Raw genomic sequence first — 72,089 nt, forward strand, 5'->3', positions numbered from 1 at the left:
TTTCTGTGTCTGTTGAGATGATTATATGATTATTATCCTGCATTTTGCTGTTGTGGTGTTTCACATTTATTGATTTATAAATATCGAACAATTCTTGCATTCCCTTGCACTTGATCATGGTGAATGACCCTTTTAATGTAATTTTTAATGCATCTTTAAATATTTTATTGAAGATTTTTCAGTTTATATTCATCTGGGATATTGGCCTATAGCTATTTTTTTTTGTAGTGTCTTTGTTTATCAGGGTAATGCTGGATTCATAGAATGAAGTTTGAAGTTTTCCTACCTCTTACAGTTTTTGGAATAGTTGGAGGCAAATAGGTATTAACTCTTTTTTGAATGTTTGCTCAAATTTACTTGTGAATTCTTCTGGTCCTAGACTTTTGTTTGTTGGGAGGTTTTTGATTATTGATTCAATTTTGTTACAAGTAATTGGTCTGTTTAGATCTTCTCTTTCTTCCAGATTGAGCTTTAGAAGATTGTATGTTTTTAGGAATTAATTTATTTTAGGTTGGCAATATGTTAGCATTTAATTTTTGTAGTAGTCTCTATAATCCATTTATTTTCCTCTTTATTAGGGGGAAATTATTGGTCCATAAGTTTCGTGTGCTCTCTTGGTCTGGCTTTGGTATTTGAGTAATATTGTTTTCATAGAATTAATTGTGAAGTACTATTTTATCTTTCACTTTTTGCACACAGATGTTTATAATACCTTTATTTATAATGACCTGGAATTGGAAATAACCAAGATGTTTTCCAATAGGTGAATGGATAAACATTCTGTGGTACACTCATATGATGGAATATTATCCACCCATAAAAGGAAATGAGGCATCGAGCCATGAAAAGGCATGGAGGACACTTAAATGCATATTAAGTTTAAGAAGCCAAACTGAAAAGGTCTATATGATCTCCATTATAATTATATGATATCATGAAAGAGGAAAAACTATGAAGACAGTGTAAATATCAATGGTTGCCAGAGGTTCAGGAACAAAGGTTAAATGTGAGGGAATGTTAGGGCAGTAAAACTATTTTGTGTGATACTATAATGGTGGATCCATGATATTATGTGTTTGTCAAACTCAGAGATGTGTGATGCAAAATGTGAACACTAAAATGAATTATATACTATAGTTAACAATATATTCATATTGATTCGTCACTTTTAGCAATTACAGTACCCTAATGCAAGATGTTATTAATAGGAGAAACTGTATGTGGGAGGGGTAAGAGAAACTCTTACTTTCTGCTTACTTGTTTGGTAAATCAAACTGCTTAAAAATAAAGTTTTTGAATTTGAATACAGTATAGTCTAGTTCACATTAAAACCAACTGATTCATATTAAAACCAAGCAGCAGGAAAAAAAAATTATAACTATACATTTCCATTTTCTCCTCTATCTTTTCGCTCTTATGTATGAATGAGATTACATCTTCCTAAATGGTAATCCCATCAATACAGATTTGTAATTATTACTTTATCTAGTTGTTTAAAAAATCAGTTGGAAGAAAAAAGTGCATTACAAATAAATATAGCATTTATACTGTCTTCTATATTCCCCTATTAGTTACCTTTATCAGCATTCTCTATTTTCCATGTGCATTCAAGTTACCAAGCCATTACTGCATGCAATGAATTCATTTCCATTTGAAGGAGTTATTGTATGCATGGTTCAAGAAACCATCCTAGCAGTATAATAAAACCAGCTCTAGGTATTTTTGCCACAAATTACACAAGAGTTCTTCCATGTCAATGAACTCTTTTATTTTACCTTCCCAGGTCTAAAACCTTCAAGGTACTCTTGTACACATTCATTTTAAGGACTTCTTGTTTATATTAGCTAGCTATTTCAGTTATTTGAGTACATAGCTATTTCTTCTTAGGCAGTAACTGCATTTCTCTACTTAGAGTATGTTATGATATAAAGCTAATTATTGTATATCTAGTGATGGTAATGAGGGAAGGAATAGGCAGATCATGAGGACAAGCACCATCGTCCAAAATAACAGTATGAGTTGAAGTATTTAAAAAATTTTCATGTGGGGAGAGACTTCTCTGCTATATCAAGGAAAAGAAAATTTCTTTTTTAGCTTGGGAAGTTTAGGAGGATCTGAACACTCAATATTCTCAGTCTTATTTACCTAGATGTGTAATGCCTACTGTCGGTTTCACCTATTTTCCTATAAAGATCTGATGTGGACACAGGAATATCTTACAGTGAGTGTTTGGACTCCTATGTAATTCGCTTGAACTGAAAAGCAGATTCTATGCTTGATTTTCAGTACGTTGCCCTATTGCCGTGAACTAAGAGTCTGTTTAAAACTGCTGTTGATGCCCTTCAGTTTTCAGACAGATTAAAGTAACAATTTATATATAGCTTCCTTCTTTTTGTTTTGTCCAAAACCTCCAGAATCATCAAAGGAGTCAAGCCACTTCTGGTACTAACTGAGGTAGTTTGGGCTTCCTAGAAAACTGAGAATGAAGTAAAATTTAAGCACTAACACTTACCTGAGAGGTGTGACCCAAAACAATGCTACTAAGGTAGGAGGTCCAGAGTAGGATGAGAAGAAAAAATACGTGATGAGTTTTTGATGCAGGCACTACTTCCTAAGCCATAAAGAGACAAAGCAGTTTGTTAGCCTTTTAGGAAATCTTAGGTGGTACATAAACCATATATCAGAACAAATCACAAGAGGATAAATAAAAACAAAACGAATTTATCTTCCATATATCACTTGCCTATTGTTTTTCATTGATCAATATTTGTCGCATTGGAAATTCAACAGCTTTGTACTTTTAAGTTGTATCAACTATCCCTTTTAACGCAATTGTTCAGTATCAATGTTTAGCTTTAAACAGTTGTTAATTATCTCAAATGTGGAGATTCGAATTTGCTGTGTGAATGGCAATTTACAGGTTGTACTATACAACAAATACTTGTCAGTACAAGTATCTATACTTAGTATATCACTTATAACATGATATACTTCAACAAATATATATATACTCATTATATGTATCATACTGTGTTTTAACATATATACTTAATATATGTATATGAAGACATACATATTAACCCTGGCTAAAAATGTCATATGATATATACTTAGCCACCCATCAAGTAAAATTTAGGAAAACACTTTTTAATATTTATTTATTTTTGAGAGAGAGAGAGAGAGCGAGTGTGGGGGAGGCAGGGAGAGAGGGAGACACAGAATGTGACGCAGGCTCCAGGCTCCAGGCTCCAAGCTGACAGAACAGAGCCCGATGCGGGACTCAAATCCACAAACTGTGAGATCATGAGCTGAGCTGAAGTTGGATGCTTAACTGGCTGAGCCACCCAGGTGCCCCAAAAGTAAAATTTTAAACTTCTCTTAGATATTCTGGGACCTGAATGCAGTACTATTTTACCTGATTTTAAGATAATAATATCAAATAAGTAAAATATTTGCTCTCAATATTTCTTCAGACACACTTTTGCATGTTAAGAATGCTACCTATTTTTAGTTTGCTAATTATTTTTAGTATGGATGTGGTGGAATTTTATCACATGCTTTTACCATATTCATGGATATAATGAATTTAGTTGCTGACATTTTATTCAACAATTTTATGCCTAATTTCATGACTTAAATAGGCTTAAATAAAAGTAAATACAAAATTAAAAAACAAAAAGTTCTTGATTGATTTGTACTATCCTTGTCAGGTTCAAATCCCTGAGATCAAGAGTCAAATGCCCTACTGACTGAGTTAGCCAGGCACTGCCTTTTCAGGTTTTGATATCAAGGTTTTTTTAACCTCATAAAAAGAATTGAATAATTTCCTTTTATATATATTCAGAAAAATAGAAGTTGGTAAGCTTGAGAAAATATATTCTATACATATTTAGTAAAATGCAGTGAAAAATACAGGAACTATGGAATTGAAGATTTTTTTTTGTCCAAGTAAAATTTTCTGTCACAAGGTATAGCTACTATTGGCAAAGAATAAAGCACTTCAGTTTGATTGGAGAAATTGAAGGATTATCAATTTATTTTCAGTTAGATATTTGTGTTGAATTTAAATGCATATAAGCTTAAACACTATGATTTTTTCAACATTAGAAACTTTTTTTGATGTGCATTCTTTACTGACAGCCTCTTCTCTGCCCAATTAAACCATTTTAACAGAAGAGTTTTGGAAATGGAGAGGGGGATATCTATATAAATAACTATAATGTTTCTCTTATTTATTGACCATTTTAACATTAATTAATTAATTAATTAATTAATTTAATTTTTTTAGACAGAGAGAGGCAGAGCATGAACAGGGGAGGGGCACAGAGAGAGGGAGACAAAGAATCCGAAACAGGCTCCAGGCTCTGAGCTATTTATTGACCATTTTAATAATATATATTATCATGACTAGTTTTATTAATTTATCTATTAAACCATTTTGACAGAAGAGTTTTAGAAATGGAGAGAGGGATATCTATATAAATAACTATAATGTTTCTTTTATTGACCATTTTAACAATATATATCCCATGACTAGTTTTATTAATTTATCCATGAGAGTATATGGTTTTTGATAAATATTTCAAATAGTAGTGAATTCCTTGCAGTGTTATATGCCCTAAAGTCTGTGACAGCCTCGTGAATTATGGTATGTTGGATTATCAACATACAGTAGTACTCTCTTAGAATCAATCTTCTAAATTCTAGAAATGTTATATGATTGATCTTGTAAAAGTAGTTTCAGTTTTTGTTTCTTTATTAGTGAAGTTTAAATTAATGAATGTTGCTAATCCAGGGTTCATTATTTCAATTAATAGTTCCAAACGTACTCTAAAAACTCAAAAAAAAAAATACAAAACAAAAAACCCTTCACACAACACTAAAAGAATCAGAGCTATTTGGCAGATGCTGAAACTGTGTAAGGAAATGCAAAAAAAATTAACTTACAAAACAAACTTGACCTATAAATTGTCCTCCTACAAGCTAACCCAACGACTATATTCAACCCTAAGGGCTCTCAATAGAAATGATTTGCTGAAATAAAGTAGTCCCTCAGTTACCTGAATCTTTAAGTGAAATCTCATACATTTTGATGAGCAGTAAAGAGGATAGCAGCACAAAGGATCCCCACATTTGCACTACTAAATTGGGATTGCTGTGAGAAACTGAGGCCAGTGGGCTGGTTGTCACTGCTGCTTCACTAGAATTTAAAATGCAGCTAATTCTGGTCTCAGTCATTCCCTTGTGGAATGGAATACGAGATTCTTTTGTGAGAGCCAGAAATCACCTGAACATATAGCCCTACTGGAGACAAGAAAAGAGGTGAAGAGAACAAGGGTTTGAGGCAGAGGTGTGTGTACGTGTGTAGGCATGCTTGTGTGGAGGTATAGGTGGGCATGCATATACGTGCTTGTTCAGAGAGATTATGATTGGTAACAGTTGAATAGTTTATAATTTAGACAAGGTCTTCTTTGCAACATTTGGTCATATCTGGATGTACTTCAGGACATGGAGCCTTCCACACGTGCTCACTAATTTCTTAATGTACTAGATGCCAGCCAAGGAATGACTAGCTAATTAGGTTCTGCCTTCTGTTTGATTTTGTGAGGATAGCTTGAGGTTGCTTAGCATTTGCACCTCTAGAGCTGTCTTGGAAAATTTGGGTTCTGTGGCTTTAATTAAGACAACTTCCATTAGGATACACTTATCTGAAAATATTAATGTCAACTTAAGGTACTTTTTAAAAATCGTATCTCAAAGATTCCTTCTATAAGTACCCAATTTTCTAATAGTAAGATGGTATTACAGAATGAAATTATAACCTTAATTTTAGTGGAAGTATTTGGTTGTAAGTAGGATTTTCCCTTAAATGACAACTTTCTGAATATCGTTTCCTGATTTACAATACAGTAGCAGCTAGTATTTAAAGAGAATTTTGCTCCTCATGATTCAGGCCATTTCAAATCAGGGTCCTTGTAAAGCAACAGTTCAAAAACAACTTAAAAATAAGCTTTGAGCAAATTCGGTTGTGTGAAATGCTTACTAGGTATGTTAACATGGGCAAGTATTTTACCTTTCTGAGCCTCATTTCCTTCTGTAAAATTGAAATCATACTTTAAAGTACGGTTATGAAAATTATTGGAGAAAATGTTAGAAAATGGTAAACAAACTGAATTATTTTTTTATGTGTATATATAGAGATGTATAGAGTCTTCTGGTATTAAGTAATTTGATGCAGTTTCCAATAGTATTTTGATAGTCTTAACCTTAAGTATTGTGGGATGTATCTTAATTTAGATGTATCTTAAAATCAGAATCTACATATAGGTTATCATTGGTTACAGGATTATTTCTCACCATTTTCATGAAAGAGAGTATGGACAAACATTGCCAGTATTTCAACAAACAACCAGATAGTTCAGACATGTTTTCACCCAAATTCCAGTGTGCTTTTGATAAGAACATGATCTATAGCTTCTTAAAATTGGAATCTACTGATTAAAGAGATAGTAATTCACATTCATTCTGGAATAAGGTTTCATGAATAAAAACACTGTCACTTAAATAATAATTCATGCTCATGATACATCTAGTATAACTGTAACTTCATTTATTTCCATTTTATTTATCATTTTCCAAAATCTTATCTGCCATTGAACTTAAGCTTGTTTATAAGTTGGGCATTTGTAGTATTTCCTTCTTAGAATAGAGCTCACTGAAATGTTGTGATAAAACATTTTGAATTAAAATGTAATGCATATTTATCATCTATTCAGTTTTAGCTCACCAAACCCTAGGTGCAAAGAAGCAATGCTTCTTCTGTTAATGATCAAGGTATAGAAGTAGATACCCCTACTTCTTCAATTAATTCATTCTGCCTTTACTCATACATATCTTCTGATGTGTGGGTGTGATAATTTTGGCTTTATTCCTCATTTCATTTTGGGTATTCATATCTTTTTTGTTTCTCTTTAATTTTATTTTTAATTTTTTAATATTACTAACACTTATTTTATATGCTTAATTGATTCCTGTGACTTATCAATATGTTCATTGAAATGAACAATTATTTTTATTTCTTCTTATATCCTTCTTGAAAAAAAAGAGTTTATAAATAGTATAAGCTCTTAATAATATTTTTAATAACATTTTGATAGAGTTGCTACTCACAAATTAAGAATAATGAAGGGCAGGAACACGGAGGAATTCAATCTTGATTAGCTTATCCACAATATCATGTGTGGAAATCTTTAGTGGTTTTCCCAATGCTATAGGATAAGCACAAATTCTCTCACAGGCCCTAAATCCTGAACCAGTAATCCTGGTCATTACTAACTTCTCCAGCCTTAATTGCATGGCAATCCTAGTGACTCTCTGTATTTCTTTTATTTCCCTGTTCCTTTCCACTGCATGGTATTTGCAAGTGTGTTTCTGTGCCTAAAACTCTCTACATCCCACCCCAGCTCTGTAACTCTTACCTAACTTTCACATCTTGGCTATTTTTTTAAATTTCTCAAAGATGCACTATCTCCTCTCCTTTAGAGGTCAAATTACTTAATAATATATACCTTTATTGTATAGCACTGTATTCCTGAATTGATTCCTTCATGACTAACATAGTTGCAATTTTATATTAGGTGATTATGTGATTAGTATTTGTATTTTCTGTTTGACTCTAAGCTTATTTGTTAAATATATGTATGAATAGATGTATGAAACTAGTTTATATTTTTCCTAGATCAAATACAGCGATGGTGGGAACAAGCAATATCTCTTACACATATAGATTAATGAGGATACTTCCATTTTATTATAGGTGTTGCATTTACGGCAAGTGAACTGAATGTTTCCATGTTTATACCCAGTTCTAAAACTCTTTATTGGTAGGCAAGGGTCTCTAAGTGTCAACCTACTCAATTTTTTTAATATACTAAAACTAAATTGTGGAATCATTTGAGAATTATTTGGACCATGAACTGTAAGCTAAATGCTCCTGACCTAAATTTCGTAACAGCATTATCTATTATTTTTCATGAGCTTCAGAATCTATTTCCCAAAGATGACTGAACATCATTTATTTATATTACACAAATACCTTAATTCTAGAATTCCCAAACCAAAAAAATGTATTTTAGTCCTCCCAGTATTTATTTCTTCTGTTCATTTCCATTCTTTACATCCTCAGTGCTAATATTACAGAGTTGTTATTTTCCATTTTACCTGAACTATTCTAATAACCTTGCAACAAATTACTGCTGAGCCTTTACCCCCATATCCCATCACTACTAAAAGATATAATATGCTTCCATCAATAACAGTGGATCATTAGCAATCATTTACAGTAAGGGATACCTCAATGGAATGGGAACGAATGTATCAGAACTCTCACACATGGGAATTTCATATAATTTGAAGTCCCACTTTTATATTTAGAAACATCTCCGATACATGAAAGGAACAATGAATTCAGCATGCAATAATTTAAATAGGAGTTTTCTTTTGTTTTTAACCTAAGAATCCTGGAAGAAGCCTGCTATGGACAACTCAAGGCTATCAGCTCTCATCAATTGTCTTGGAAATTATGGACATACAGTGGTTATGTCACTTCAGTAATTACCTCATTATTAGAGGCAGGTAGAATGGGGTAGGGGGAAGCACTAACACTCTGTACCTTTAATAGAGAAATCCCTCCCAGAAGTCTTGCCAGAGTGATATTTATTTTTTGATGGCCTAAACTGTCACATGTCTACCCTTGTTTCAGGAAAGACAAGACAAGCATTATTTTCTTATCTACCATTATGAAGATAGGAAAACGTGATAGGACATAGGGATTGGAAAAAAATGGAAATAAGGGTTGAGTTGGCCAATTCTTGGTGTCCTTCATGTCACTCCAGGGAAATGTGTCTCATCTATGTTGACAATCACTGTGTGATGCTTCTTGCTTCCACTCCTTAAACTTACCAATTCATTTTGCTAACTGCCAAAAAAGTGCCCTTTCTTTAAAATAATGATCATGTACAGTCTTACCTAAAATATATAGTGCCCTTGTTTTCAATGGAGCAACAATTTAGAACACTGTGATGTTAATGGCACAGTGATATAATGTGTTAGATTCAAAGGTGTGCCATTTTTTAAAGCCTTTTATTTTAATTCCAGTATAGTTAACATATGGTGTTAGTTTTAGGTATACAATATAGTGATTCAACAACTGTGTACATTACTCAGTGCCCATCATGATAAGTATACTCTTTAGTACCCATCCCCTATTTCACCAGTTCTCCCTACCCACCTCCCATTTAGTAACCATCATTTTGTTCTCTGTACTTAAGAGACTGTTTCTTGGTTTGTTTCTTTCCCTTTCTTTTTTCTTTTCCATTGCTCATTTGGTTTCTGTTAAATTCCACATATGAGTGAAATCATATGGTATTTGTCTTTCTCTGATTGACTTATTTCACCTACCATTGTACTTTCTAGCTCCATCCATGTTATTGCAAATGGCATGGTTTCATTCTTTTCATGACTGAATAATATTTCTTTGTGTTTGTGTGTGTGTGTGTGTGTGTGTGTGTGTGTGTGCGCGCGCGTCTGTGTGTACACACACTTCTTTATCTGTCCATTAGTCGATGGACACGTGGACTGCTTCTATAATTTGGCTGTTGTAAATACTGCTGCAGTAAATACAGGGGTGCATGTATCCCTTTGATTTAATGTTTTGTATTTGAATATTCAGGTAAATATCCAGTAGTGTGATTACTGGATCATAGGGTAGTTCTATTAAAAAATTTCACAGAACCTCTATACTGTTTTCCATACTGGCTCTACCAGTTTGGGTTCCTACTAACAGTGCAAGAGGGTTCCTTTCTCTCCACATCCTAACCAGCAGCTTTTATTTCTTTTGCTTTTTTATTTTAGCCATTTGTATGAATGTGAAATGATAGGTTTTTGTAGTTTTGATTTGCATTTCCCTGATAGTGATGTTGAGCATCTTTTCATGTTGGCCATCTGGATGTTTTCTGTGGAGAAATGTCTGTTGATGTCTTCTTCCCATTTTTTTTTAATTTTAAAAAATTTATTTTAAATTTTTTAATTTTTTTAAATTTGTTTAACGTTTATTCATTTTTTTAATATATGAAATTTATTGTCAAATTGGTTTCCATACAACACCCAGTGCTCATCCCAAAAGATGCCCCCCTCAACACCCATCACGCACCCTTGCCTCCCTCCCACCCCCCATCAACCCTCAGTTCTGAGTTTTTAAGAGTCTCTTATGCTTTGGCTCTCTCCCACTCTAACCTCTTTTTTTTTCCTTCCCCTCCCCCATGGGTTTCTGTTAAGTTTCTCAGGATCCACATAAGAGTGAACACATATGGTATCTGTCTTTCTATGTATGGCTTATTTCACTTAGCATCACACTCTCCAGTTCCGTCCACGTTGCTACACAGGGCCATATTTCATTCTTTCTCATTGCCACGTAGTACTCCATTGTGTATATAAACCACAATTTCTTTATCCATTCATCAGTTGATGGACACTTAGGCTTTTTCCACAATTTGGCTATTGTTGAGAGTGCTGCTATAAACATTGGGGTACAGTGCCCCTATGCATCAGTACTCCGGTATCCCTTGGGTAAGTTCCTAGCAAATTTACTAGCAAAAAGGGTAGTAAATTCCTACCCTTGGGTAAATTCCTGCTGGGTCATAGGGTAGGTCTATTTTTAATTTTGTGAGGAACCTCCACACTGTTTTCCAGAGTGGCTGCAACAGTTTGCATTCCCACCAACAGTGCAAGAGGGTTCCCGTTTCTCCACATCCTTGCCAGCATCGATAGTCTCCTGATTTGTTCATTTTGGCCACTCTGGCTGGCATGAGGTGATATCTGAGTGTGGTTTTGATTTGTATTTCCCTGATGAGGAGCGACGTTGAGCATCTTTTCATGTGCCTGTTGGCCATCTGGATGTCTTCTTTAGAGAAGTGTCTATTCATGTTTTCTGCCCATTTCTTCGCTGGGTTATTTGTTTTTTGGGTGTGGAGTTTGGTGAGCTCTTTATAGATTTTGGATACTAGCCCTTTGTCTGATATGTCATTTGCAAAATTCTTTTCCCATTCCGTTGGTTGCCTTTTAGTTTTGTTGATTGTTTTTCCTTTGCTGTGCAGAAGCTTTTTATCTTCATGATGTCCCAATAGGTCATTTTTGCTTTTAATTCCCTTGCCTTTGGGGATGTGTCAAGTAAGAAATTGCTGCAGCTGAGGTCAGAGAGGTCTTTTCCTGCTTTCTCCTCTAGGGTTTTGATGTTTTCCTGTATCACATCCAGGTCCTTTATCCATTTTGAGTTTATTTTTGTGAATGATGTGAGAAAGTGGTCTAGTTTCATCCTTCTGCATGTTGTTGTCCAGTTCTCCCAGCACCATTTGTTAGAGACTTTTTTCCATTGGATATTCTTTCCTGCTTTGTGAAAGATGAGTTAGCCATACTTTTGTGGGTCTAGTTCTGGGGTTTCTATTCTATTCCATTGGTCTATGTGTCTGTTTTTGTGCCAATACCATGCTGTCTTGATGGTGACAGCTTTGTAGTAGAGGCTAAAGTCTGGGATTGTGATGCTCCTGCTTTGGTGTTCTTCTTCAAAATTACTTTGGCTATTTGGGGCCTTTTGTGGTTCCATATGAATTTTAGGATTGCTTGTTCTAGCTTCGAGAAGAATGCTGGTGCAATTTTGATTCGGATTGCATTGAATGTATAGATAGCTCTGGGTAGTATTGACATTTTCACAATATTTATTCTTCCAAACCATAAGCATGGAATGTTTTTTCATTTCTTTATATCTTCTTCAATTTCCTTCATAAGCTTTCCATAGTTTTCAGCATACAGATCTTGTACGTCTTTGGTTAGATTTATCCCTAGGTATTTTATGCTTCTTGGTGCAATTGTGAATGGGATCAGTTTCTTTATTTGTCTTTCTGTTGCTTCATTATTAGTGTATAAGAATGCAACTGATTTCTGTACATTGATTTTGTATCCTGCAACGTTGATGAATTCATGTATCAGTTCTAGCAGACTTTTGGTGGAGTCTATCGGATTTTCCATGTATAATATCATGCCATCTGCAAAAAGTGAAAGTTTGACTTAACCTTTGCCAATTTTGATGTCTTTGATTTCCTTTTGTTGTCTGATTGCTGATGCTAGCATTTCCAACACTATGTTAAACAATAGCGGTGAGAGTGGACATCCCTGTTGTGTTCATGATCTCAGGGGGAAAGCTCTCAGTTTTTCCCCATTGAGGATGATATTAGCTGTGGGCTTTTCATAAATGGCTTTTATGATGTTTAAGTATGTTCCTTCTATCCCGACTTTCTCGAGGGTTTTTATTAAGAAAGGATGCTGAATTTTGTCAAATGCTTTTTCTGCATCTATTGACAGGATCATATGATTCTTTTCTTTAATTAATGTGATGTATCACGTTGATTGGTTCACGAGTGTTGAACCAGCCCTGCATCCCAGGAATGAAATCCACTTGATCATGGTGAATAATTCTCTTTATATGCTGTTGAATTCGATTTGCTAGTATCTTATTGAGAATTTTTGCATCCATATTCATCAGGGATATTGGCCTGTAGTTCTCTTATTTACTGGGTCTCTGTCTGGTTTAGGAATCAAAGTAATACTGGTTTCATAGAATGAGTCTGGAAGTTTTCCTTCCCTTTTGATTTTTTGGAGTAGCTTGAGAAGAATAGGTATTGTCTCTGCTTTTAACGTCTGGTAGAATTCCCCAGGGAAGCCCTCTGGTCTGAACTCTTATTTGTTGGGAGATTTTTGATAACTGATTCAATTTCTTCACTGGTTATGGGTCTGTTCCAGCTTTCTATTTCCTTCTGTTTGAGTTTTGGAAGTGTGTAGGTGTTTAGGAATTTGTCCATTTCTCCCAGGTTGTCCAGTTTGTTGGCATATAATTTTCATAGTATTCCCTGATAATTGCTTGTATTTCTGAGGGATTGGTTGTAATAATTCCATTTTCGTTCATGATTTTGTCTATTTGGGTCATCTCCCTTTTCTTTTTGAGAAGCCTGGCTAGAGGTTTATCAATTTTGTTTATTTTTTCAAAAAAACCAACTCTTGGTTTCATTGATCTGCTCTACAGTTTTTTTTTAGATTCTATATTGTTTATTTCTGCACTAATCTTTATTGTTTCTCTTCTTCTGCTGGGTTTGGGATGTCTTTGCTGTTTTGCTTCTATTTCCTCTAGGTGTGCTGTTAGATTTTGTATTTGGGATTTTTCTTGTTTCTTGAGATAGGCCTGGATTGCAATGTATTTTCCTCTCAGGACTGCCTTCGCTGCATCCCAAAGCGTTTGGATTGTTGTGTTTTCATTTTCGTTTGTTTCCATATATTTTTTAATTTCTTCTCTAATTTCTTGGTTGACCAATTCATTATTTAGTAGGGTGTTCTTTAACCTCCATGCTTTTGGAGGTTTTCCAGACTTTTTCCTGTGGTTGATTTCAAGCTTCATAGCATTGTGATCTGAAAGTATGCATGGTATGATCTCAATTCTTGTATACTTATGAAGCGCTGTTTTGCGACCCATTATGTGATCTATCTTGGAGAATGTTCCATGTGCACTCGAGAAGAAAGTATATTCTGTTGCTTTGGGATGCAGAGTTCTAAATATATCTGTCAAGTCCATCTGATCCAATGTATCATTCAGGGCCCTTGTTTCTTTATTGACCGTGTGTCTGGATGATCTATCCATTTCTGTAAGTGGGGTGTTAAAGTCCCCTGCAATTACCAGATTCTTGTCAATAAGGTTGCTTATGTTTGTGAGTAATTGTTTTATATATTAGGGGGCTCCCGTATTCGGTGCATAGACATTTATAATTGTTAGTTCTTTTTTTTCAACGTTTATTTATTTTTGGGACAGAGAGAGACAGAGCATGAACAGGGGAGGGGCAGAGAGAGAGGGAGACACAGAATCAGAAACAGTCTCCAGGCCCTGAGCCATCAGCCCAGAGCCTGACGCGGGGCTCAAACTTACAGACCACGAGATCGTGACCTGGCTGAAGTCGGACGCTTAACCGACTGCACCACCCAAGCGCCCCTATAATTGTTAGTTCTTCTTGATGGATAGACCCTGTAATTATTATATAATGCCCTTCTTTATCTCTTGTTACAGCCTTTAACTTAAAGTCTACTTTGTCTGATATAAGTATGGCTACCCCAGCTCTTTTTTGACTTCCAGTAGCATGATAAATGGTTCTCCATCTCCTCACTTTCAATCTGAAAGTGTTCTCAGGTCTAAAATGAGTCTCTTGTAGACAGCAAATAGATGGGTCTTGTTTTTTTATCCATTCTGATACCTTATGTATTTTGGTTGGCGCATTTAGTCCATTTACATTCAGTGTTATTATAGAGAGATATGGGTTTAGAGTCATTGTGATGTCTGTAGGTTTCATGATTGTAGCGATGTCTCTGGTACTTTGTCTCACAGGATTCCCCTTAGGATCTCCTGGGGCTGGTTTAGTGGTAATGAATTCCTTCAGTTTTGTTTGTTTGGGAAGACCTTTATCTCTCCTTCTTTCTAAATAACAGATTTGCTGGATAGAGGATTCTCGGCTGCATTTTTTTTCTGTTCATCACATTGAAGATTTCCTGCCATTCCTTTCTGGCCTGCCAAGTTTCAAAAGAGAGATCAGTCACGAGTCTTATCCATCTCCCTTTATATGTTAGAGCGTGTTTATCCCTAGCTGCTTTCAGAATTATCTCTTTATCCTTTTAATTTGCCAGTTTCACTATGATATGTTGTGCAGAAGATCGATTCAAGTTACATCTGAAGGGAGTTCTCTGTGCCTCTTGGATTTCAGTGCCTTTTTTCTTCACCAGTTCAGAGAAGTTCTCAGCTATTACTTCTTCAAGTACACCTTCAGCACCTTTCCCTCTCTCTTCCTCCTCTGGAATACCAATTATGCGTAGATTATTTCTCTTTAGTGCATCACTTAGTTCTCTAATTTTCCCCTCATACTCCTGGATTTTTTTCTATTTTTCTCAGCTTTTTCTTTTCCCATAACTTTATCTTCTAGTTCACCTATTCTCTCCTCTGCCTCTTCAATCCGAGATGTGGTTGTCTCCATTTTATTTTGCAGCTCATTAATTGCATTTTTAGCTCCTCCTGGCTGTTTCTTAGTCCCTTGATCTCTGTAGCAATAGATTCTCTGCTGTCCTTTATACTGTTTTCAAGCCCAGCAATTAATTTTGTGCCTATTATTCTAAATTCACTTTCTGTTATATTGTTTAAATCCTTTTTGGTCAGTTCATTAGCTGTCGTTATTTCCTGGAGATTCTTTTGAGGGGAATTCTTCGATTTCGTCATTTTGGATAGTCCTTGGAGTGGTGGGGAACTGCTGGGCACTTACCCTGTGCTGTCTTGAATAAGTTGCATTGGTGGGGAGGGCCGCAGTCAGACCTGATGTCTGCCCCAGCCCACCACTGGGGCCACAGTCAGACTGCTGTGTACCTTCTCTTCCCCTCTCCTAAGAGCGGGATTCACTGTGCTGTGGCATGGCTTGTATGGGCTACTTGCACACTGCCAGGCTTGTGGTGTTGAGGATCTGGTGTTAGCTGGGGTGGATCGGCAAGGTGCACAGGGGCAGGAGGGGCAGGCTCGTCTCGCTTTTCCTTCGGAGATCCACTTTGGGAGGGACCCTGCGGCACTGGGAGGGAGTCAGACCCACCAGAGGGATGGATCCACAGAAGCACAGCCTTGGGTGTTTGCTAGGTGCAAGCAAACCGGCTGGGGGACAGATGACGGAGATGGCACTGGCGAGCGCCTTTGTTCCCCACCAAGGCCCGTTCTGTTGTCCAGGGCTCAACAACTCTCCCTCCCGTTGTCCTCCAGCCCTCCCGCTCTCTGAGCAGAGCTGTTAGCTTATAACCTTCCAGATGTTAAGTCTCACTCACTATCTGAACATACCCTGTTCGGCCCCTCTGCTTTTGTAAGCCAGACTCGGGGACTCTGCTTTTCCTGCAGGCTGCCCCTCCACCCCGGCTCCCTCCCACCAGCGTGTAGCGCGCACCACCTCTCTGCCTTTCGTACCCTCTTCCGTGGGCCTGTGGTCTACACTTGGGTCTGGAGAATCCATTCTGCTAGTCTTCTGGTGGTTTTTGGGTTATTTAGGCAAGTGTGGGTAGAATCTAATTGATCTGCAGGATGCGGTGAGCCCAGCGTCCTCCTACACTGCCATTTTCAAGCCCCCTCCCTAACGTTTTTCCTTTTTTTTAAATTGAGTTATTGGTTGTGTGGGTGTTGAATTGTATCAGTTTTGTATATGTTTTGGATACCAACCTTTATTGGATATGTCATTTCCAACTATCTTTTCTCATTCAGTAGGTTGCCTTTTAGTTTTGTTGACTGTTTCTTTCACTGTGCTAAAGCTTTTCATTTGGAAGCTTTTTATTTTTTAATTTAATTTAATTTAATTTAATTTAATTTAATATTACTTTATTTTATTTTATTTTATTTTATTATTTTATTTTATTTTATTTGTCAGAAATGGTCTGACACATAGGTGCTTATTTCATTTTGAGTTTTGTGTGTGTATTGTGAGAAAAAGTGGTCCATTTTCATTCTTTTCCATGTTACTGTACAGTTTTCCCAACACCATTTGTTGAAGAGACTTCCCATTACATATGTTTGCCTCTTTTGTCAAAGATTAATGGGCCAAATAATTTGGGTTTATTTCTGAATTTTCTGTTCCATTGAAGTATGTGTCTATTTTTGTGCATAACCATACTGTTTTGATTACTATAGCTTTGTAATATAACTTCAGGTCTGCAATTGTGATACCTCCAGTTCTATTTTTCTTTTATAGGATTGCTTTGGCCAGTCAGGGTCTTTTGTGGTCCATACAAATTTTAGAATTGTTTGTTCTAGTTCTGTGAAAAATGCTCTTGATATTTTGATAGGGATTGCATTAAATCTGTAGATTGCTTTGGGCAGTAAAGACATTTTGACAATATTTGTTCTTCCAGTCAATGAGCATGAAATGTTTATTTCTGTGTCATATTCAGTTTCCTTTATCAATATTTTATCGTATTCAGAGTATAGGTCTTTTATCTTTTTGGTTAAGTTTATTCCTGGGTATTTTATTATTTTTTGTTACAATTGTAAATGGTACTGTTTTCCTAATTCTCTTTCTGCTGCTTCATTATTAATCTATAGAAATGCCACAGATTTCTGTTTATTGATTTTTATATTCTGTGCCTTTACTGAATTCATTTATTAGTTCTAATAATTTTTTGGTGGAGTTAGGGTTTTCTATATATAGAATCATATCATCTGCAGATAGTGAAAGTTTTACTTCTTTACCAGTTTGAATGCCTTTCTTTTTGTTGTTGCTATTGTCTGATTTCTGTGGCTAGGACTTCCAGTACTATGTTGAATAAAATTGTGAGGGGTACCTGGGTGGCTCAGTCAGTCGAGCTTCTGACTCTTGATTTTAGCTCAGGTCATGATCTCATGGTTTGTGAGATAGAGCCCACTGACAGCATGGAATCTCCTTGGGATTTTCTCTTCTTCCCTTCCCTTCTCTCTCTCTCCCTCTCTCTCTCTCTCTCTCTCTCTCTCTCTCTCTCTCAAAATAAATAAGTAAAACATTCTTTAAAAAGTTGAGAGAGTGGACATCCTTATCTTGCTCCTGACTTTAGGGGAAATGTTCTTTTTTCCCCATTAAGTATGATGTTCCCTGTGGGTTTTTCATATGTGGCCTTTATTATGTTGAGGTATGTTCCCTCTAAACCACTTTGCTGAGTGTTTTTTCTTTCCTTCATCTATAATGATTATATGTTTTTATATACTTTGACTTAAGGATTTTAGTTATCATGTTGATTAATTTACAGATATTAAACCACCCTTGTATCCTGGGAATGAATCCCACTTGATTGTGGTGAATGATCTTTTTTTTTTTTTTAACGTTAGATTTTATTTGCTAGTACTTTGCTGAGGATTTTTGTATCTGTGTTCATCAGAGATATTTTCTTATGGTTCTGTATTTTGTGTAGCATTCTTATTGGTTTGAGTATTAGGGTAATGCGCTCCTCATAGAATGAATTTGAAAGTTTTCTTTCCTCTTCTATTTTTTGGAATTATTTGAGAAGAATGAGTATTAATTCTTATTTAATGTTTGTTAGAATTCACCTAATGTAGCTGTCTGGTCCTCAACTTTTGTTTTTTGAGAGTTTTCTGATGACTGATTCAATTTCATTGCTGGTAATTGGTCTGTTCAAATATTTTATTTCTTCCTGCTTCAATTGTGGTAGGTTATATGTTTCTAGGAATTTGTCCATTTCTTTCAAGTTGTCCAATTTGTTGGCAGATCATTTTTCAAAATATTCTCTTACATTTGTTTGTTTCTGTGGTGTTGGTTGTTGTTTCACTTCTTTCATTAGTGATTTTGATTGAGAGCACTCTCTCCCTCTCTCTAGCTCTTTCACTCTCTCCCTCCCTGAGTCCGGCTAGAGGTTTATCAATATAGTTGATCTTTTCAAAGACCCATCTCCTGGTTTCATGGATTTTTTTCCATTATTATTTTTTTAGTTTTTCTATCATTTATTTCTGCTCTAATATGTATTAATTCTCTCTTTTTACTCCTTTAGGGTTTCGTTTGTTCTTTTTCTAGCTCCTTTAGCTGTAAAGTTAGGTTGTTTATTTGAGATTTTTCTTGTAGAGGTGTATCATTTTTGAATGATTTACCTCACTAAATCACTTTAGGGAGAATAAAAACCATGATAACCCTACATTTTCTTTCTTTCTTTCTTTTTTTACTGTGATTTTCTACATTACATGGTAAAGCACCAACATATATGGAATGGAAGGAATTTCACTAATCTTGGCTCTGTGCATGTCGTTGAGTCATATATGTAAATATCATCTGCCCTACGTATGGCAGGGAAACACATGTTGAAAACTGCTAACTTGCAAGATAAGGCCCAAAACCATTTGTGTGAATCAAAGAAATTTCTCTGATTTGAACCTTACCAGTCTTTTCAGTAACTCCACTCCTGCAGTACCCAGACTTTTTACCTTAGTCTTTATGGCCTCGTTTCATGTTTCAATACATTTTTTTTTCCATCTGTGTCATGGCATTTGTATATCCTTGTCTAGTCATTTTTAAGAACTCTGAGTCATTCTTAACTGTCAATCTTAAAAATAACTCTGAGTCATTCCTAAAAACTCAAGTTAAATGTAATTTTTCTCACAAAGTTCCTGACCTCTCTAGACTTAGGTAAATTCTTTCCCTTTGGTTCCCAGGGTGCCTTATTCATACTGCTATAAAAGGTTGTAATTGCATTATTTTATGCCTCCCTTCTTTTGACTGTGAAATCTTATAAAAGTTACAAACTGTGCTCTATTAATCCATAAATTTTTAACTACTAACATTTCTGGCACATAATAGGCACTTAATCATTTATTGACCAAGCAACTTTTATTAAGTTAAAATAGGCAATCTTCATTTTGACAAACCATTTTATTGTGAAACTAAATAAATGATTAACCCTTTAGAATTTTTAAATTAAATTTTAATTGTTGCCAAAATTTCTATCAGGCAATGGTATGTTCTCATTTAAGTGAAGAATACAAATAGTATACAGTGCTCTAAATTGTTCTTCAATTCAAGGTACTATAAAAATAACTTCTGCTGAATCATTTGTTGACTTTAGCAATATTGCTGCCTGGGGGCTACATAGTAACCAAGCTATTAATTGAAAAACAATCTTGGCCATGATTTTGTTACTAATGAACAATTAGTAAATGTCATGATAGTTAAAACCATCAACTTTCTTGATTATATTCTTGAAGTTAGAATTGTTTGTAATATTACTTTTTTTTAAATTTATTCACTGACTAATCCAGTCAATATGTATTTATTTGATCATTTCTTTTTTTTTAAATTTTTTAACGTTTATTTATTTTTGAGACAGAGAGCATGAACGGGGGTGGGGCAGAGAGAGAGGGAGACACAGCATGGGAAGCAGGCTCCAGGCTCTGAGCCATCAGCCCAGAGCCCGACACAGGGCTCGAACTCACGGACCGCGAGATCATGACCTGAGCTGAAGTCAGACGCTCAACCGACTGAGCCACCCAGGTGCCCCTATTTGATCATTTCAATCCACTAGATTCTTGCTACTCAATTTGTGGTCCTTACACCAAGCTGTTTGGAGCTTGTGAGTAATGCATAATTTGGGACCTCACCCTAAACTTACTGAAAAAGAATGTACATTATAACAAGGAACCCAGTTTTTTTCAGCTATTGAATGAATAAAGCCTGTGAGTCTAAGTATAACATGGTGACTATAGCTGATTACATCACACTGTATAATTGAAATTTGTTAAGAAAATAGAACTTAGTTCTCACAAAAAAGAAAGAAGGAAGGAAGGAAGGAAGGAAGGAAGGAAGGAAGGAAGGAAGGAAGGTGCAAACCATTCATCAATGATACCTTAATAAATCTGGGAAGAAAGAACCCTGGGAAAAACATACACACATTGAAGTTTGAGAAGTACTACTTTATTTCACATGCTGAAAGTTCAGAGATGATGAAAAGGGGAAAAAAAACAGTAAAAAAGAACCTATTTCTGATCCTTATTACCTGGTTGAAGTAATAGCAATTGACACATTAATAACTATAAATTATTAATAAATAAAACAAGAAAGTGAAATAAAATATAATAACAAGGAAGACAATGCAAAGTAGATAGTCTAGACAGTCTTTTCTTATCTATCACACTAATCCTGATACCAGACACATGGAGGAGTAGAAGCCAGGATCTAGGGATAAGAGCTTCCCAGGCAAAGGGATCACATGCAACCATCCAAAAGCGGAAGTTGGCACCTTGATGAGCTGAAAAATAGCCAATGTGGAAGGAGCATGAGTGAGAAGGAGTTGTCAACGTTGGGTTATTACAGAAAATCTTTATTACTAAGTTCTCAATGTATGAAGTTATTTTAGTGGCCTGAAGTGGTAGCAGATAGCCCAGAAAATCCTAAATTCTACCTCATGTTCTTTGTGACTTTAACCTTCACACTATAAGAATTATGAAGAAAGTGTATAAAGCACCTTTTTCAATGGGATATTTCCCCTTTGAATTTAATGTTCTTCAGTGTGCTGGGAAAGATTGGACAGATTTTTTTTAATAACTGTGCTCAGAAACATAACAACATGAGCTCTATCCTCTTAAATTTGTAAGTGTATGATACAGTATCAGCTATAAGCACAGTGTTATAGAGCAGGTCTAGAACTTTTCATCTTGCATGACTAAATCTTTATGCTACTTAAACAACTCCCACCACCACCAACTCCAACAGGAAACTGCCATTCTCCTTTCTGCTACTTTGATAAATTTGAGTACCTAAAGTACTTCTATCTCATGTAAGTGGAATTATGCACTATTTGTTCTTCTGTGACTGGATTATTTAATTTAACATAATGTCTTTTAGGTTCATTCACGCTGTAGTATATTATAGGACTTACTTTTTTATATACCTGAAAAATATTCTATTATAGATAATATATACCACATATTTCCCTTATTCATTCATTCATTAATCAATTGACATTTAGTTTGTTTCTACCTTCTGGCTGGGTGAGTAAATCTGGAATAAACACGGGAATATATTTCTTCAAGATTCTGATTTCAAGTCTTTTGGATTAACATCCAGAAGGGAGATTATGGTAGTTTTATTTTAATTGTTTTTGAAGTGCCTCCACACTGTTTTCTATAGCCACTGCAACATTTTACATTTCCACCAGCAGTGCATGAAGGATTCCAATTTCTCCACATTCTTAACATTTGTTGTTTTATTTTTGTTTTGTTTTGTTTTCATTTATTATAATAGCTACCCTAACAACTGTGAAGTAATATCTCATTATGGTTTTAATTTGCATTTCTCTGATGGTTAGTGGTTAAGGGGTTGCTTTTTTGTCCTGTCCAGGAAATCATTACCACAAGCAATGTCAATGTCATTGCTTTCTTCTGTTTTTTTTCTCTGAGCTTTATAATTTTGAGTCTTGTATTTGAGTGTTAAATCTCTTTGGAGTTGATTTTTGTGTGTAGGGTAAGATGACAGTACAATCTTTCTTTCTTTCTTTCTTTCTTTCTTTCTTTCTTTCTTTCTTTCTTTCTTTCTTCTTTCCTTTTTTTTTCAAGCAGATAGCCATTTTTCCACGACCATTTTTGTTCTGTTTTGTTCATTTTTTTTGTTTTTTTGTTTTGTTTTTGTTTTGTTTTTTTTTTGAGAAAGCTGGCACAAGTGAGCAAGGGGCAGAGAGACAGAATCCCAGGAGGGGCAGAGAGAGAGAGAGAGAGAGAGAGAGAGAGAGAGAGAGAGAGAGAGAAAGGGAAGATGGGAGAGGGAGACAGAGAGAGACAGAGAGATGTGGGGATCACCCAAAATGGGGCCCATGTTTTTTTGTTTGTTTTGTTTTTTCACCCGAAGCTGTTCTCATGTTCAGCTGTAGCTTGAGCTCACCCAAAGTTGGGTTCCAGCTCACCCGAAGTGGGACTCACGAACCCATGAGATCATGACCTGAGCTGAAGACAGATGCTTAATGACTGAGTCACCCAGGTGCCCTTCCTAGCAGCATTTGTTGAAGAGACTATTCCTTTTGTGTATCATTGACACTCTTGTCAAAGATTAACTGAGTATATATGCATGAGTTTCTTTCTGGGCTCTCTATTCTGTTTCATCAGTCTGGAAGTCTTCAGTCAGTGTCATACTGTTTTGGTTACTACAGCTTTGTAGTAGACTTTAAAATTAACAAGTAGAAGCCTCCAGCTTTTTTATTCTTTTTCAAGATTATTTTGGCTGTTCCAGGTCCTTTTGGTTCCATATAAATTTAAGATTTTTTTTCTATTTCTCTAAAAATGCATTGGAATTTTGATAGATAATGCATTAAATACGTATATAACTGGGTAGGATGAATGTTTTAACAACCATGCTTCCTCCAATCCATGAATATGGGATATCTTTCCATTCATTTGTGTCCTCTGTCTTTCAGTATTATGTAGTGTTTATTGTACAAGTGTTTCACCTTCTTGCTTAGGTTACTCATTGTTTTATTTATTATCATGCTATTGCAAATGGGATTGTTTCCTTAATTTCTCTCTCACATATATATTGTTAGTGTATAGAAACACAACTGATTTTTGTATGTGGATTTAATATCTTTCAACTTCACTCAATGTATTTATTAATTCTCACAGTTTATGAGTGTATGAGGGGAGCTTTAGTGTTTTCTCTATATAAAATCATGTCTTAGCAAATAGACATAAATTTGATTTTTCCTTTCTGATTTGGATGATGCTTTTATTTTTTTTTTTTTATTGTCTAATTTCTCTGGATAGAACTTCCAGTACTGTGTTCAATACAAGTTGCAGGATTGGGCATCCTTGCCTTGTTTCTTATCTGTAAGAAAATCCTACAGTTCTTAACTGTTGATTATGTTTGCACATGTACTTCCCTTCTGTTCCCAGTTTTTTTGAGAATTTTTTGCATGAAGCACTGTTGTTGCTGTCACTTGTTCAGGTCTTTTCCTTTGTCTGTTGTGATGATGATGTAATTTATTTTTTTAATTAAAAATACATTTATTTATTTGGGAGAGAAAGAGAGAGCAAGAGAGCAAGGGGCAGAGAGAGGCACAGAGGGTGAGAATCCCAAGCAGGCTCCACACTATCAGTGCAGAGCCCAATGCAGGGCTGAAACTCATGAACCATGAGATCATTACCTGAGCTGAAACTAAGAGTTGGACACTTAACCAACTAAGCCACTAACACACCCCATGATGATATAATTTGTATCTTTTATTAGTGTGATGTGTCACATGGGTTAATTTTCATATGTTGAACTATTTATAACATACACATATATATGGTCCAATCCTCGTTTTCTTTACCCAAGAATAAGCCAGTGTCTAGAAGTTTCTGCTTGATTGTGTGGTACTATGCTGGGGGAAGAATTAGGATGAGATGATGCCCCCTGGTTTCAGTGGAGCCTGCTTCATGTTAACTTGGATTCAGGACTCTCGTAACTAGTTCCTAGATTTGTTAAACAAACATACAAAAAAAATGTTTTATGTATTGTTGTTGAGTCAGTGTTTCCATGGGAGAAAGGAGGATCTGAGGCTTCCTAACCTACCATCTTGGTGCCATCATACTGGAATGGAGAGTTTGCACTAACATTTAAAAATATTTGTATTTTAATCTTGCATTATACCTAAGTATTTGATCAATTTTCTCTCACTTCCAGAAAAGGATAAATGGCTTTAAAATGTATACATTTTGTGCATATTTAGTATTTCAGAATATATCTAACAATTTTTGATATTTTGAAAAAAACCCTAACAGAGTTGTATTTTCTATGATGTAGTGAAGCACGTCAACAATATTTCTAGAGTAAATGTAATACTGAGTGTTGTAGGGAGTTTCTTTAGATGTTTATCAATAGAGATCAGAACCATAGCTTCAAAATACAATTTTACCCTATATTTTTGAAGCTATTTGCTCACATCCCCTAAGGAATTTAAAAATAACATATTAAGTTAGAAAATTTTAAGTTGACATATAAAAGATGCTGCATCCATTCTTTAAATGTACTCTTTTGAATATAAATATTATAGCAATTTGATTCTCACATCATCTATTTAAAAACGTGAAGAAAACACTTCATTAATAGTCAGAAATATATTGTTCTTAGTTCTCCTATAACTTGTATTTTCATTTCACTCTTACCACAAAATTTCATTCTATAATATATGTATATTTTGTACTTGAAGCTTTATTATCACTTTAACATACTTATCAGAAAAATATAAACACCCATATTATTCTTCCTATTATTAATAGAACTACATCTATTAATTCTATTAATAATTCTTTTCTCTTTGAGGGCTGAAGAGTTAATTTTCTTTTTCCTGATTTAGTTATGACAATTATTGCTATCATGTAGTTAATTAGAACATTTATATTAACAGTATTTTGATTACTATAAATAGAAAAATTTTAATGTAAATGTATGTATTAGGAAATGGAAAAGGCTATTTTATTATTTCATACATTTGTCCATGCTTGTTTTATGATAATGAGCATGATTCACCAATAATTTTATTATTTTTTCTAAATATAGATGGAGTACATTTCCTTACAAAATGTTTGTCTCATTGGTAAGTTTTTTTTTATAGCACTGTGACTGAATTTTTTAAATTTCTACAAAATTATATAGTTTCTTGTAGTGATTCTGTACCAAGAATTAGATGATCTGTATGTGACGAACTCTACCAGGTCCTCCTTCACTTTAGTTGAAAGTAAATAATTAGAAACCAACAGGGCAGAAAAATATGTAATACTGAATTACTGAAATAATTTAATTTTTTCACCTAACATTTTCCCCTTGAAGGTGTCCCAAGATTTCCTCCATCATGGGCAGTTCTCTGCAGTAAAGATGAAGCAGAAAATTGGTCTCTTTTGTAAATAGATACAAAATTTATTTAATAAGGGGGAGTGGCATAGAAGAACCTTTATGATTGGCAATTCCTAGATCAAGATATCTGTCTAAATGGAAAATTAGTCCACTTCCATATAGCAATTACCCAAGAGAAAAGTTATAGGTCTTAAAATCTCCCCATAAACTACCCCTTGATATGTACTAATGGGGAGTTGACCTATAGAACCTTTCTGTGCTGTTTTTAGTGTGGAAAATCTGTATCTGGGGACTCTATCTTGGTTATTACAAAATGGCTCCTGTAAAGTACACCTAAAATTGTTTCCATTCAAACTTGTAATTTGGTGTGGAGCTCTGCATAAAGAACTGATTATGAAATATTTGCTAAGTAACTGAATTTTTAATTCTTTAATAACCTTTTAAACTTCATGCCTGAGGTTGCCTAACAAAAATGTCAATCTGAATTTGAGGGTAATTGATCTTGAATCATTCTTTTCAGTGGTAGAGAGTAGAATAATTGAATTTTCAAGGCTACTCCTATTTTGTAACAATAAAATCATTACCACATATAGAATGTCTTTTTTGTTCTGTATAGGCATGGATCTAGCTTACATAAAATTTATTTTTCTGAAATATATATTGAGGATCTACTATTCTAAGAGTACAAGTCTTGGCATTGGGATATAGCTGTGATTAAAATCATTGTCTAAAATTGACTATATTTTAATGACGGAGACAAAAAATACAATTCAAAAGATGGCCATAATATAATGATGGGTAGTGATAAGTACAGTGAAGAAGGAAAAAGAACAGAATAAAGGGACAGAGGAGTGAACAAGGAGGGTCTATTTTACATGGGGTGTTGAGAGATGGCTTCTCTGTGGAGACGATATTTTAGTCAATAGTGCTGAAGTTGAGAAACAACATGCTATAGTAAATTTAAAGAAGCAGCTTGTTTTTGGCTTTGAACTCCACACACCACTCATACCTATTAACATTTGCACTTTGGGAAATGCTGCTTTCGGCTAATCATACATCCCTTTGAAATACTGTTTCCCTAAGAGGAGATACAATGTAATTATTTAGATTATCTGTAAATAAATTACCATCATATTGCAGACCTATATGTGAGATCACATTTAGATGTCCTTAACTGGAATTCTGGCTGTTCTCTAACTCATTTATGACCTCAGTTTGCTAGTAGCCAAAGTGTGGGGGGTCAGACAAGGAAATTAACTCACCTTCATGCCAGTGTACCTGTTACTTACGTTAACTGAGCACAAAAACATCTTACATAAATGTTTTTGGCCTCTTTAATTTTCAAGTTATGAAGTAACAGCTTCACTTAATGAATGACCTGCCTGTGTGCATAAGATAGGAAGTCATTAAAATAACAGTTAAAAAAGGAGGATTGAGGATACAAATCTATTTTATTTGAGTTTTCTAGAGAACTTTCTCCACTGACCCTTCTTCTTGAGGTGGTATTAAGGTGCAGGTGCTGCAAAAAACATCCATAACCAGGGGCCAATGCTGATTTCATACAGGTTAATCCATCACAGAATCCTGTCTGTAGTGTCAAAAGACAAGAAAATAGCAATTAAAGAGTAAAAACAGTTTATTTCGTCTTAAATATATGTCCCTGCAAATTGATACAGGATGCATCATTGGCCAATAGTCAAATAGTCATGCATACAATTTATATTCCCACAGACAAGCATGACTTCACAAGCACAGATTCACAATCTATCAAAAAGAAGAGAGGACAATCGAAAGCAAGCCCCTTATAAGTCAATAACTTTATAAGTTAACTGTGCTTTTTTATTTAAGAATAAGGGTGCTGACAACTTAAAACTCCTTTTCTGTACCTCTGCCTGCTGTTTATTGAGAACATAGCTTCACTTTATATACCTCACAGACTGCTTGCATTTTCCTGAATCACAGTTCTTTTGTCATTCAGTGAATATGTTTTGTAGAGAGGGTTTATCAATCTCCTGTTGATGTAATAGGTATTGAGGGCATACTGTTGCACAAAAGAGACTGAGACCCTGACTTTCAAGCAGTACCAAAAACGGAGGGAGGGGCACCTGTGTGGCTCAGTTGGTTGAGCATCTGACACTTGACTTCAGCTCAGGTCATGATCTCACGGTTGATGGGTTCAAGCCCTGTATTGGGCTCTACACAGATGGTGTGAAGTCTGGTTGGGATTATTTCTCTTACACTGCCTGTCCCCCTCTCTCAAAATAAATAAACTTAAAAAATATTGGCAAACTCGCGGAGCCTGGGTGGTGCAGTTGGTTGTGCATCCAGCTCTTGATTTTGGCTCAGGTCTCGATCCAAGGGTCATGGGATCAAGACCCGTGTGGGGCTCTGTGCTGGGTGTGAAGCATACTTGGGATTATCTCTCTCCCTCTTCCTGCCTTGTGAGATCTCTTTCTCTCTCTCTAAATATAAATAAATAAAACTAAATAAATAATAAATGAGGCTAACTCTAAATAGTAAGCAGCTGGGGTGGGGGATTCTACTTTAGTAGGGGGTATTCAAGAAAGTCTTCATGGAAAACAAACAAAACAAGAAACAAAAAATCTTAGGAGGACCAGGAGGTAGTTGGGTGAAGACGCAGGGAAGAGCTTCTCAAGCAAAAGAAATGCAAAGGTTATTAGATGGGAAAGACCATATATGTTAATAAGACAGAAAGTCTGTGTGGATGGTGGATGGCAGAATGAAAAAAAGGGAATAAAAAGGTGAAATCTAAGAGACAGGATTGAGTCTGGATCTAATATAGTCTTAGAGCCCATGGTAATTATTTAAAGTTTATACTGGTGAGAGTGGGAAACTGATTGGTTTTAGGCAGGTGAATGGTATGATCTAATTTATGATTTTAAAATTACTAGAGCTAGCTTCTAGAATGGGTTATTGTAAACCAAGTATGCATCAGAGAGAAAGCAGAGAGAAGGCTGCTGCAATAGTCCTGGCAAAACATAATAGTTGGACTAGAATTATAAAGGAGATGGTTAAGTATTGACGGGACCCAAGACGAATACTATTGGTACTATAGACGGTACCCATTGTTGTACAAACCAACAGTTGTGGAGGAACTAAAAGAAAGATAACTACCAACATTTTGTCTTGAGCAATTAACTAGATGGATAGTAGCAACTAATTGGTTGGATGGTGGTGCCATTTTCTGAGAAAAGAAGGTTTGGGCACTGCAGAGAGGCTAGAATAAACTTCCCCTTTTTGGGTATATTAAGTCAAGAGGAGTGTTTGTATCAGATCTGTGACAACACGACCTGATGTGGTAAAAATGGAAAAAAATGGACAATATTTCCTGCCATGAGCATCCTATTATGGGAACACACTGAGAATTTTTTTTAACAGCAACTGTGTTTGCTCTGTCCTGTCTTTGCTCCCACTAAAAGTCTCTTTATAAAGAGGGAATACCTTGCTGTATATAATTTTGGATGTTTTAGAGGATTCTTATCTCTATTTTTTAGCAATAACAATAGTTATCGTTTACATTAGGTTTTACTCTTGCAAAATGACTTTTAAACGAGCTAATACTTTTTTTTCAATATTCATGCTTAAAGTTTATTATTTTCATTAATAGCTAACGGGAAGATAGATGTATAAAGAACTGAATGTTTAATAAAAGTGGTGCAAGCACCATCTTTGCCTTGTTAATGATCCTAGTAGGAAAACATTCAATCTTTTACTATTAAGTATATTAGATGTCAGTTTCAAGGTTCATCAGTCTCAGGATTTTACTCACTATTCTTAATTTTTTCAGAATAGAGTGCCTGACATACACACACACACACACACACAAACACACACATATATATATGTGTGTATATATATATATATATATATATATATATATATATATATATAAATTGTTAAGATCATATGATTTTATTTTTTTAAATTTTTTGCTTTTTAGTGTTTATTATATTGGTTGATTTTGAGACTTAAATCAATTTTGCATGAGATAAACCTCTTTATTATATTCTTTGCTCAGAACTCTGCTTTGTGTAATGTTTATGTTGGCACCAGAATTTTTGGGTTATTGCTAGAATGGCATATCATTTTATTCCTTTTTCCTTTTATCTATTTAGTCTTTATAGTTACAATGGGTTTCTTTATGCAACATGTCTTTTTTAATCAAATATGAAAATCTCTGCCTTTTAATTAGGGTCTTTAGGTTATTTACATTTAATGTGATAATTGATACAGGTGGGATTAAAACTACTAACTTGATATTTTTTTTAATTGTCCAATCTGTTCTTTGTTACATTTTTTAAATTTTTTATTTTTTAATTTTTTTAATTTAAAAATTAAAATTAATTTTTAATTTTGTTTTTGTGAAGTTCATTGAACTTCTTGTGTCTGTAGGTTTATACTATTGTTATTTGGAAAAGTTTTTATTTTTTTAAGTGTTTATTTATTTTTTTTGAGAGAGCAGAGAGAGAGGGAGACACACAATCCAAGGCAGCCTCTAGGCTCTGACTTGTCAGCACAGAGTCCAACACAGGGCTTGAACCCAGAAACCATGAGATCATGACCTGAGCTAAAGTTGGACGCTCAACCGACTGAGCCACCCAGGCACACCATCTTCAATTTTTAAACTTCTCTACTCCTTTTCTCTGAACACTCCAATTATATGCATAGTCAACAGAATTGAATTGTCCCACAGCTCAGTGATGCTCTGATTTTATTTTTTAAATCAGTCTTGTTTTCTCTTCGTGTTTAATTTTGGATTGTTTGTATTGCTATTTTTTCAAGTTCTCTAATCTTTTTTTCAGTAGTATCCAATTTGTTAGTAATCTTATTCAGTGTATGTTTCAACTCAGAAAGTGTAATACGCATTTTTAACTCTTTAATTTTTCATGTCTTTTGTAACTCTTTAATTTTTCATGTCTCCACTTAACATACTTTATTTTTTAGACCTTTGTAAACATATGAAATATAGTTATAATAACTTTTCATTGTTTTTCTACTAATTCCATTATCTATATTATTTACGGGTCTGCTTCTATTAATTTTTCCCCTCATTATGGATAAATATTTTCCTGCTTCTTTTCATGCCTGGCAATTTTTGATTAGATGCCAGATATTGTAAATTGTATTTTCTGGATGCTGGATACTTTTTTACCTTGATAAGAATCACTGAATTTTTCTTAGTTAAATTTCTTGGAAATCGTTTGATACTTTTAAAATTTGCTTTTAAAGCTTTGTCAATATCAAAGTAAACTTTAGGGCTAATGTCCCATTCCTGATGCAATCACCTTCTGTGTACCCCACCTGATTCCTGTCAATTGTGTATTTCCTTTCCATCAGAGATCATTGTCCTGGTTGCTGGTCAATACTTTTTTTTTTTTTTTTTTTACCATGGCTGGTACAAAAATATCCTGGTCTTAGTCCTCTCTTTGTTCTAGAGATCATTCCCTCTGTTGTGATGTTCTTTTCCTGTTCTCCAGTAATTTGTCCACACATAGATGCCTAGGTAAAGGCTCAAATGGCTCTCTGTAGAATTCTGGATGTTTTTCTACCTCTCTCTAACTCCTTCCCTCCCTCTCTGTAGTTGTGTCCTCTCTAGTACTTTGCTCTGTGAACTCTCTGGTCTCCCTGGACTCCACATTCACTCTGTGTCCTCAACTCACAGATGGCTGTACACAACATAGGTTACCCCTCCCTGTGCTATGGCCTAGCAATTGTCCCCCCAGACAGTAAGCTGAATAATCACAGGACTCACTTGTTTTCCCTTTTTCAGAGAAATTACCTTGGTTGCCTGACATTCAGTTACCTAAATATGTTTTGCTCAGTATTTAAATTATTTTAGAGAAGGGGAAAAATATTTATTAAATATTATTCATTCAAAAATATGTTATTCATTCATATTAGTGAATTATTTTATATTTTCATGTTTTTTTCTATTTTCATGATTTTTAAATTTATTTTTATGAATTATTTTAAATACCCAGAAAGGTAGCAATATAAATCAACTTTATAAAACTCCTTCTAAACACTTTTTAATTTTCAGTGGAGGTTGGAGAGATGGAAAACCTTTATTGCTCTTTGAAGAACTTTATTGCAGTTAATTATTTCCACAGTAATGACTAAAAGAATAAATTATATACACAAGTACCTCTAGGCTACCTAGTCTATGAACGTTGTATTAGAGCATAACATTTCAAGTAAGGAATTTCAGGGTAGGCTGCTCTTATGCATTGCTGAGTAAATGCCTAAACGGTTAAATGCTATTTTGGTAGGCCTGTTGATAGGACTGTGCATTTTGGTTGTTGTCATTATTTCTTATACGGTTTAGCAAAATGATCTACAGCCACCTCCAGAGAAACTAAAAGTAAACATGTTACTGAGTACATTTCTGCTGCCATTTTGAAGATTTTTATTAAAACATTATGCTTGTAAGTACACAGAGAAATTCTCTATAGACTTCCCTCAGTATCTTCAATAAAAATCTAGTACCATTCACAAAAAAAGAATATAATTTTTACCACAAGGTCAATTCTACTTTTTAGTTGTGAGTGAAATATTATTTGAAAATTGTGACAATCACTATTTGTTCCAACAAAATGCCAAACATACCTAATTATGTCCAACTTTCCATAAATGCAAGGGATGGGAAGTTAAAAGTATCTGCTGATGCCATGTTAATGTCAATGTGTGAAAAAGTTTTAGGAGCATGAGATAGTGATTAGCAAATAGTGTCATCTGACAAATTTTGTAGTAGCCATTAACGCTTGTATTCTACAAACGTCATAGGACATTTCAATTACACAAACGTCTATCAACTTGAACATTACTGGTATAATCAACTTGAACATTACTGGTATAGCTCAAGGCAAACATTCTAGTTTTTCTTAAATCTTAGCTGTGCACCATGATTAAAAAAATAATACTACCATTGTCAAAATGTTTCTAAAAATTAAGGATCATGTGTGGTATTCAAAAAATAAATACAAATTTTGGTATTGCTTTGCTTTGATGGCACATGAATTAAAACTACATTATAATGAGATTGCCACTGAACATTCCCATTAATATCAAATGAATTCATTATGACCAGCACAGCTACAATGAATACTAAATGAATTAATAATAATGAACCATTTAAAGTGTTGCCTAATTGTTTTATGTCATTTTTATGTATATTTTGGTCCTATTTTAACTGTTAGGTTAATAGAGAATGACGTTAAATAATTTATTTTCTTGCCTAATATTGGATAATGTGTTCATACTATTTTATGATGATCTCTGCATTTAACTCTTTTTGTCTTATCTCAACCATTCCACCTATTATTACCTCCATATTTGTACTACTACAGCAACTAAATTAGTAAAAATAGGCTTTAATTTGATAGGAAACACATCAAGATAAAAAGCCACATTGTACCCAAGACATCCCCATAAAAGGCCTAGGTATCATGTGATACAAGTGCATGAAAATTTGGTCTGTTAAGTTCTCTCTTTCAATGCTATAAAAAAGCAAACAAACAACAAAAGCCTTTAATCTCTTTTGTTATTGCTTGTTTTCCTGTCTTCCTATATGCAGAGACCATGATGCAGGAGTAATTGAGAGGATAACTTATAGAAAGTACTTCAGTTTAAAAAAAAGGAAAAGTGTAATCTATTTAATGATTATTTATTATCACAAAGACTTAAATTTTATTTAACCATTTGCTTTTAAATTATTTAGAAGCCTGTTAAATTCACGCAATATTAACTGTTTTGCTACTGAAAGGCACTGTGTTAGCACGTAACCTATTTTCCACGATTGCAATTTAGAAGCTCTTCCCTCATGTCTATTGGGTATCCAATCTCCCCTCCTCCCAGGCAATATTCAGATCTTTTTTTTTTTAATGTTTATTTATTTTTGAGAGAGAGAGAGACACACACAGAGCACGAGCAGGGGAGGAGCAGAGAGAGAGGGAGACACAGAATCCAAAGCAGACTCCAGCTCTGAGGTGTCAGCACAGAGTCTGATGTGCAGCTCAAACCCACCAACTGTGAGATTTTTACCTGAGCCAAAGTCAGCTGCTTAACTGACTGAGCCACCTAAGTGCCCCAATATTTAGATCTTTAACATTTTCCCAGAGAAATACTTTCCATGTCAGTAGCTTCCTCTAAAAGGACAATGACCATAGGTTATATTCACTTTTAAGAAATATTTTAATCAATCTTCGCATAATTACTTTTTAAGTAGTCAAAAATAACAACTAAAAAATTAACTTAATCTAGATTGCTAGCTTCTTTTGATAAATAGGAATCTCTGTTCTTTTGAAAAAGAGGAATCTTTGTTAATCTGTCCTTTATAATTCTGTATGTTAGTGATGGAATAGAATGGAAGCCACACTCTTTAAATAGTGTTAGTTTTCTAGTTCACCAATTGCCCTTCCAACCATACTCCCTAAATCATTACTGGGACCTACATGGTCCTCATAGATATTTAGGGTCAAAATGACAGAATATGAGATTGACAATAGTTTTTTTTTTTTTTTTTTTTTTTTTACTTTTCCCCCCAAATTCCTGATCATTCAGAGACAGTGCTTGAGATACCCTTGGTATTTTTGTACAAACATATCTTTGGTATGTTTGTAGTAAAGTATCTCCAGTGTGCTTTGTGAACTGGACAAGCAGTATCTCATACACAAAATATAAACAGTTAGGAAGGCTTATGCCTTGGATATCCTAGCACTTTAACAAAGCCCTGAAGAAACGGAGACCAAGCAGGTGATTTTGGATGGGAATTTTTAGGAGACATCCTCATCTAAAGTCTAGAAAGAAACTTTATGAGGCCTGGATCCAAAAGATGATTTATGAGGGCAACGGACATTGCTGTGGCGTGCTGGACTCCGATGGAGTATGTCTGGCAGAGTGTAGAAAGGTACTCACATGGAGGATATTTTTAAGACGTTAAATGTGTTCTCTGAGCCTATGACTCACGTACATTCAACATCATTTGTCCCAGCAGCCTTTGGATGTTTTCTTATTAGCCTTTTGAAACTGTTTTCTTAAAAAGAAAGCTATCTCTTTGGAGTACTTATGGTGGTAAATCACAAATTCATGCTGACTCTCAGAAATGATGAATTTCAAAGGGATCCTAAAATTGAGAATGTGAACTTACTCCACATCAATTAATATTATGTGCTGTTATTTATTGTGTTTTTATAGGTGATCTAGTTACTAAATTACTAGGAAATAAGCCTCAATTTTACCACTGTATAATACAGTAAAAGTGTATAAGAAGATGTCTCTGTTGCGTTGGGTGCTTGCTATTATTTGGAATTTGAATTTAAGTCTTTTCAAAGTCATGACTAAATCTTTTCATTCCATACTAGTAAAGAATGTTGAGTGGGGCAAGGGACCCTTTCATATAACTACCTAAGAACCACGGAGGATTATAATTTCACTTCTATGGTTAGGTATCAGTAATGATTATGATAATATTCTTCTCTTGTCATCATCCTTAAGACTTCATGGAAGGATTATCTAATCAAGTTTCCTAATACAGCTGTCATTTTTATATTTACTCTGGTGAAGGTCTACCTAAACTAAGTTAAAAATGGCCCTTCGTGCCACAATTGCACCCCTCCCCCATACATATACTTAGAATAATTATCCAGAGGATTTCAGATTGCCAACATTTTTTTTTCATTAAGTCCTTCTTTTGGGGGGCAGTGACTAATTCTTTTCATCATTAATACTTTTTAATAGACTTTATCAACCTATCTTTCTAATGTAAACTAAGAAAGAGATCTTTGAAAAACCTTTCATCAAAGGGATGGCTGCCCAGTCCCCAAATATTCTATCTCAGAACTTTTCATCATGGAGGTTTTGAGAATATTTAGTGCCATCTGTGCCTCGATTTTCCTTTCTTCGGATTTTTCTTTTCTTTTTTTTTTTTTTCCTTTCTTTCCTTTTTTTTTTTTTTTTTTTTTTTTTTTGAGCTGAGGTGCCAGCCGAGCCAGCCTGTGCCTCTGTTTGCTGCCAAAAGGAAAAAAAAAGAAAGAGAGAAATACCATGAACACTAAAATAGGACTTTTTTTTCAGTGTTTCTGGTATAAGCACTGTACATTTCTACTGAGTGTTCTATAAGTTTCTGTTTTTATCATCCTTAACAATAGAAAACCCACAAGAAAACTTGTGGTCTATTAGCAGAAAACAGAGGCCCTGGCAAGCTGCAGAGCAGCACAATCCTACAGTTGGGAAGCTGGGCAGGAACCCAAGTTTGTCCATGCCTAAGAACAACACTGTCTGCTAAAATTACAGTTTTCCCTTTTCACAAACCTCAAAGTTGTGAAACTTTACTAACTTTAAGAAAAGAACAGTTGGCCATACAAAAGATACATTTCCAAATCCATCGAACAACTTACTTATACTTGCAAATGAACCACTTGGAGTGAGTCTTAAAATGTATTTGCTCCAATTATTCTGCTAAGGTAGCAAGCAGAAAGTAATCATTTTCTATGTATACTGTGAATAAGAGTCTCCAAATGTTGGTTCCAAAGAAAGCATTTGACCAATAGTTGGTAAGTGGGAGTGTAAGAGAGTGCTGTAGAAACGATAGCCACATTTTCAAAAGCCAAGTGTCTTTTTGAAGTTCCTATATGCTCAAGACGATATAATAAAATCAAATTAGAGAAATTGTTTTAACCATGATACTCCCCGTTTCCATGGATTTTATAGAGACAAGTATTAGTAACTAAATGTTATCATGTACCTCATTGGATCAGAGAGATTAAATGGAAGAAAGTTATAGGTCAGTATAGGTTGGTACTCCATCGATAAACTGAGTTACACTGCCAAAAGTTTTGAGCCAACCTAGTCCAGTTATTAAATATTTCTATCAAATCGGGGTCCAATTTGGTGACTGACACCACACTGGTTATTTGAATAGGCAAATTTAATATAAAGGGTTGTTTACAGGTCTAAAGTGGTTAACTACTAAGGTGAGGAGAAAGGAACTCTGTGGAGTCTAGAAGTAGCAGATTCAAAAGGGCGATTGTTGCCTCCAGGTCGAGGAGAAGGCAAAAAAGGAGCCAGGGAGCAGGCAAATCCCTGTATCCCACTGCTGAGCTTCTGACGTCTTCAGAGAGCACGGCTCTCGTAGGAAGACGCAGCTTGCCGGTGGTGACACGCCTTTTCACGGGATGTTCTGGCTCCGGTCTGCAGAAGCAGTGCACCGTTGCCTGAGAACATAGGAGGTCAGAGCCAGAAACAGCTGCATGTAGGGAGCAGCCCAGGCTTTGTTTGGAGCTCCTCTGTTCCGGCAGCAGGGTTCCTGTACGGAATCATGGCACTTGAGGGCCAGAGCTGAAAGAGAAATGTCTTCTTGGTGCTAGTGCCTCGCTGAGTCAATATAGGATAGACTGGACAGTTGAGCTTCGTGACCTCCGAGAAGAGTGGCAAACGTTCATGAAACGTAACAGAAACTTTAAGTCTGTATGCTCTTATAATTACAAAAACACAAGCATCTTTATTGTGAATAACTCAGAGTATTCTCTTGTTTCTTTCAGAATTCATTGTGTTGGCAATTTGTGCCTTATCATCAGAAATAGATTTCTAATATCCATAATGGTTTTATTCATGTTATTTCTGTATTTCCACAGAATTTAAAAATCACTTATCACTTGCTATTTTAATTATTTTAAGTAACTTCCAACGATGGTTTCAGGGTTTCAGTCTTTATTTAAATTGCCCCAATTTTCTTTTACCCATCACTAATCTCTTATTATATACAATTAATTTTCAAACTATTCACACAGACATATTCTTGAAGAGAATTACTCTAGTTGTGGCCTAAATAAATGAGGACCTTTAAAATAATGCCTTTATGAGATGTGTTGTTACAAAATGCCATAGGCAGTATTATAATAAATAATTCTGTACAAGAGTTTTGGTCTTCTGAGATGACCCGGTTATTTCTAGCAAGAACAAAACAACCACATTTTAGTATAACTGAATAGTTTATTTAATAAAACACACAATGGATAAATATTATCAGAAAATGCTCTGTGAAACTTAGAGAAGGAAATAACACTTGTCTTAAGAACTTTTAGTTAATAGGTGGAGAATTTGGATATGATGGATATCGATCAGTATCTGGCACATTTTGTGTATTAACATAAATTTGCATCTCTAAAATTTGTATGTGTTAAGGGTCCTATTCTGAATTAGTTTCCAGTGAATATTATTCCACTAAATATTTTTTCTTCCATATTTTGAATATAAAAAGTGCAACTCACTCTGGCATCAAAACTGCTTATAAAATTCCCAAAGCCCACTGCACTCAGGACAGATTGTTTAGTTGGTCTTCTGAGTTTGTATTAATACTGAAATGTATATTCTGAGCAGCTACTCAAACACCAAACATCCAAATATTTTTATAAGCCTTGTTTGTACTTTTCTTTTGTAAATCTATACCAGACACTACTGCCAGCCTTCTGAGGTAAAAATAAATCAATTTCTTCCCCTTGCCTACAAGTCAGTCTTACCAAATACATTTCTAACAAATCCAAGATAAACCAAGGTTCTTATAAGCATTTAGAATTTTTTAAATTCCTTTTCAACATTTTTTCATCTTTGAGAGCCAGAGAGAGACAGAGCATGAGCGGGGAAGGGGCAGAGAGAGGGAGACACAGAATCCAAAGCAGGCTCCAGGCTCTGAGCTGTCAGCACAGACCCCGACGTGGGGTTCAAACTCACGAACTGTGAGATTATGACCTGAGCCGAAGTCAGACACTCAACCGACTGATCCACCCAGGCACCCCATAAGAATTTGGAATTAATAAGCTATGGACACTTCCCAATATTTTTGTTAGTATTAAAACTAAGTTTAATTGTTTATTTTTCTCTTGTTCCATTGTAGTATTTTAGCACAGAAGCCTTCTGTATTCTTAAAAATTAAAGAACTAATTTTTTCAATTACCTTAACAGAGAAAAAGTGGAAGAAATTAATCTAGCTGCTGTGTTCTAGAAAGTTTCTAGGACCTAAAATATTTCTCTATAATTTTGGCATAATATGTATTATAAGGGAACTATCTTCAATATTAGAAGGAAAATCTAAGTTAGTTCACCTTTCATAGTTGCTGTCTACTTGGATAAATGTAGAAAAACAAAATTAATCAACATTATAGAGCTTTATTATTTTTATATGTATTCTTTGGTTCATATCACTGTCTTTCTGGTTAATCAAAGAAAACATATAGTAGATTTAACATTTATTAAATGCTGACTGTGTCCAGGGTGCTCTAAGAGATGCTAAGGCGTGTATATGGATGAATCAAAGATCTTCCTCTTGAGCATCCCATTCTTGGGGACAGAACCATGAAAATTCTCACAATGAAATGAGCTATGTGTCAACAAGAACTGAACTTCCCTATCCAATATAATGCTATAATATCTAGCTCTGAGAAGGCTATCGAGGAGAGTAAGGCAATATGGGTAACTCAGGACAGCCTGAATGTTGTATGTGAATTTGATTTTAAAAGATGATAGAACGATGCTAGGTAACAGCCTAGGTGAGAAGGGTTGGGGAAAATAGAGTACAGAATAGCTTGTAACCTGGTGGCGAGGCATGCAAACTTAATGTTCAAAGTGTAGCTTGAGGACACATAGGAAATCTGTGGGAGCCTAGGGAGAACTTTTTTTTTACATAGCATAATTCTTTTGAGATTCATCTAGTATTTTGTATATATCACTGTTCCTTTGTGAATAGTACTTGATTGTATAGATACACCATAATTTATCAGTTCATGGACATTTCGGTTGCTTCCAGTTTTGTAAGAAAGCATATATGAGTATTTTCTTACAGGTCTTCATGTAAATCTGTGTTTTCACTTAGGAAATATCTAAGAGTAGAGTGTATAGATTACATGGTTAACTTTATAAGAGACTGCTGAACTGTTGTTCAGGATGATTTTCCCCCTTCGCATTCTCAGAGAAAGGTATGAAAATACCTTCTATATCTTTGTCAATAGTTGGTATTGTGCATCTTTTCAATTTTAATAATTCAAGTATAGTGTTATTTTACCATAGTTTTGGTTGCATATTCTTGATAATGTGTAGTGCTGCACACCTCTACGTGTGCTTGTTGGCCATTTATCTTCTTTGTGAAGTATATTTTCAAATATATTGCCCATTTTTTAAAAATCGGGTTGTTGGTTGTTTGATTTTATTGACTTGGAAAAACTCATATATTATAAATAGAAGACCTTTAACAGGTGTTTCACAAATATTTTCTAGTATCTGGTGTCTATTGATTTTCATAATAGTGTAATGGGACTTTTGGGGCACCTGTTCGTGTCAGGTGGGATGAGTATTTCTACAACACGAATGGAAAATAAAGATGGAGTCAGTATTTAGCTTTTTATATAAGAAAGAAAATTATGTGGCTCTACCAAAAAACAATAGTTTTGAAAACCTGGGTTTATCAAAAGAGACTCTTCTAGATTCTTTTTTCTTTTTATACACAGAGTGGGGTGAGAGGGAGAGAGAGAGAATCTTGAGCAGGCTCCATGCCCAGCCTCAGCATGGAGCCCAACGTAGGGCTTGATCCCACAACCCTGGAATCATGACCTGAGCCAAAATCAAGAGTCAGCCACTTAACTGAGCTATTCTGGTGCGCCTACCTTCTTTTTAACTTCTAGTAACTCACCAAAAACTCTTTCCTGGACTCTGATCTGATATAAACTTTTTTAAATGTTTTATTTATTTGAGAGAGTGAGAGAAAGGTGGGGAGGGGTGGGACAGAGGATCTGAGGTGGGCTGTGTGTTGAGAGCAGAGATCCTGATGTGGGGCTCGAGCTCACAAACCGTGAGATCATGACCTGAACCAAAGTCAGATGCTCAACCTACCAAGCCACCCAGGTGCCCTGATATAAATGTTTAAAATCATGGATAAAATCATCTTTATTCCCATGATATCTAAAACCTAGTGTACCTGAGAAAACAGATAATTTCCATAGGGTAAATCCTAGTCAGGAATGAAGAGGTATCAGAACCCACACCTATATAGTCTTGGCAAACTATTGGAATAGGGTCAGGGAAAGCATACTGACAACCAAGAGCATCCTGATGTCTTATCCAGACTAAAGTTTGGAGGACCGAGTTAGAGAGGAAAGCAATAATCACTGGGGCTTTTGTCGAATTGGGACTCTGCAGGGGCTAACTCACTGATATCTCTATCCCAACCTAAGGTAATTATAATAGAAACTGCAACAGTGGAAAGGGTATGACTGTTTACAGAGGGTGAAAAAGAATCCAAATTAGCATTCCAATCATCCTTCTGTTCTTATAGGTTAAGAAAAGGTCTTAAAAATTGTTAAGTGCCTTTGGAATTAGGAAGGAGACTGGATGTCAGAATGCAGCTGAGATTGCAAAGGTTGTCAAAAGCTACAAGGTGGACCACCCAGACCTGATAATAATTGGATTCATGGATAAGAAGTATTGGGATGGAGTTCAGTGTACGTGAGGAGATAGCCAAGCTATTCACAAGAACCACTGGTGCAGGGACTAGTCTTCCACCAGAAGCATCCGTAACAAGCATGAGGTCTCCCAAGAGTGCCACCAGCTTGATACCACCTCTCATGTCACCAATAAAGGGACTAGCTCAATTATTCACTTTGCAATCTAGATCATCAAATAACAGAAGGTATCCACAAGCATCTGTAATGCCCTCACCTGCAACCACCATGGCAATTGTATTCTCAGATACCATCTCAGAGAGAGGTAAAGGGATATGGAGAAAACATGGCAGATTGAGCACTTGTCTGAAACACTATGAGTCATCAAAATGTCACTGAACTAGAGACAGGGATAATGGTTAGTACTCCTCCCATCCCAACAGTACTTAGGGGATATAGTGAGCACAGGGGAAAGACTGAGTTAATAATAGACCATTTGCTGGATAATTTCTGAACACTCCCAGTTTGCTTGGACTCTATGTTGTCTATAACTAATCTGTTAGCTCTTGAATTTTAACAATTAAGAATAAACCAGACACAGAAATGTGAATAACAGTTCTCTGAGATTTCTCCATACTGGTGGCTTGCCTTGTAATGTAATATAATGCCTTCTGCTTTGCATGTCCAGCTTTCATGACAGAAATTTACAATTCTTAATTCAGTCTTTCCTTATCAGGGAGAGGAGGATAGGGTGTGGGACTGACTGCATGCAACCCAGAATGCTTTTAAGTACCTCTGACTCCTTTGATCAGTCAGATCCACCCATCTCATCAGTGGTAATTTTATACCCTTTCACCATCAAGTTTCCTCTACTGCTCCCTAGTGCACATCTGAATCCAGACTGTGAGATAGATCATGATAGATACAACCCTATTCACAAAAAATGATGTTTTGCCTTCTCTTTAAACATACTTAACATTTTCTATAAGGAAATATCTGCTGAAAGCTCAGGGAAGACCACTAGGCTCCTATCACATTCCGAGTCTAGTTCAGTCTAGCTAGTCTGTTACAGTTTTCTTTTGGTTCAGTCTCTTTGTCAACAATAGGAATTGGATTGTTGTCCAAGCCCAGGGAAAAGTAACTTTTAGAAATCTGGAATGAGGTTAGTTGATAAAAATACATCCAGGAATAAAAGAGTACAGAACAGGAGCTACTCTTCCCTTCTGGCATAGGGAATCCCTTATTAAACACCTGTGAAACTTAATATCAAACATTCTATTGACCAGGTGTTGCTTCAAAAGTCTCCAGGCTAGAGACAAGCACTTCCAAACACCTAGAGTGAGTTTCCTGACAAGCATTCATGCAAGTAAATACATTAAGCTAACTTGCATTGCTGTGAAAAAACTATGGGGAGACCCACTAATGGTAGGGTATTACCTTCTGAAAACCACATTATTTACACTTATCATCCAGAAAGGCAGAGAACCAGACTGTTCCATTAAGCTGTCAATCAGAACTTATGAAGAAGCACAGATTGTATATTACTAGTTTAAATGTTAGAAGGCATGACAGTTACAGGATTTTGAGAATGCTAGGCATTCTTTTGCTTGAAAGAGGAAGAGCATTCAAGAAATTATCTTTTTATTCTGAAGTGTTAAATGTATCAGGCTCCAATAGGATCTTTATTTCTGTACATTTGGTCATATCTCCACAAGAAGAGATATGGCGAGATATCCTATATTTATATAGCACTTTACAGTTTATAGGGCACTTGTCTGTTATAGTACTTGCTCTATAAATGATACTATGCAAGATACTTCCTCATTGTGGAACCACAGATTCTAAAAATGCTTCCTAGAAGACTATTGGTTTGTTTTCAGAATAACAAATCAAATTTGCAAGTTTTGCACATTTTGAATGTTTACAGTACATGTTTGTAGTTTTTAAATTAAAAAAAAAAGTTTATTTATTTATTTTGAGAGAGAGAACATGAGCAGGGGAGGAGCAGAGAGGGAGAGAATCCCAAGCAGGATATGCACTCCAGCACAGAGCTCAAAGTGGGGCTCGATCCCACAAAATGCAAGATTATAATCTGATCCAAAATTGAGCTGGATGCTTAACTGACTGAGCCCCCCAGTTGCTCCTGTTTGTATGTCTTTAAAAAGAGCTAGAGTGTTTTAAGTATTAATATTAACTACTAACTGTTGGACAGAAGTTAATATAGCGATAGGCTTTGTTATAATAAGGCATTTCTATCTTTCATTATTTATAATTTTATTGGTAAAATATGTGCTAATGCAAACAATTTTCATATATGAATAAAACATAAGGCAGCATAGTAATTAATATAAAAGGATTCAACAGCACATAAAGGTGGTTAATATATCTACCTCTTCATATATCAACGCCAGTTATATTTCCTTGGAAGACACTAAAGATTGAAAATCAAGCATGCTAATTAATTAGTTTCATTCTCAGTTAACTTGAAGGTTGCATATAAAAAGGAAAGCAGGCTGACTGTGAGCAAGAATGAAGAGTTCGGATAAAAAGATCAAGAGGAGAAAGTATACAGGAAGAGAAAAAGTGTCAGCTTGCTAGCAGCAAAAAAAAAAAAAAAAAAATCTCAGTGACTCAAAGTAGAACAAGTTCTCCTATCACTAAACACAGTGAAAGTTTGAGAGAACTGGCTATATGTGAACAAGGTTTAGAATCTGCATATAAACTTTAATAAGAAAGAGATTATCCGGTATGATAGAAAAGGGAGAATTAGAGGCACATTCAAAACTCATGTTCTTGGTGCACTGCTATCTATCTGAACAGGCGTTCTAGTGAGATTATTTTGGGTGTAGGGAAATAGGACTTGCTGGTTTAAGAGAGAAGGATGTAAATATTGTTAGTAGAAGACCAGAGAGTCTATAGGGTGGACAAGAAATATAGCAGGGCCAGGAATCATATAACTGAGACTGGTCGAAGGGCCCTTTGATGGATCTCAGCACAGGATTTTTTGTGGATCATCACACTATTCGTGATATCTAGCTACACTCCCACTGTTTACCTCTCTGTGTCTCCTAAAAAGTGGCTTCTTTGCCCTTTAATCTGTTTGTTTTTTGTTTTGTTTTTAAACTCAAGGCTTCTTTTTCTTGAGTGTAGCATATTCATAGACCAGGATGGACCACGTTTTGTGCATGTTGGGGAAGCCATTCTTCTGCTCTATTCATGAGCTGCCTAATTAGCCTGTCAGATCATTGCATGCAACCTGTTGACTTAAGGAGCTGTGACCCAGATAGAGTGAGGTCCAATGGCTAACGTGGCCTGGCTCTCCAAAAAGGGTTGTGGGTGGGGCAGTTTTCCTTAAGAAGGGCTATTGGCATTACATGTATTATGAACAAATTATGAACGAGTCCACAAAAACATGCATAACTGAAAAGACTGTTGAGTTTCTTCTTTGTATGTGACAGTTGAATTTCTACTATCTTTTAGGTATTCTTCTAAGCTTTATATTTCCACATAATACTTTTCACTTCAGGGACGAGAAATAATTGTATAGTTATTTGTATCAAGAACTTGGCAATAAGATAAAAGTCTCATGGATGAATGAATTAACTGTTTTTTTCCCCACAATCGTGTCCACTGGGTTGATTGATAATAGTCCTTAGCATACAATTTATTACTTTAAAGCTCTGAATTTACGTGGTTGCTACTTGAAAACACTCCAAATTGTAGATCTCATGTTCCTTTCCTGGGTATTGTTAACATTTCTCCCATATACCATACTGAAGCTAATTAATAAAACTTTGTTTCCAGTTAGGCTGCTTGTGTTCCAGTTCTTTGTTTTCAGTGATTAGTTTTGGTCACGTGAATGTTGACAACATGATTATAAATACTGATACAGCCCAAATATAGATATCTCTATAGTCTGTATTATATCCAATTCCTAAAAATAGGTAGAGGAACTTTACTTCCAAAGAGTATTGCTTTTAATTTTTTTTAAATATTTGTGTATTTTTGAGACACACAGAGTGTGAGTGGGGGAGGGACAGAGAGAGAGGGAGACAGAATCAGAGGCAGGCTCTAGGCTCAGAGCTGTCAGCCCAAAGCCCAACACGGGTCTTAAACCCATGAACCATGAGATTATGAGCTGAGCTGAAGTCGGACACTTAACCTACTGAGCCACAAGGTACCTCATCGCTTTTAAAAATTTGGTGAGAAAATTATTTTACTGCATCTTTTTTTAAAAAAATCGTTTTTATTTATTTTGAAAAGAGAGAGAGAGGGAGAGAGGGAGAGATTGAGAATCCCAAGCAGGCTCCACACTGTCAACACAGGGCCCCATGCAGCATGTGATCATCAAGGGTTGGATGCTTAACTGATTAAGCCACCCAAGTGCCCCTGTTTTATTATATCTTACTGTTTCATATGGGCAAATTTTGAAATAAGTTGAATATTTTTTTTTTCTTATTCTTAGTAAGTTACAGTATTAGAGCTATTCAGTCTACAGTTTATACTCTCAGTACCATGTTGTCACCTAAATCATTTAACTATCTTCAGTTTGGGGGGAATTGCCCTAATCATCTTGTAAATATGCCATACTAGATCACAAAATTGCTCATGATCTCTTGCAAGGCTTTCGGGAGCATACAAGTCATACACTGGAATTTAAACAAATAAATACAAATGGTAAAAGAATTAGACTTTTGTATTTAAAAGCTGTTACTCTGAAGTGTTTTGTGTCTAGCAGCTTACATTTTCCTTTATAAGATTTTCTGAGCTCATCCTTAATATTTAAGATTCTGTCATGATAAAATCAATCTGAGTTTTACTAGTCTAGTAAGTTTACTGAGGGACTACTGATTGGGAATAAAATTTAAGGAAATTTTCGAATATTAGGTCCTTCATTAGAAACTTGCATTTAAAAATACTATAAATCACATGACTTGCGACACTTAGTAACAGAAACTAAATAAACTCGAATCACGTTTGTAACACTAGACCATATTAAAACTAATGACTATTGAAAGTTTCTACTTAAGTTTAGACAACATTCTGGGAAAACACTCATCCATATGGTCAAGCAATAACTCGGCCAATGAAAAATTTCTAATTATGTTTCATGCCATTTGGAATACACCAATTTTCTTTTAGTTTTTATTGAAGTATAGTTAAAACAACGTAACATTAGTTTCAGGTGTACAAGATAATGATCTAATTTCTCTATACATTTTGGTATACTAACCACAAGTGTAGCTACCTTCTGTCACCATGCAACACTATTACAATACCATTGACTATAATCCCACTTCTGTACCTTTTACTTATTCCTTCCATAGCTGGTAACCTGCACCTCCCACTCCACCTCCACCCTTTTGGTAACCATCAGTTTGTTGTCTGTATTTATGGGTCTGCTTCTGCTCTTTATTTTCATTTTGCTTTTTTTTTTCTTTCACATATAAGTGAAATATTATGGTATTTATCTTTCTCTGCCTTATTTTACTTAGCATAGGACCTTCTAGGTTCATCCATGTTGACACAAATTGGCAAGATATCATTCTTTCTGATTAGGTAATAATTTATTGTATATATACCATATCTTTTTTTTTAATTTTTTAATGTTTATTTATTTTTGAGAGAGAGAGTGTGCATGTGCACCATGGAGGGGGAGACAGAGAAAAAGAGAGAGACAGAGGATCCCTAGCAGGGACTTTCGCTGACAGCAGAAAGCCTGATGCAGGGCTCAAACTCAGAAACTGAAAGATCATGACCTGCGCCAAAGTTGGACGCTTAACCAACTGAGTCACCCAGGTGCCCCATACCATATCTTTTTTATACATTCAGGTAATGATGGACACTTAGGTTGCTTCCATGTGTTGGCTATTGTCAATAATGCTACAATAAACATGGGGGTGTATATATCTTTTCAAACATATGTGTTTTGGTTTCTTTGAATAAGTATACAGTAGTGCAATTACTAGATCATGTAGTATTTCTAATTTTTTGAGTAATTTTCATACTGTTTTCCACAGTGACTGTACCCGTTTACACTCCTACTAATGGTGCATGATGGCTTCTTTTTTTCTATATCCTCACCAACTCTTGTTATTTATTTGTTATATTTGTGATACTAGCCATGCTGACAGGCATGATGTAATAGCTCTTGTGGTTTTCATTTACACTTCCCTGATAAATGGTGATGTTGAGCATATTTTCATGCATCATATTGTCTGTCTGTATGTCCTCTTTGGAAAAATGTCTGTTTAGGTCCTTTGCCCACGTTTAATTAGATTATTTGGTTTTAGGCATTGAATTGCATCAGTTCTTTATGTATTTTGGATATTAACCCCTTATCAGATATATCATTTGCAAATATTTTCTGGTATATTTAGTAGGTAGCCTTTTCATTTAGTTGGTGTCCTTAGCTGTGCAAAAGCTTTTCAGTTTGGTGTACTCCTGATAGTTAATTTTTTGCATTTGTTTTTGGCATTTGGAGACAGATCTAGAAAAATGTAAGAGATAATGGCTTATGTTTTTTCCTAGGAGTTTTATGGTTTCATGTCTCACATTTAGGTATTTTATCCATTTTAAGTTTATTATTATGTATGGATGGTGTAAGAGAGTGGTTCCATTCTTGTGCATATAGCTGTCTCGTTTTCTCAGCACCATTTATTGAAGACACTATCTTTTCCCCATTGTACATTTGTGTCACCTTTGTCATAGATGAATTAATAATGTACATGTGGTCTTATTTATGGGCTCTTCATCCTGTTCTATTTTTCTATGTGTCTATTTTTGTGCCAGTACCATACTGTTTTGACAACTACTGTTTTACGGTATATTTCAAAACTTGGGATTGTGATACCTCCAGTTTTGTTCTTTCTTCTTAAGATTGCTTTAGTATTCAGGGTCTTTTGCGGTTCCATAAAAGTTGAGAATCACCTGTTCTGGTTCTGTGAAAAATAATGTTGGTATCTTGATAGGGATTCCATTGAATCCATAGTTTGTTTTGGGTAGTATGGACATTTTAATATTATTTTTCCAATCCCTCAGCATTGTAGATCTCTTCATTTATGTCATTGTCAATTTCTTTCACCAGTGTTTTATAGTTTTCAGAGTATAGGTCCTTCACCTCCTTGGTTATGTTTATTCCTAGATATTTTATTGTTTTTGTTGCAAATTCTAACCCCCCCCCCCAATTTCTTTCTCTACTACATCATTAATGACTAGCAGTACAGATTTCTGTGTATGAATTTTGTATCCTGCAAATTTGCTCAATTCATTTATTACTTCTAATAGTTTCTTGTTGGGGTCTTTTAGGGTTTTCCATGTATAATATCAAATCATCTGAAAATAGTGACAGTTTTTCTACTTCCTTACCAATTTGGATGCTTTTTATTTTTCTTGTGTGGTTGCTGTGGCTAGGACTTCCAGCCACTGTGTTGAATAAAAGTGGTGAGAGTAGACATCCTTGTCTTGTTCCTGACCATAGAGGAAAAGTTTTTTTGTTTCTTTTTAACATTGAGTATGTTAGCTGTGGATGTGTCATATATGGCCTTTTTTAAAAAAAAATGAGGTACATACCCTCTAACTTCACTTTGTCTCACATGTTGGTGGTGAATGATCCTTTTAACGTTTTGTTAAAGGTGGTTTGCTAATATTTTGTCAGAGAATTTTGCATCTATGTTCATCAAAGGTATTCACCTATAGGTTTGTTTTGTTTTTCTGGTGTCATTGTCTGGTTTGAGTATCAGGGTATGCTGGTCTCATAGAATCTATTTGGATGCTCTCCCTCCTCTTACTTTTTTTGAAATAGTTTCAGAAGAATAGGAAACTCTTTTTTAAATGTTTGGTAGAATTCTGTGAAGCCATCTGGTCTTGGACTTTTGTTTTTTGGAATTTCTTGATTACCGGTTCAATTTTGTTAATAGTAATGGGTCTTTTAAGATTTTCTATTTCTTTCTGAATCAAGTTTGGAACATTGTAGATTTCTAGAAACGTAGCAATTTCTTCTATATTGTCCAATTTGTTAGCATGTGTTTTTTCATAGTGGTCTCATGATATATCTGTGGTATCAGTTCTTTTCATTGATTTCTGAAATTATCTATTTGGGTCTTGTCTTTTCTTCTGATGAATCAGTTTATCAGGTCTGGTTACTTTTTTTTTTTTTAAGTGTGTTTCATTTTTTCCTTACTCAGATCTTTATTATTTCCCTCCTTCTAACTTTGGGCCTTGTTCTTCGTTAGTTTCTTTAGGTATAAAATTAGATTGAGATTTTTCTCGTTTCTTGATTAGTCCTGCATCACTGTAAATTTCCCTCTTAGAATTGTTTTTGCTGAATCTCAAACACTTTGGACTGTTGTGTTTTCATTTGCCTTAATATTTTGTTGATTTCCTCTTTGATTTCTTTGTTGACCCCTTGGTTGTTTGGTAGCATGTTGTTTAGACTCCACGTGTTTGTACTTTCCTCAGTTTTTGTAATTGTAATTCTCAATTTTGTAATTGTCCTACCATTATGGTTGAAAGATGCTTCATATGATTTCAGTCTTCTTACAATTATTGAGACTGTTTTGTGGCCTAACCTAATCTATCCTGGAGAATTATCCATGTGCACTTGAAAACAATGGGTATAGTGCGGATTTGGGATGGAATGTTTTGTATATCTGCAAAGTTGATCACGTTGCATGCATTGTTCAGAGACACCGTTTCCTTATTTCTGCTTCAAAGAAATCTCCATTGATGTAACTAGTGTGTTAATGTCTTCTACTACTATTGTGGTTTTTCAATTTCTCTTTATGTCTGTAAATATTTGCTTCATATATTTAGGCGTGTCAGCCTTGGGTGCATAGATAATTACAATGACTATATCCTCTTGCTGGATTGATCCCTTTGTCATTAGACAATGCCCGTCTTTGTCTCTTGATACAGTCTTTGTTTTAAAGTCTATTTGGTTTGATATGGATTCTACTATCCTGGCTTTTTAAATTTTAACTTCTTTTTTCATGGAATATCTTTCTCCATATCTTTACTTTCAGTTTCTATGTGTCTTTAAGTCTTAAGTGCATCTCTTGCAGGCAGCATTTAGATGGGTCTTTTTTAAATTTATCCATCACCCTATGTCTTTTAATTGGAGAAGTTAGACCATTTATACTACAGTAATTATTGATAGGTATGTACTTATGCCATCTTATTAACTGTTTTCTGATAGTTTCTGTACTTCTCTGTTCTTTTACTCTTCTCTTATCATGATTCATGAATTTCTTTAGTGTTATGCTTGGCTTCTTTGTGTGTGGGTGTATTGGTTTGTAGATACCATGAGGTTCGTATATAACATAATAAGTATACAGGAGCCTATATTAAATTGATGGTTGCTGAAATGCAAACACATTATAAAAAGACTTCATTTTTATTTCTCCACTTTTCATCTGTCATATTTAATATACTTTTGTAAGTCCCCTTCACTAAAATTTTTAATTGATTTTACTACTTTGGTTCTTTTAACCTTTATTCTAGCTTTGCAAGTGATTGTTCTACTACCTTTACTGTGTGTTTGCTTTTATTCATGAAGTACTTTTCCTTTCATAATTTTCTTCTAATTATGGCCTTTCATTTTCCACTTGAAGAATTCCCTTTAACATTTTTAGCATTTCTTGTAAGGTGAGTTAGGTGATGATAACCTCTTTTAAAGTTTTGTTTGGAAAACTCTATCCCTCCTTCAATTCTGAATGATAACTTTGCCTGGTATTCTTGGTTAAGGTTTTTTTCTCCTCTTTTTCCTTTAAGCATTCTGAATATATCATACCACTCCCTTGTAGTCTGAGAAATTTCTGCTGAAAAATTAGCTTATAGTCTAACATAGTTTTCTTAGTAAATAATTAGTTGCTTTCTCTCATTACATTTAGAAGTCTTGCTTTGTATTTAACCTTTGACATATTAATTATGTGTTATGGTACGGACCTCATTAGGTTAATCTTGTTTGGAGCTTTGTGCTTCCTGAACCTGGATCTCGTTCCTTCCCCATGTTAGTAAAGTTTCTTCACTATTTCTTCAAATGAGTTCTGTCCCTTTTTCTTCTTTCTAGGACCCTGTATTGTGAGTATTTAATGGCTTGATGTTGTTCAAAAGATTCCTTAATCTAGCCTCATTTTTTAAAATTATTTTTTCTTTCTGTTGTTTAGCTTAGGTGCTTTCCATTTTAACTGATCTGTTTTGCATCTTTTCATCTACTGTTGTTGATTCTCTTTAGTTTGTTTTTCACTTCGACTGAAGTGTATTCTTCAATTGATTGCTTCTTCTTATATTTTCAATCTATTTGTTGAAGTTCTTACTGAGCTTATCCATTCTTCTTTCCAGTCTGGTAAGAATCTTTATGACCAGAACTTTGAACTCTTTTATCATGTAAATTGGTTATTTCTATTCCCTTTAGTACTTTTTCTGAGGTTTTGTCTTGCTCTTTTTTTTTGGAGCACATCCCTCTGTCAGTCACATCTTGCCTCACTTTAAAGTGGTCACAGGCCAGGGTAGTCCTGGGGTTCTCTGTACAGAAGTCACCTAGTAGGACTGCTGAAGTAGCTAAAAACCAAGGCTTTCTAGGGCATGCTGGTGGGGTGGCTGGAGCCAAATTGGTGAAGGTTTGGCATGTTCCATGGTGCCTTGGGACTGTGTCACCTTGGTAAATTGGCTGAGGCTGTAGTAATCACTGCTGAGAGGCGTCCCAGTGTGTACTCTGCTGGGACAGCTGGAGTGGGTATGAGCTAGGGACTCACTCAGGACTCACTGAGACTGTAAGCTGGCTGGGGCACCTGTACCATGTTCCTGTCCACACTATCAGCCTCGGGATTTAGATGTAGATTCTGGATGTTAAAGGATTTGTCCAGGGGAATTCCTTTTTCTTAGCGAAGAAGAGGGCAAGCATTTAAGTAATAGATAGTAATGACTTATCCAAAGTGGTGATGAGCAAAGTACAAAATGTGTTTCATTCTCTTTGTAATTTTGTCTTTTCCTGTGTACATAGAAAGAAAAAAAGTAAACTATATTCCTATAGTAATCCTGTAATTTTGAATTATCCTTTACGTTAATTGGTATATTTGTCAACATCAGACTACAGAAATAATAGGATATTCGGAATTGCTAAAGACATTGGATATCCTGTGCAGGGAGAGGGAAATGGAAAAGTGGCTTAAAGGAAGATTCCCATCCTGCCCCCGCCCCGCCCCACAATATACAAAGAAAAGGAATAGCCCTTGAATATTTCCCCCTCTCCTTTTCAAGACAATTGCTCCTTGGTTACTCATTTCTTTTCCCTATGGTCAGGTTGGCTGCATCTCCCAACACTTGTAAGTACTGTATGTTCTGACATATCCTGAAGTCATGCATTAGCACCTTTTCATTCAGCAAAGGGTGAGAACAGATATCTTTTGGCAGCTGACAGCAGGAAGCAGGCAGAAAGAAGGGGAAGGAAACTGGAGGACAGGGACACTGTGGTGGTCTAGTGGCTAGCAGGACTAATGTACCAGCTGCGAATAACCCCTTTTTTGCCTTCCAGCCCAGATGTCTGTCATTGTCATGTCCTCAAGCTATCGTGGTAAATGATTTGTGCTTTGCAACTGAGTCACCAATGTGGCAATTGAACCTCTTCACAGCTCAAAATTGTTGATGTGTGCACAGAGGGCCCTATGGTTGTTCTGTATGCTTGTAGGAACAAGGATGGAGTGGGGAGGGGGTGAGGGGGAAGCACCAGAGAAAGAGCAAAGAAGCAGGAGCCAGAGAGGATAGTGAAATGTCAAGGTTACCTTGTTTTGCCTGGAGAATTAAAGGAAGGGCACATTAATGTCTGCCTCCATTTGGTCTTTTGGCTCTCTTAGTCTGAAGCGGCCTCTTGCTGCTCTGGTAGATATACATATCACTTTGAAAGATTAAAAAATGAAGAATGCAGTGATCTGTATTGTATATATGCTTTATTCTGTGGAAAGAATGTTAATAAATATACCGTGAGCCTGCAAAGTTTGCCAATATAAATAATGTGGCATTTCAAAGTCTGTCAGTAAATGTAATTGAATTTTTCAATGTAAAAATACAGTGCAGTTATAAATTGGAGTCATGCTTGACATTAGTTGGGCATTAGAAGATATTAATTAGATACTGCTCACTTCTTCTCTTTCTTTTTTTATATTAAATGAAATTATCAAGCAAAAAGAATTTGCAAGCATGCAATTTAGAGATTTTTATTCTCAAAAACAAGCTGCCTGGTAATTTTTAGTAGAGAAAGAAAATGCTTTTTCAAAAATCTTGTCAGTGAGCTGTCTAAAACATGCCCTTCCCAATATGAACACAATATGGAAAAGCTAATCCATTTTAATACTTTGTAATGATAATAAGCTACAGTGAACAAGTAGCCTAGGGAAAAGATAGTAGTAGTCACCTTTAAACAGAAAGAGAATAGCAAGTAATTGTACATTTTTACACTAGGCTGATGACAACATTTCCTGTGACTTTGAACTTACTTTGGCTGTCACCATCCTGGCAAACATTCTGCATATCAATCAGACAGTTGTATTTCTTGCATGACATTTGCAGCATAATGTAGACATTTACTTATGTGATCGTTGTATGTAAGCAGACCGTTTATATGTAAATAATTGTGTTCCTTCATGCTACAGATGCTGCACGTGGAGCCGTTAGGACCTTTTAGATCTCAATACCACATGCAATTTTCATTTACTATTTTTATTCTTGCTTAAATCTGTCTTCATCGTTCGTTGGCACATTCACCCCTGAGTGTCTGCTTTATGTGATTATACACTAGCGTGTGTGTTTTCTAGCAGTTAATTACTTGCACTGAGATTCCATAAATCGCTTTAATAGTGTTTGAATTCTAGTTTCTTAAAAATTTGTCATCTTGATTTTATAACAAAATATTTCAATGAATTACCACAAAAGAAGTATATCCAGATATGGACTAATGTGCATAGTTTTAACGTTTCCTGGGAATTATTTTCTAGTTCTTGTTATATAGAAACAGATTTTAAAGTTTTTAATTTAAAATTTGTAAATAATCAGTACCTGTACTCATTAGCTTCCTTCCAAATACCTTATTCTTTAAGTACTTTTATTGAAAAAGTAATGTAAGGTATCCCCACAGTGCATAATGTGTGCTACTCATAAATATTTTTATGGTACGACTTTCTGCTTCAAGATGAGCGTTTTGACTAGGATTTATAATTGGGGCCAGTACGTTATAGCTAATTAAGTACCTGTTTAAAGATAATGTTTTGATTCTAAAGTTTGTCTTTTAGCTTCTATTGAAATATGTATGTTCAGTTGTAACATAGTAACATTTTGCCTATTTTCTGATATTTGTTTAAATGATAATTAGCTTCCAGGAATATCCAAAGAAAATAGAATGAGGTCTGACTCCAGGGACTGGAAAAAAGAAAATAATGAAATGAGAAATGGACAAAACAGGTGATTTCTCTTTTGTAACTGCTAAATACAATGTTCTAATTCCAGGGCTAAGAAAACTAAGATAAGAAAAAAAAAAGGTGCTAAGTTGTGGCAGTGATGGCTAGCTGAATACCACCAATTCATGCTTGGCCATTTCCCAGACTTTGCATCTGGATTTATTCATGTGACTAGTTTGGATTACCAGAGTAATATGAATTGGATTGATATATATGTCAGTTCTAGGCTGTGATGGAAAATCTTACAGTGGGCTTACTTCAAGATCTCTCGTGATTTCTCCCAGATAGATAAAACCCAAGTGCCTCCACACCCACAAACGTTTCAGCCATTAGCTTCCTTATTTTATCTGTAAACTGGCATTTATTACCACCTGTATATACTTATTTCATCCTCTTAACATATTTTTCATAGCAGAGGCATCTGAGGCTTGCTAAGTTTGACTGACTTGGGTAATACAAACAAAACCCAGAATTTGAGCTTTCTGTTTAAGTTGTAAATTAATGTTCTTCCCAGCATACTTCTTGAATAGTCTACTTCTTTAACCCTTAGAATTATATCAAGTATGTTTGCATTAGTGGTAAAGCAAAATTTTCATGTTCTTTATGATATAATGGCAGTTTGGAAAATTAACAACTGCTTCACAATCGGAAAATACCTTCAAGTAAAGAAGGTCAAAGCTACGCACACATTTCTCTATTAGATACTATTGTTTTAGTGTTGACTGAAAACAAATACACTAAAAAATAATCACCAGATTTATTTAAGAACTTTCTTTAAGGAGGTATTATGTCACCAAGATGAAGACATAGTTCATTATAGACTTTAGTCCCCCTCACAACTGTCCATGGACAAGATGCCACTGAGAGAATCATAGAACAGGGGGGTAATGCTGAAGAACCCCTTTTTACTACAGAGGCCAGGACATACTGCCTTAGGAAGGTAAGAGAAGCAACTACATAGTGATTACATTGTCTAGGCAACTGTGATATTTCACTGAGAGGTCTTTCCTGAGATCCTTGTTTGAAAGGGGACTTTAGAAGTGAGTTCTGGCACCCCACCCTACCCATCACCAGCATTGTGGTCACTTTGTAGGAGCCACTACTCTGGTTTCATTAACCTATCTGGTAAGACAGGGTAATCTGCAAGGCCCAAACCCTTGGGAATCTAATTGTATCAGGCAAAAAGGGAAGGGCTCCCAGTCACCTGCACTCAGATCTTGGCAGACTGAGTTTTTACCTCCAGAGCCCAAATAGTAGTTCCAGCCACTGGTTTTGCTCATTTGCAGTCTGACCAGGTATAGCTCTGCACAATTCAGGTCCACAAACAAGGAGTTTTGCTGGCCCTATAGCCAGATCTGCCCACAGCTAGGCAGAAGAACAGTCATAGCCCTAACCACAGTAGATTGTAGCCCCAGTCGCATCTGAGAGAAAGGACTGGCAAAAATACACGGAAGCTGTATAACCCAGCAAATTTCAGCCTGAGTGTGGGCAGTGCTGAACACCCCCAGAGTGAAAGCAAGTGGTTCTGTTCAGCAGGAACTCAGGGAATAGGTCAGCTTAAGTCAAAACCACAAAGAACATTAGTAGCCTTGGAGCTACTTCTCCTGCTGTGCCTAGTTAGGGAAACAAATTTGTAGTCCCACTTATTGAATGCAGGCTTTAGTCCACCAACCCAGAAACCTAACCAAAGGAGACTAAAGAGCCCATCCAACAGACTTGCTCAAAGTAGCACTTGGAACAGTGTAAAACCCAAGGCCTTTCCTGTCTGTAGAGAAAAACCAGTGGTCCCCCTTGACCAGGATATTCAGTGCATACTCTTACCTGATTTGGGTCCCCACACAGTGAAATGTTCAGGCACCGGGTCCTGTCTTGCTGCCCCACTAAGGCAGAGAAGCTAATTTATAGCCCCACCTAGTGCTAAGTGTCATACCTGGTCCCAACCATCTGGTAAACCTGACTCAAGATCCTACAGCCTGACATGGGCAGGATTTCTGCCCAAGTCAGGGCACATCCTTCCCTTATGACTTCAAACTTAAAGAGTTACCTTGTCTGAAAATATATCCTAATAGCAGGTTCCATCTGCTGTCACATCCAGAAGCTCAAAGTAGGCTGACTGGTCAAGAAATGTCTCTGCCAAAGCAAATCTGGAAAAGTCTAGAAGAGGAGACAAATTAAGGATAACGAAAAATCAGATCAATATAACACCATTAAAAACCAGCTAATGGGAACCTGCTTCAGATTCTCCCTCTCCCTCTTTCTCTCTCTGCTCCTCCCACGCTTGTGCTCTCTCTCTCTCTCAAACATAAATATAAAAACATAAATATGAAAAAAAAATAATGAAACTCTATTAACTTATCTTGGAAATCTATGAACTGTCAAAGAATTCAAAAAAGTCCTCTTTAGGAAGCTTAGTAAAGGACAAGAACACACAGACAACAAAATTAGGGGGTAAAAACATAGTCTAAAAAATATGATAACTGAACTGAAAAATTCAACAGTTTCAAAAGCAGAATCAACCATGCAGAATAAAATCAGCAATGTGGAAAATGGGATGTTTGAAATTATCAATCAGAGGAACAACAAGAAAAAAAGAGTGAGAAAGACTAAAGAAAGCCTATGGGCCATATAAGACACAATGAAAAGAAACAATATTCACAATCTGGGAATAATGAGAAAGAGAAATGGACAGAAAGTGTATTTAAAGCAATAATGGCTCCAAACTTCCCAAACCTGGTGAGAGAAATAGACCTCTAGATCCAAGAGGCCCTAAAGAACCCAAACATGGTCACATCAAGACACATTATAATTTAATGGTCAAAAGGCAAACATTTTTAAAAGTAATTAATTTTTAAATTTACATCCAAGTTAGTTAGCATATAATGCAATGATGATTTTATGAGTAGATTCCAGTGATTCATCCCCTATGTATAACAACCAGTGCTAATCCCAACAAGTGTCTTCCTTAATGCCCCTTACCCATTTAGCCCATCCCCTAATCACAACCCCTCCAGCAACCCTCAATTTGTTCTCTGTATTTAAGAGTCTCTTATGTTTTGTCCCTCTCCTTGTTTTTATATTATTTTGCTTCCCTTCTTGTTCATCTGTTTTGTATCTTAAATAACTCATATGAGTGAAGTCATATGACATTTGTCTTTCTCTTATTTCACTTAGTTCCATCCTCTGGTTCCATCCATGTAGTTGCAAATGGCAAGATTGCCCTCATTTTAATTGTTGAGTAATAATCCATTGTATATATATATGTCACATCTTCTTTATCCATTCATCTGTTGATGTACATTTTGGCTCTTTCCATACTTTGGCTACTACTGATTGTGCTGCTATAAACGTTGGGGTGCATGTACCCCTTTGAAACAGCACACCTCTATCCCTTGGATAAATACCGAGTAATGAAATTGCTGGGTCATAGAGTAGTTTTATTTTTAATTTTTTGAGGAACCTCCATACTGCTTTCCAGAGTGGCTGCACCAGTTTGCATTCCCACCAGCAGTGCCAAAGAGATCCTCTTTTCTCTGCGTCTTCACCAGCATCTACTGTTGCCTGACATGTTAATGTTAGCCATTCTGACAGGTGTGAGGTGGTATCTCATTGTGGTTTTAATTTGTATTTCATTGATTATGAGTGATGTTAAGCATTTTTTCATTTGTTAGCCATCTGGATGTCTTCTTTGGAGAAGTGTCTATTCATGTCTTTTGACCATTTCTTCACTGGATTATTTGTTGTTTGGGTGTTGAGTTTGAGTTCTTTATAGATTCTAGATACCAACCCTTTATCTGGTATGTCATTTGCAAATATACTATCCCATTCCATTGGTTGCCTTTTAGTTTTGCTGATTGTTTCCTTTGCTGTGCAGAAGCTTTTTATTTTGATGAGGTCCGAATAGTTCATTTTTGAAAAGCAGAACAATTTGAAAGCAGTGAGAGAAAAAAGAGAAGTACAAACAAGTGAATCCCTAATAAGATTAGTGGAAGATTTCCCAACGGAAATTTTTGAGGCCAGAAGAGCATGAAATAACATATTCAAAATATTGAAAGAAAAAATCTTTCAACCAAGAATACTGGAAATTCTGTCCTTCATAAATAAAAGAGGGATAAAGATTTTCCAAAAGCAAAGCTCATGGAATTCACACCCAGACCTACCTTGTATGAAACTCTATCAGGTGTTCCTTGAGTGGAAACAAATAACACCCATTAACATCATAAAGCAAACATACATGGGGCACCTGGGTGGCTCAGTCAGTTAAGTGTCCGACTTTGGCTCAGGTCATGATCTTGCAGTTTGTGAGTTAGAGCCCCACGTCAGGCTCTGTGCTGACAGCTCAGATCCTGGAGCCTGCTTCGGATTCTGTGTCTCACCTTCTCTCTGTCTCAAAAATAAATTAAAAAATAAATAAGTAAAGCAAACATACATAAGAAGGCAGGGTAAAACACACTGGTCAAAGTAAATATAAAGTCAAAGCTGGATTCTGTTGTATGGTTATGGTGGTGTGTAAGTCATTTTCAAATCTAGTTTAAAAGTGAAAAACAAATATAGTAAAAATAAACAGCTGTGGGAATCTGTTATTAGTTACACAATATTAATATTAAAATTTACATATTTATATTTTATAACCGAAAATGATAGGGGGAGAAGAAGTAAAAGTGTAAAGCTTAGGAATTCTATTAAAGTTATTATTTTAAAATAGGGTGTTAAAATTTGAAGATATTTTATATAAACTTCATGGTAACAACAAAGGAAAAATGTATATTAACTATATAAAACAATGTGATGAAGTAAAAAAAATAGGAGACATCAAAACACAAAGAGAGCAGGATAAGAAGCTAGGAAGAATGGGTCTACAAAATAACAAAATGACGAGAGTAAGGCCTTACTTATCGAGAATCTTTAAATAGATGAAATTCCCCAAACAAAAGACAGAATGGCTGAATGGATTTTTTAAAATGTTCCAATGGATTGGAGAGTGTTATGCTAAGTGAAATAAGCCATACAGAGAAAGACAGATACCATATGTTTTCACTCTTATGTGGATCCTGAGAAACTTAACAGAAACTCATGGGGGAGGGGAAGGAAAAAAAAAAAAGAGGTTAGAGTGGGAGAGAGCCAAAGCATAAGAGACTGTTAAAAACTGAGAACAAACTGAGGGTTGATGGGGGGTGGGAGGGAGGGGAGGGTGGGTGATGGGTATTGAGGAGGGCACCTTTTGGGATGAGCACTGGGTGTTGTATGGAAACCAATGTGACAATAAATTTCAAAAATAAAATATATATATATATATATATATATATATATATATATATATATATGTATGTGTGTGTGTATATATAATGTCCCAATCGTATGTTGCCAATGAGAGAGACTCACTTCAACATTAAAGGCACATACAGACTGAGAGTAAAGGAATGGAAAAAGATTTCAAGTACATGTTAAAAAAAAGAAAAACAGGGGTAACTATAGTGATAGCAGATAAAACAGAATTTAAATATGGTAAAATAATGAAAAAGCGGTCATTCCATCAAGTAGATATAACAGTTGTAAATATTTATGTACCCATCACTGAAGCTCCTAAATATGTAAATTAAAAACTAATAGAGCTAAAAGAAGAAATAATAGCAATAAAATAGTTGCTAACTTTAATACCCATCTCCCAACAACTAATAGATCATCTAGACAGAGAATCAATAAGGAAATGGAATTAGAACAAGAGTATAGACCCAAAAGACATACATAGAACATTTTAACTGACAACAGCAAAATACACATTCATTTCAAGTGCACATGGAAAATTTTCTAACATTATCCTAACACAGGATAGGCCATATGTTAGACCATGAAACAAGGCTTAGCAAATTTAAAAGAAGGAAATCATACCAAGTATCTCTGATTACAATGTTTAAAAAACTACAAATCAACAAGTGGAAAACTGGAAAATCCACAAATACATGGAAATTAAATAACATACTACTGAACAGCCAAATAAGCAATTAAAAGGGAAATAAAAATGTATCTGAGCCAAATGAAATGGAAATACAACATTCTAAAACTTAAGCGATTCTATGAAAGCAATTCTAAGAGGAAAGTTCATAAATGTTTACATTAACAAGCAAGAAATATCCCAAATAAACAGCTTAATGCTATGCCTTAAAGAAGAACTAAGCCCAAAGCAGGCAGAGGGAAGGAAATAATAAGAAAACAATAGAAAAAATAAACAAAATTGATAAATCTTTAGCTAGAATTACCAAGGAAAAAATAAACACTGAAATTAACAAAAAATTATAATGTAAAAGGAGACATCGCAGCAGAAATACTAAATGCATGATAAGAGACTGCTGTGGACAACTATATGCCAAATTACTGGACAATCTAAAAGAAGTGGGAAAATTCTTAGAAACATACAAATTATCAAGATTCAATCACAAAGCATTTAGAAAGCCTGAACAGACCAATTACTAGTAGGTAAATTGAATCAATAATAAAAAATCTTCCAATGAGGAAAAGCCGGGAGCAGATGTATTCACTGGTAAAGTTTACCAAACATTTACATAATTAACAGCAAGCCTTCTCTTAAACCCTTCCAAAAAATTAAATGGGGGCAGGGAGGAGAACATTTCCCAACCCAGTTTATGAGGCCTGCATCACCCTCATACCGAAGATAGAAAAGGACACTACCAGAAAACTACAGACTCCAATCTTTGATCAATATTGATGCCAAAATTCTCAATAAAATGGGCAAATTCAAATTAGTACATTAAAAGTATCATTCACCCTGATCAAATGGGATTCATATCTGGGATGTAAAGGTGTGTCAACATCCATCAAATCAATGAACATGATACATCACATTAGAATAAAAGAAAAAAAAAAACATCTCACTAAATGCAGAAAAAGGATTTGACAAAATTCATTAATGATAAAATATTCTTCTTTGGTGTAGAAGGAATGTACCTCAGCATAATAAAGACCATATATAGCAAACCCAGAGTTAACATCATACTTGCTGGTGAAAACAAAGCTTTTCCTCTAAGATCAAGAATAAGACAAGGGTGCCCACTGCCACCACTCCTATTCAACACAGTGTACTAGAAGTCCTCACCAGGTAAGCAGGCAAGAAAAAAGAAACAAAGAATACATAATTGGAAAGGAAGAAGTAAAACTGTCTCTATTTGCAGATTACATGGTTTTATATACAGATGTCAAGTTGCAGGATATAAAATTAACATACAAGTGTCAGTAACCTTGGTTTACAATAACAATGAATTATTTGAAAAAGAAAACAATGGCATTTACAGTAACATCAAGAACAAGAAAATACTCGGGAATAAACTTAACCAAGGTAGTTAAAGATCTCTACTCTGAAAAGTAAAAGATATTGATGAAAAGCATTCTATGTTCATGGATTAGAAGAAATGATATTATTAAAATGACAATAATTACCAAAATCCATTAAGAGATTCAATGTGATCCCTGTCAAGATTCCAAAGGCAATGTTTTACAGGAATAGGGGGAAAAAAGACCCTCCTAAAATTTACATGGAACCCAAAAGACCTTAAATAGACAAAGTAACCTTAAAAAGAACAAAGGAGGCATCACACTTCCTCATTTCAAGCTATACCAATATCAACAGTGTAGTACTGGCATAAAAACAGGCATAGGACAATGGAATAGAACTGACAGCTCAGAAATAAACTGAAACACATACCATCAACTAATATTTGACAAGGGAGCCAAGAATATTCAAAGGAGAAAATACAGTCTTCTTCAATAAATGGTGCTGAGAAAACTGGATATTCACATATGAAAGAATATAACTAGACCTCTATATTACACCATTCATGAAAATGAACTCAAAATGGATTAAAGACTTATATGTAAGGTCTGAAATCATAAAAGTCCCAAAAGAAAACATGGGGGAAAAGCTCATTGACATGGGTCTTGGCAATGATTTTTTGGATATGTCATCTGAAGCACACATCACAAAATGGAAAATAAACAGTGAAACTACATCATACTAGTTTCTTCACAGCAAAAGAAACAATCAAGAAACTGAGAAGACAACCTACAAAATGGGGAAAAAATTGTAAATTATATATCTCCTAAAAGGTTAATATCCAAAATGTATAAAAGAACTCATACAACTCAATAGCAAAAACAAAAAATCCAATTAGGAGATGGCCAAAAGACCTGAATGGACATTTTTCCCAAGATTAAAAAAAAAAAAAAAAAGATGAGGAGGTATATGAAAAGATGCTCAACATCACTAGTCATCAGGGAAATACAAATCAAAAAACAAGAAGATATCACCTCATGCCTATTGGGCATCATGAAAAAGACAAATACAGGATGTGGGGAAAAGGAACCCTGTGCATTTTTGGGGTGATTATAAACTGGTACAGCCACTATGGAAAGCAGTATAGAAGATCCCCCCCCAAAATAAAACTACCACGTAATCGAGCATTTGTACTTTGGGAAATATATCCAAAAGACACAAAAACAACTCAAAAAGTCATCTGTGCCACCACATTTATAGCAGCATTATTTACAATAACAAAAACATGGAAACAACATGTGTATCCACCACTGGATGGATGAATAGAAGTTGTGACACACGCAGTGGAATATTGTTCAACCATAAAAAGTGAGGGCATCCTGCCATTTGTAGCAACATGATTGGAACATAAGGGCATTTTGCTAAGTGAATTAAGTCAGATTGAGAAAGACAAATACTGTATTATCTCACTTTTATGCAGAATCTTATTACGTAGAACAAATAAATAAATAGAAAAAGAAATCAGATTTGTAGTTACCAAAAGTTGGGAAGAAAAGGTAATTTCCATAGCTAACACTGCTATAGGATACATGTGAATTTCTTTTGCTTTTTAAAAATTTTATCTATATGATGGCAAATGGTAACTCAGCTTTTATGATAATCAATTTACAATATATGTAAAGCAAACCATTATGCTTTACACCTTAAACTCATACAGTGTTGTATTTCAATTATATCAATAAAATGGGGAAAATTACCCCAGAAAGTCCTAAAGGCATGGTCTATTTTATGGAAGCTGTATTATTGGGCTTTCTAATACCAAGTGAGTGAATACCAATGTCATTAATGCTAATAATTTTCCATTTTGTCTTTATTTCTAAGGGATTTTTTTGTAGATGGATATTATATACTGAACTTGGTGAAATATGTCACTTCATCCTCTCTTGCTGTCATGACTGAAATTAAAAAAATATATAGCTCCTTTGTTTCTAGAAATCAGTATGTCTATGACACACAAGATTATCCCTCAATTTGGTGCACTTACATGGCGATGTATTTGGGTAGTGGAATTCTTTTGGATAGTTGTATTTTTACCACAAACAGGCAGTAATATTCAACCTGGGAATGTTAGGTTCTTAAGTATTATACTTCTGGGAAAGACAGTAAGAAATTAATTTACTAGAGGTTTGATTCAGATTCTTCTTTTTAAGAAGAGTCCCCACAGGCCTTAGTTTTACCAAAATTGATATGACCTAGTTTTGCAGAATGGTTGAAGATGCAGTAGTTAACTCAGGCTCACCCCAGTGGTTCTCAAACTGTTGTCTGCATTGGGAACACCTGATAAATACCTTAAGACATATTGCTGGCCTCCACTCCCACAGTTTTTGATTCAGTAAACATGGAGTGGGGCTTACAAATATGCATTTTCACAAGTTTCCAAGTGACATTAATACTTCTGCTAGAGACTATAATTTGAGGATCCTGTTCCCCAAACGAAACACTTCCACTTGAATTTGTTTAGAAGTGGATGTAGATAAAATTATACTACCTCAAAAGCCTTCAGAAAACACATAGTACCTTAACTAATGCTAGCAATTTAGTCAATGAATTAATGAGGAAATAAAATGATAGGTTTCTGAGTTTTATAATGTTCACGTACAAAAACAGATAGAAATCACTCTGTGAATGAGAAACATTAAGTATTTATCCTTGGCACACTTTCTAGAACCACCAGCTGGGTGAACACCAAAATTGTGAGGAAAGCATGGTTACACCAGCAAACTTTGTTAAGAAATATTGAATAGAGGTAATAGTAACCACAAATAGAAGTTACTCTGATCTTTCATGTGTATTCCATTATGAATTACAACCTCTGACATAGAGTACCACCTCTGTAATGTCTGAATATTATATTCTTAGGTGGTGCAAAAAAGGAAGGAAAAATCCATATCCTGAGGCAAACTGATTTAAACTATACACACTGCTGTAGGAGATGGGGTACCCTTCTCCCTTCCATTAGGAGTCAGTACTGTAGAGGTAGTCTGGTTTCAGTGTTCACTTGCATTTGATGTTGGAAAACTGGAGGTAACGTGTTGGAGAAGGTAAACATTTGGGTATAGAATAAAAAAATATTTTGGGGGAGACACTCTTACCTCTGTCACCATAAGGAAGACCCTGTTTTCATTTTTTCTCTTTGCTTAGAAACTGCATGAAATTTTGTTCCTGTTAATTTAGTCTATTTTCTTCTAAGATAAATGATATTGAGAGAAAATCTAATGTAGAGTTGCCTATTTCTCCTCACATTCCCAAACTATGTCCAATATATTTTAGTAAATCTAAAAAGCAATTGGGATCCTTGTTCAAGATGGTGATGTAGGAGGATCCCAAACTTGCCTCCTCCCATGAACACATTGAATCTACAGCTATATACAGAACACTATGCTATGAAACTAAAAAACTAGCTGAGCAACTACTTCACATCAGCTTAATGAGAAAACACACACACACACACACACACACACACACACATACTGAAATGGATAGGAGAAGCTGTGACACAATCTTGCCCTAAATCCCACCCTTGACATGGCAATCTGGAGGGAACTCATAATGCAAAGCTTCTTCCTGAGGAGAGAAGAGTTTGAACCCTGTATATAGCACCTCAACTTTTGAGACTTGAACCTTAGAGACAGGTCCCCAAAACGTATAGTTTTGAAAGCCAATGGAGCTCATGTCTTTAAGAACAAAGTGAACTGAAAAGCAGTTCTTAAAGGCTCATTCAGACTCACTGTGACTACACCCTAGGGCCCAGTGCAGAGGCAGTTGGCCAAAGGGCATCTTTCTGAGAAAGAAGTTGATTTGCCTATCTGAAAAGCTTTGGTCTGAAGAGCAGGCATCTAATTTAACACACATCAAGTATTCACAAAAATATTCTCCAAACTGCAGAGGCCAGTGCATGCCTTCCTCCAAGTCCCTGCTATTTCCCAGAAGAGAGTGTGGGCACACATCTGGTGCCCCAGTTTTTTCAGCTTCTGTCCAGGGAACGCCCTTCATCACCTGGTTCTGGTGGCCAGTGGGGCTTATATTCATGGACTCACAGGACAGTCACAAATGGAAAAACAGTGTTTAATTGGCTGCTACCTCAAGGAACAATACAGAGGCAGAAGACAGAAACACACAATCTCTCCATGAAAAAGTCCTATTAGCTTATCTTCATAGCTGTGATATAAGGTGTCTAATCACACATCTAGGGGCCAACAATTCTCTCTAGATATTGGGTAGGCCAGCAGGGAACAATCTTTGTAATCATCTTCTGACTTATCCCAGGTCACTTATATTTGAGAAAGGAGCTTGTGTACATAATTGGTGCCCCAGATCTTGTGGCTGCTCCTCAGAAAAGATACCCCTCAGTAGCCTTGTTCTGGTAGTGAGGAAGGCTTGTGTTCATAGGTTGAACAGGATGGTAGCAAACAACACTCTTCATAGGCTATCACCCCAAGGGTCAGTGCACAGGGAAAGATAGAAATAACCATGTCCCAGTTTTCCCTTAAAAGAGTTATCTTTGCATATTTTAAAAGCTGCAGCCTATGGGTCCACCAACTGATCAGATTGAATGTAGATACTGACAGAGATCCTCCCTTTGGAGATACAGAGTCGTGGAATACCCTAACTGCTAAAAAGCCACTAAGTACAAAGGCTTCTTGAACAATCACAAGAACTGGAGAGACAACTAACAGCTAGGACAAGGTTAAATAATAAGTGTTATCACCTACAAGAGACCAAGGTTGCAAGACTGAAACAGGTGGCTGTTTTATATAACACATAGGAATCAACAAAGAAAGTCAAGGAAAATGAAGAAACGGAGGAATATTTTCCACGTGGGTAAACAAGATAAAACCTCAGAAAAAGACTTTACTGAAACAGAAATATAAATGATTTGATAAAGTGTTCAAAATAATGCTCACTGAGATCAGGAAAACCATGCATGAACAAAGTGAAAATTTTGACAAAACAATAGAAAATGAGAAAGTACCAAATGGAAATCATAGAATTAAAAGATAAAATAACGGAAGAAAACAATACAGAGATTCAACATCAGATTAGATAAAGCAGAAGGAAAGATCAGTGAACTCAAAGACAAGGCAGCAGAACTCGTTCATACAGAGTAGCAAAAAGAAAAATAAATAAATAAATGAACAAGACTGGAGGTACCTTAAAGGACTTAAAGGATAACATCAACGGGACGAATATTTTCATTATAAGAATCCCAGAAGGAGAAAAAAGAAAGAAGCAGAAAAAATATTTGGGTAAATAATGCCTAAAAAGTTCCCTACCCTGGGGAAAAAAAACAGATATTCAGATTTAAGAATCCTGTGGAGTTCCAAATAAGAGGCAAAAAGAGCCACACCAAGACACATTATGATTAATTTGTCAGAAGTTAAAGATAAGGAGATAATCTTTTTAAAAACTATTTTTTCGAGAGTGCAAGTGGGGGATGGGCAGAGAAAGTGGGACAGAAGATCTGAAACAGGCTCTGTGATGACAGGCTGACAGCAGGGAGTCTGAACTCACTAATCACAGCTCATGACCCGAGCCAAAACCAGACACTCAACCAACAGAGCCACCCAGGTGCCTCTTAGGTATTATTTTAATTGGAATTTGGTCTACGTGTAGGTGAAGATCATTTCGATTTCTAAACAAAATTTTCTTCCCCATTATTTCCCACTAAAAGCAGCAAGAAAAAAAAAAAACAAAACAGAACAAAACTTGTTACATGAACTCCCATTAAGCTATCAGCAGATTTTTCAGCAGAAACTTTACAGGCCAGCAGGGAGTGGCACTATGCAATCAAAATGCTAAAACAAACAAAAATAACTTCCAACCAAGAATACTGTAACTCACCAAGCTGTCTTTCAGAATTGAAGGGGAGAAAGAGTTTTTCATACAAGAAAATGCTAAAGGAGATTCTCACCACTAGACTGGCCTTAAAATACATGTTAAAGGGACTTCTTTAAGTTGAAATGAAAAAAGTGCTCATTAGTAACAGGAAAATATAAGAAAGTATAAATTCCACTGGTAAAGGTAACTATATAGTAAATAATCTAATATTGTAAGACTGCTGTTAAGGTTAAAAGACAAAAGTAGTAAAAATAACTATACAACAATTTGTTACAGTAATATAATAATGTAAGCACCACATAAATGGTGCATTTTATAGTGATAAATGCTCACTTTAAGAAAAAAGAAATATCTTAGATAAACAACCTAACTTAACACCTCAAGGAACTAGTAAAAGGAGAACAAATTAAGCCTAACGTTAGTAGAAGGAAAGAAATAAAGATGAGAGAGGAAATAAATGTAATAGAGACTAAAATGACAATAAAAAGGTCAATGCAATTAGCAGCTTTTCTTTTAAAGATACACAAAATATACAAACCTTGAAATGGCCTCACCCCCACATAAATAAATAGCCCCACTCAGAAAAAGAGAGGATTCAAAATGAGAAATAAGACATGTTACTAATGATACCCAAGTAATACAAATGAATGTAAGAGACTATTATAAACAATTATGCGCTAACAAACTGGACAAGCCACAAGTGGACAAACTCCTAGAAACCTATAACATATCAAAATAAAATGATGCAAAACAGAAAATCTGAACAGACCAATTATTAGTAAGGATATTGAATCAGTAATCAAAATCCTCTAAATAAATAAAAGACCAGGATAAGAAGGATTCATTGGCAGATTCCATTAAATATTTAAAGATAAATTAAAACCAATTCTTCTCAAGCTATTCTAAAATAATTGGGTTAAATGGGAATTAATCCAGGAATGCATGGGTGGTCAAACATCCAAAAGCCAATGGGATACACTGCATTAGCAAAATGAAGAATAAAAATCATACTCTCACTGATTACAGAAAAAGCATTTGAAAAAATTCAGCTTTCAATTATGATAAAAAACTCTCAACAAAGTGGGTATAGAAGGAACATACCTCAACATAATAAAGGCCATATAAGACAAGCCTACAAGTAACATCATACTCAATGGTGAAAAGCTGAAAGCCAGAGAAATCTCGAAGAAAAACAAAGCTAGGAACATTACTCTTTTTGATTTCAAACTACATTACAAAGTTATACTCATCAAAGTACTGTGGCATTGGCATGAAAACAGACACATAAATCAACAAAGAACCCAGAAAGAAAGCCACACACATATTGTCAATTAATTTATGGCAGAGACACCAAGAACATGAAATGGAGGAAGAACCATCTCATCAATAAATTTTTCTGGGAAAAATAGACACATACAAATAACAAAACTCAACCACTATTTTATGTCATATGCAAAAATTAACTCAAAGTGGATTAAACACTTGGGTATAAGACTTGAAACCATAAAACTCCAGAAGAAAACACATGTGGCAAATTTCTTGACATCAGTCTTGGTTATAATTTTTTGGATCTGACTCCAGAAGCAAAAGCAATACAAGAAAAAATAAACAAATGAAGCTACATTAAACTAGAAAGCTTCTACACAGTAAAGGAAACCATCAACGAAGATAAATGGGAGAATTATTTCCAAGTTATATATGTGATAATAGGTTATTATCTAAGTTATATAAAAATTCATCTAACTCAAAGGGAAAAGAAACACAAATAATTAAATTTAAGAAATTGTCAGAGAATTCGAATAGACTTTTCCCCCCAAGAAAACATACAGATAACCAACAGGTATGTGAAAAGGTGCTTTGCATCACTAATCATTAGTTAAATGCCAACAAAAACCAAAATGAAGTATCATCTCATACCTATTAGAATATCTATAGCAAAAAAGATATGACAAATGTAGGTGAGGATGTAGAGAAAAGGGAACTTGTGCACTGTTGATAGGAATGTAAATCGATAAAGCCACTATGGAAAACAATATGGAGTTTCCTCAAAAAATTAAAAAAAAATAGAACTACCATTCCATTTTTGAGTGAATAATTGTACTCCTGGGTATTTATCCAAGAAAACAAAAACAGTGGCTTGATATCAGCACTCCCCTGCATGTTCATTGCAGCATAATTTACAGTAGCCAAGACATGGAGGCAACCTAACTATCAATCAATGAATGAATGGATAAAGAAAGTAGTGCATATACACACACTCATACAATGCAATATTATTCAGCCATAAAATACAAATTTCATCATTCTCACCAACATGGATTAACCTTATGGACATTATGCTAAGTGAAATACATCAAAAAAAGACAGTAACTCGTAATCAGAGCCTAAAAACAAAACAAAAAAAAGCAAAAACAGAAAAGCGAAAAAGAAATTTACTCATAGATATAGGGAACAGATTGATGTTTCCCAGAGGTGGGGGATAGAGGTGGGTGACATGGGTGAAGGGGGTCAAAAGGAAGTAAGTCATGGAGATATAATGTCCATCATGTTGACTAGTCAGACTGGATTGCATATTTGAAAGTTAAGTAAATATTTCAAAAGTTTTCAACACTAGAAAAAAACTTGTAATTACTTATGGTGATGTTAACTAGACTTATTTTGGTGATCATTTTATAGTATACAAAAATATTAAATCATTATGTTGTACACTGGAAACATGTTACATGTCAATTATACATCAATAAAAAAATTACATGGCATTTGTTGTGGGCCTTTGTAAGTGAAACAATTTGAGGAATTTACAAAGCAAATTTAAGCCTCTTTAAGTAGAACTGTGTATATCTGGATTACATGTGTATGTATGTCTGGGAGGTTGTATCATTTTTTGTATCATGTAAGTCTTAGAATCTATATTCTTATTAAAACCTTAATCATATGTTAAACACATCAGCATCCTTGAGCCAATTATAATTATTCCATATTTCAAAAGGGACTGACCATCAAATATTAAAAATGTATTATAATGCTTAAGAAATATAGGGCAATATTCCAAGGTTCAACATTATAAGGAAACATTGCTTAAACATCTGAAATAAGTATGCATGTAAAAGAGAATTGAACAAGATTAAATCAATATACAAAATTAAGTATGTATTTCAATTCAAAATCCATAGAAAATACTGGGCATATATTGTTAAAGAAATTAAATCTGTAGGACTAATAGAATTTAGGGTATTTTAGCAGCTTTGATATAAAATAAGCAATATTTCAGTGACTTCATACAATTCAAGTTTATTTTTTGCTTTTGCAACAGTACAGATAATTCAGGTAACATGACTGCTATATGGTCTCTCTGCCATTCCCTGGAGCTATGATGTCCCCTGTAACCAGCTATTGTGTGCAGAAAAAGATGGGAAAGATACACTTGATTGATAGTTGTCTTCATAACACATCATTTACGTTCACATTCCTTTGGAGAGAAACCTATGTATGATACTATCTAGATGCGACATGGTTGGGGAATCGAGTCATTTGAGAGCAGCAATATCTCAGTGACAATTTCTATATCATGTGATGGGAGTCATCTCTGTTACATTAGTGATTAAAAAATAAACAACACATTTTTGCAAAATATTAGACATGATGTGATGTGTAAAAGTTAGAAGCTGGACACAAATACAGTGAAGAACAGAACTAAAGTCTAAAACCTACACAGGATAGGATTTCTATGAGAAGTAGTTACAGAGGCAATCCACTCATGGTGAGGTGGTAGATAGAGAAAAGTTAAAATTGGCATGTGCCCAGTGTGACTTGATGAGAAGGACCACAATAGTAATAGGTCATTCAGCCCTCACAGTTTTACCAGTGCTGGCCTTGGGAGAGCCAACAACAAGGATGAAGTCAGGATGCCCTTGCCCAGGAATCTCCTCACCAGGGTAGTCAAAATCACTAGAAGCAGGATTTCTTAAGTGGACCCAATTACACATGTAAGCTCGCAGGAAATGTGAAATATGAACATAATCTCCAAAACAAATATCATCTTAGAGATCAAGTACAGAATAGGTACAAAGTTCAATGAACAGGATACTCAACACTAATGGAAACAAAATCAGTATGGTAAAACTTTAAGAATAATCAACCCCCAGAAAATTTCAGCAGCACGTTACATATATACACGTATACACACACACACACACACACACACACACACACGTATATATACATGTGTGTGTATATATATGTGTGTGTATATATATATATATGTGTGTATATATATAAAATCAATAGTTAAACATTTTATAGATTAACTTTGGATTGTGAGATAATGTTGACAGATAGGAACAGAAACGTGCACAGTGGAGAATTTGGGGTATTGAGAGTAAGCTTTAACCCACTTCACAGTCAAGTGGTGTTTTTCCTACCATCTGAGTAAAGGGTAGGGAAAACATCCCAAACATATACTGGTCAAAAAAGGATACAATCCTCCTAAAGAAAATCAAACTGGAGAGTTTGGTAAGAGCAGATAATACCTATCAGGCAATATACTAACAACGGTTAATAT

At 35.3% G+C, this 72,089-nt stretch overlaps 1 long non-coding RNA gene across 1 annotated transcript; it reads right to left on the bottom strand.

Annotated features, from left to right (window-relative positions):
- Positions 1 to 26,886: 26,886 nt before the first annotated feature.
- LOC123379103 lies at positions 26,887 to 58,634 on the bottom strand. Its single transcript, XR_006583096.1, has 4 exons — positions 58,580 to 58,634; positions 56,393 to 56,502; positions 52,681 to 52,850; positions 26,887 to 27,042 (listed from the first exon to the last, which is right to left on the bottom strand). It is a non-coding gene; the product is annotated as an uncharacterized LOC123379103 (long non-coding RNA).
- Between the last annotated feature and the right edge of the window lie 13,455 nt (positions 58,635 to 72,089).

The sequence above is a fragment of the Felis catus genome, chromosome A1 (genome assembly GCF_018350175.1).
Source record: "Felis catus isolate Fca126 chromosome A1, F.catus_Fca126_mat1.0, whole genome shotgun sequence".
Lineage (NCBI taxonomy): Eukaryota > Metazoa > Chordata > Mammalia > Carnivora > Felidae > Felis > Felis catus.